The sequence below is a fragment of the Nicotiana sylvestris genome, chromosome 3, assembly GCF_000393655.2.
Source record: "Nicotiana sylvestris chromosome 3, ASM39365v2, whole genome shotgun sequence".
Taxonomy (NCBI): Eukaryota; Viridiplantae; Streptophyta; class Magnoliopsida; order Solanales; family Solanaceae; genus Nicotiana; species Nicotiana sylvestris.
Window position 1 is genome coordinate 53,590,075 of NC_091059.1, and position 72,089 is coordinate 53,662,163.

The 72,089-nt window shown below is 38.4% G+C and overlaps 2 protein-coding genes and 2 long non-coding RNA genes across 4 annotated transcripts; 2 read left to right on the forward strand and 2 right to left on the reverse strand.

The window, feature by feature from the left end:
• The first annotated feature begins 16,667 nt into the window (after nt 1–16,667).
• Nucleotides 16,668–18,795, forward strand: LOC138888733 (uncharacterized). The gene is made up of 3 exons (XR_011406040.1): nt 16,668–17,771; nt 17,854–18,289; nt 18,373–18,795. It is a non-coding gene; the product is annotated as an uncharacterized lncRNA (long non-coding RNA).
• A 273-nt stretch (nt 18,796–19,068) lies between these two features.
• LOC104219315 (uncharacterized) lies at nt 19,069–19,773 on the reverse strand. Its single transcript, XR_709239.2, has 2 exons — nt 19,514–19,773; nt 19,069–19,435 (listed from the first exon to the last, which is right to left on the reverse strand). It is a non-coding gene; the product is annotated as an uncharacterized lncRNA (long non-coding RNA).
• Nucleotides 19,774–20,716: 943 nt separating this feature from the next.
• Nucleotides 20,717–33,125, reverse strand: LOC104219314 (dynamin-related protein 3A-like). Its single transcript, XM_009769978.2, has 20 exons — nt 32,462–33,125; nt 31,444–31,726; nt 31,331–31,359; nt 31,138–31,239; nt 28,773–28,841; nt 28,628–28,687; nt 27,904–28,017; nt 27,675–27,723; nt 27,400–27,509; nt 26,645–26,737; nt 26,410–26,502; nt 26,185–26,322; nt 25,644–25,757; nt 25,451–25,546; nt 25,265–25,301; nt 24,853–24,995; nt 24,621–24,767; nt 23,930–23,982; nt 23,563–23,662; nt 20,717–21,485 (listed from the first exon to the last, which is right to left on the reverse strand). The coding sequence occupies exons 1-20, from the start codon at nt 32,828–32,830 to the stop codon at nt 21,210–21,212; spliced, it is 2,475 nt and encodes an 824-aa protein (XP_009768280.1). The 5' UTR covers nt 32,831–33,125; the 3' UTR covers nt 20,717–21,209.
• A 21,467-nt stretch (nt 33,126–54,592) lies between these two features.
• LOC138887364 (uncharacterized) lies at nt 54,593–57,048 on the forward strand. The gene is made up of 3 exons (XM_070169103.1): nt 54,593–54,715; nt 55,143–55,235; nt 56,695–57,048. The coding sequence occupies exons 1-3, from the start codon at nt 54,593–54,595 to the stop codon at nt 57,046–57,048; spliced, it is 570 nt and encodes a 189-aa protein (XP_070025204.1).
• Nucleotides 57,049–72,089: the final 15,041 nt, after the last annotated feature.

Sequence of the window (72,089 nt, forward strand, 5' to 3'; positions counted from 1 at the left end):
ACAACCTTTTTGATGAAATCCACTGTATCTATATATATGCTCCGGTTACGGAGGGAACTTTCTAGTTGAGAGCTTGAGTAAATTGTAAAGAGAGAAATTGTACCACGTATTTTATACTTGTTTATTTCATATAATTACTCTGTTTCATATTTATTTACTTTCTTATTGCACCTGATATTATTGGACCACTAGTAAGTGCCGAAGTCGACCCCTCATCACTACTTCTTCGAGGTTAGACTGGATACTTACTGGGTACGCATTGTTTTCATACTCATACTACGCTTGTTGTACATTTTATTGTACAGGCACCTGTATGTCTAGTGGCCTCGTGGGCGTGGCGCCATGGTTGATACGGAGACTTAAGTGAGTTGCATCTTATGAGACGATCCGCAGCCAGCAGAGTCTCCTTTAAAGTATTTGTGTTTTCTTTCTGTCCAATTTGTATTCCGGGCAGTTATTGTATTTCATGTTATTTCTTAGTAATTGCTCATGCACTTGTGACATCGGGTTCTGGGATGATGATGGGATATTCAGTAATGCAATAGTAAATATTTTTATTTATTTTGTAAATTTCATCTATTACTAGTGAAATTGAAGGAAACTTTATGATTTTAAAAATATAAAAAGAGAATTTAATTAACTATTTAGTGTTGGCTAGCCTGGCAGTGTGTCCAGCGCCATCATGACCTTTAATGGATTTTGGGTCGTGACAACATGGTATGAGAGCACTAGGTTCACTTTGGTCTCACGAGTCGTGAGCAAGTCTAGTAGAGTCTTGTGAATCGGTACGGAGACGTTTGTACTTATATTCGAGAGGATACAAAGCTGTTAGGAGCACTTCCCTTCTTGATTCCTCATCATGCGGTTTGATTCCTTTGAGGCTTATGCCTTTGTTTCTTTCCTACTCAATCTTATGTGACATGAAGTGTTTGCTATCGATCGAGAATTCAGAAATTGTAATGGTACTACAGATGTGGTGCAGGATGTTCCTCCCTGCGTATTTGATTGGGCTATTGTCGTCGCCTTGTGGAAGGTCGTTCTGTCATTTCAGCTCGGTATCAGTATTACCTAAGGTTTTGAGATTTGACATATATTGTTATGACTATTCGTGTATTGCTATCGCACAGTATTTGTGTAATGGTAGGGTGCTTGTCTATGCGTTGAAGTAGTGAATGACTTGGAAGGATGTTTACTCAATGCAAGTTTCAGAGATTCATAATTTTATTTCCGGCTGAGGAGAGGCAATCGGGCTATGAATGTTCAAGTTTGGTTTGATGGAGTAACGAGACTTGGTATTTCGAGCGTGGTGGAATTTTTATCTGTGATGTGGTGTCATTGTCCTTGTTGAATACGTTAAGTTCGCCGGTATTATGGTTTTCTTCAATTCGCCTTTGGGGCAGAGTAGCATATGGGTTCTGTAGTAGGATGACTACACTCCTTGAGAAAAGTTTAGAGTGATTTGGGATTTATGGTGGACAGCGACTAGGTAAACGGACTTATTTGAAATATTGGCTAATATACGGCGGGATATTGGATACAACAGAAAGGAGTTGCTTGATATGAAGAAGGATACAACATTACTTTGGATTTGAAGGTATTTTCACACCTTTTAGTAGATGTCAAATGGGGAGTGAACGGGCTTGTACAGCTGGTGCATGGGTACGGACCCGGTATGGTTTGTTGGTTTCATAGTAATTGTGCTCGGTGCAACATCGTTGAAAGATTTCGAGGAATTTGGCGGGTCGATAGCGCGAGGTCATGTCATAGAGGAAGGATGAACCTTGGTGGGTTTTAGAGTTATGCAGTGGTGGCTTCGAGCTAAGTGGGAGAGGCTCACCATCGACGATTGGATTGCATGGTTATCTACTTGTGAGGTTTCTAGTTATCGGCATATTGATGGGTTACTGTGACTAAGGAAAGAGAACATTAGTGGTAATTTGAGCAATGGAATTGAACAATGTATTCTATAATTGGAATCATCAATTCATGTTTAGGCTTTGGGAAGACTCAGGAATTATGCTTCGCGTAGAAGTGAGTTGCAAGGAAGGTGATTCGGCCAGGTGCTTCTTTGAGAGGGTGGTCATGTGGTAGCAGAGCCTTGCAGTTGATTATATTCGGGACCAAGTTACAGTGGGTGGCTCTCAACAACGATCCTAGTGGGTTCAAAGGTTAAGGTGTGGTGCTTAAAGGTTTCGAGTCCATAGTATGGTTGAGTATCGAGCTTTTGTAGCGGATTATGATAAGGAGCTTAGAGTGTTCTGTGTTATCTTCGGTCTGCAGTGTAAATTGAGAGGAATGGGAGAAAATGACTTCGGATTCATAGAGGAATTATCATAATGGGTGTACCAGTTGAGGATGTGAATATGCGCATAAGGAGGGTATGAGATGGTTCATGGGAATTGAGACAGTGTGGTCTTGTGAAATAAGGTCACTCAGGATGAGTGCGGATTTGGGTTCGTGATGTTTTGAATGGGGCTACTATTATTCCTAAGTCAAGCCTAGAGTAAATTGGAAAAAGTAAAATAAGTCAGCAATGGTTGAATTAGTATAATGGTGGCAATGATTAGTTCATTCAGCGTGTTAAGTTATACACATGATTACAGTAATATGTGTGAGGTTAACGGTCGTCATAATTGATTTTATTTGGAGGCTTTCGAGTATTATGGCATGTAATGTGCAGATAGACCTCGAAAGAGTTATGGTGGTTTAGACCACTACTTGAGGTTGGTATTTTATGCGGTTATGAGAATTTAGTCACGGGTTGCAATGATTCTCTTGAAATGAGTTAAGTAAAAGGCTTCTATATGATGAAGTGTTTACCCTATTAGTGGTTCAGGAGTTATGATGAAATTCTTGTACTCTTGTGCATTGTCATTATTAAGTGCTATGAGCAGCGTGGTATTTGGAAGTTAAGAATCAAGGTTGCGGTTTGGTGTTGACAAGGAGGTCACGGGCTCGATCGGATGAGAAGGAAAAGAATTTAGATATTTAGAGTAAGCTGGTATTATCTTCAGCGTCACCTGAGATCAGTGTCATGAGTAAGAGGTTTTGTGTATTGACTTGCGGATCCTTTATTTGGTTTGCAGCATTTGTATGGCCATTGGTATGGATGTGCAGACTTGTTACCTAGTGCAGAAGGTCATGGCAGCATATCCCACGGAAAAATTGTATAAGTTTGACGTTTAGTCACTTAATTGATTGAGGATTTAAACCAAGTAAGGAGATTGTGGTACTATCGCTAATTGAGAATTTATGCCTGAAGGGCACTCGGTTTATTTGGTTGTGGACTATGGAAGGTTGTTCCAGATTGGACGGTTGTTTGTGTGTGTTAAAGGGGGGGTTATTATGAACCCTTGAAAGGCTATTATCATAGTACGGTGCGATCAGAATCGGCTTGAGGTCCGTAGATAGATCTAATTATGAATATGGGCTCTATATCAGGCTGGATGTGTTCATTTCAGCATAGCACTCCTTATGGAGAGGTATTCGAATGTTGGATGATACTTCGTCGTCGGCTATTTCATGTAATACTATGTCGTGCGAGTCGTGAAATGGCTTGATAAATTCCATATATGTTGAGGTTCTACATAGCGATGGTGTTATGTGAGCAGGATGGCTCTCGAGATTCAGATCATACATTGCACCTAGTCGTGATTTAGTTTTGTAGCGTATGACTATGTCGATCTCCCCAAGAATTTGCATTATGCACTCTGCGTGCTCGTGGTTGATATTCGGGTACTTCGCAGGTATGAGCATTCTAGCTCAGTAAGTAATTCCTTATAGATTATTATGTATGAATCAGGTGGCACGCCTCCACGGATATGTTGTTTGGATCAGGTTGCACGCCGCAATAGTGTGATGTTGAGTACAGTTTCCTATATCTTTTCATGTGTGTTTGCTTCCCATTTTCTGAGGAAGGTTCATAACACCTTTCGGTTGTCTAAATTAGTTATGTGGGTTGAGTAATTCTTTCCAGAGTTTGTTTTCCTTATGTATCACATTCGAGTTGTAGCTTATTGGCACGTTGTGGCATCATATGAGAATTTTGGTAGTGTCTGAGGTGGCTTTATGCCTGGGCAGCTTATACTAGGTGAGACGAGATTATTGGACCTGGGATCAGTGCGGTCAGATTTATATGAAGTATATTAAAGAGCAAATATAGTTATTTGGTTCATAATGAGGCAATGGTTCTTGTCAGGGTTAGAAGCTCAATGAATTATTGACTCGCCAGTAGGTTATGAATTTCTACGCATCTCTTTCGTCGTGACGGTATTGCAGGAGTGGGAATAAGACTTATATATGTCATGAGATGCATTGGGAGCATCGGATTCGTGAAATTTGGTTATTCTTATCATAGGACATTATTATGGTCACGTAAGTTATGCAGTGTTTAGTGTGGATTCAGCAGAAGTATGTAATCATGTATTGGTACATCACATAGAGATTGATACGGTGTTCGTATGTTGAAAGCAGGCCTAGTGGAAAATTTTGGATGTTGGAATTTGGCTCTAAGACTAATTTGACTAAACAAAAGGGGAATCTTCAGATTTGCTCGAGCAAATGTACTCAACTGAGTTGTGGTAGCATGGGTAGGTGCAAGAGGTGTTAAATAGTGATTTCAGACAACTCCAGCGCAATTCTTAGCACGTTCGAGGGCAAACGTATGTTTAAGTGGGAGAGAATGTAACGACCCGACCGGTTATTTTGAGCTATAGCGCATCGTTCGGCAGTTTGAGACCATGAGTAGCTTCACTTCAGGCATTATGAATTGCACGCATAATCGGAATTGAATTTCGGGTAGTTCAGAGTTGATTTGGAAAGAAAATTCTCATTTCGGAAGCTTTAAGTTGAAAGAATAGACTAATGTTTATTTTTTAGTAAACGACTTCGGAATCGGGATTTGAAGGTTCCAACAAGTTTGTATGATGATTTTGAACTTGGGCGTATGTCCGGATCAGGTTTTGGATGACCCGTGAGCGTTTCAGTGCCTATTGTGGAAGTTGGCATTTTGGAAGAATTTCATAAATTTGGGTTGCAGTGCATTTCAATGTTTTCGCCAAATGACCCCAAAGTGACCTACGGACCTCCGAATCCACTTCCGGACGCGCTCCCAATACTAGAATCACCATATGGAGCTATTCCCAGACTCGAAATACCAAATAGACATCGTTTATATTGGCAAAGGTTTTTGAGAAGTTTGACCAGAAGTGGACTTTTTTATATTGGGGTCGGATTCCAATTTCAAAAGTTGGAGTAGGTCCGTAATATCTAATGTGACTTGTGTGCAAAATTTGAGGTCAATCGAACGTGATTTGATAGGTTTCGACATCAAATGTAGAAGTTTAAGTTCTAAAGTTCATTAAGCTTGAATTGGAGTGTGATTCATGATTTCGATGTTGTTTGATGTGATTTGAGGCCTCGAGCAGGCCCGTGTTATATTATGGGACTGGTTTGTACGATTGGACGAGGTCGCGGGGGCCTCGGGTGTATTTCGGGGTGGTTTTGAATCATTTCGGGCTGTTTTGCAAAAGCTGATGCTGGTGTCTGGTGTTGTTCTTCGCGTTTGCGAGGATCCTCTCGCGTTCGCGAAGAAAGATTTGGCTTCAGGGACTTTGTTCTTCGCGTTCGCGAAGAAGGAAATCTATGTTGCACAGGTCTGACTTCGGAGGCTCATATCTCGCAATCTATAAGGAATTTGGAGATAATCCAAAAATAAAAGTTGTAGCCCTTTTTGTCTAGTTTTCATAAAAGTAAACCATTTAGCATTTGGATTTATGTACAAAAGGGTATGGGTGGTACACTACAGGCTATCCGGGAAGATGAAGCAGAAATTTGTGTAGCAGAGTGCTGAATTTGGCGGCTTGTATCTTGAAATATATATGGAATTGGGAGATAACGAAAACATGAAAGTTGTATATCTTGGTATCTAGTTTTCAAAAAGTTAAACCATTTGTCATTTAGAGTTTTGTACAAAAGGTTATGACCATTATATTAGAGGCTGTCTGAGAAGAGTTTGGGAATGGCTTTCGAAAGTTTTGTTCATCGCGCACGCGATGGGAGGCCCGCAAATGTGAAGAAGGGTTGCCTGGTAGTGTATAATTTTGCAAAAATGGGTTTGGCTCATTTCATCTCATTTCCTCCTTGGGAGACGACCTAGGAGCGATTTTGGAGCTCCATCTTCATCATCTATGTCAAGGTAAGTGATTCCTACCTATTGAAAGTTAATTAGTTGGATTATATCAAGATTTTAACATGGAAAATTAGTGGAAATTTGGGGTTTTGAAGAAAAACCTAGAAATTTATATTTTTGGATTTTGACCACGAAATTGGACATGGAACTTGGAATAAATTATATATTTGAGTTCGTGGTGTTATGGGTAAAGTTTATCTTCAAAAAAATTTGGAATCCAGGCATGTGGGCCCGAGGATGATTTTATCAACTTTTCAAGCGGAGTCGGAAATTATTGTAAATAGTATTATAATGGGTATTTGAGTATATATTAATGGGTTTCATAATTATTGACTAGTTTAGAGCGTTGGGCATCAGTTTGAGTCGTCGGAAGGGATTGTGAGCCGGTTATGGAACTTCGAAGCGAGGTAAGTCTACTTTCTAACATTGTAAGAATTAACCCCATAGGTGAACTAAATTATTATGTACTTCTATTTGTGGGGGGCTGCGTACACACAAGGTGACGAGAGTCTATACGTAGTTACTAGCTATGCTTATGTCCGGGTAGTTTTAAGCTTACATTATGCCTTGTTGATATTGTTGTTGATTTATGTTTATTGTTTGCCTTGAGAAGAAACGAGATTGAGTTAGCTTATTAAATATTTTTGAAAGGAGTCGAAATTGAGGAAAAGTTGGGAACTTAAAAGCTTTCATTTTAAATTCGTAATTTAAAAAGAATTGAAGAATACTTTAATAACTTAAGAATCTATGTGTAACCGCATCGCACGTATGATCCGCGAGCGGGGTAATTCCTTAAACTTATATTTGACTGTGTCGCAAGTATGATTCGCGATCTTGGAAATCCCTTAAACTTATATTTGACCGGCAAGTATGATTCGCAAGTGGGGTAACTCCTTCTACTACTCTCATCGGAACGGGCCGATCACCTCGGCAGGTTATGACAACCTTTTTGATGAAATCCACTGTATCTATATATATGCTCCGATTACGGAGGGAACTTGCTAGTTGAGAGCTTGAGTAAATTGTAAAGAGAGAAATTGTACCACGTATTTTATACTTGTTTGTTTCATATTTATTTACTTCCTTACTACACCTGATATTATTGGACCACTAGTAGGCGTCGAAGTCGACCTCTCGTCACTACTTCTTCGAGGTTAGACTGGATACTTACTGGGAACGCGTTGTTTTTGTACTCATACTACGCTTGTTGTACATTTTGTTTTACAGGCACATATATGTCTAATGGTCTCGTGGGCACGGCGGCATGGTTGATACGGAGACTTAGGTGAGCTGCATCTTATGAGATAATCCGCAACCAGCAGAGTCTCCTTCAGAGTTTTTGTCTTTTCTTTTCTGTCCAATTTATATTTCGGGCAGTTATTGTATTTCATGTTATTTCTTAGTAATTGCTCATGCACTTGTTATCTGGGATGATGATGGGATATTCAGTAATGAAATGGTAAACATTTTTATTATTTTGTAAAGTTCATATGTTACTAGTGAAATTGAAGGAAACTTTATGATTTCAAAAATATAAAAAGAGAATTTAATTAACTATTTAGTGTTTTCTAGCCTGACAGCGTGTCTGGCGCCATCACGACCTTTAATGGATTTTGGGTCGTGACACAAATAGCCCAAGGCTCCACACACCGCATATAAAATCTCAAAAACAACTATAAAGATGGGAAAAATAACTCAGTATAAGACAACACTTTTTTTAACCCAAATTTTCGATAAATATATTAATACCTTAATTTAAACTTATTTAATTAATTTGTTTGCCGTATAAAAGCCCATAATATAATTATTTCCACGAGATATCAATTTAATAAACCCACAAAATTCACATAAGAATTCAAGTAGCAATCACACCAATTTATAATATATAACAAATTCGACAAACAAGAATTTGAGGCACGGCAAATAGAGGATTTAATAAATGCCAACAATTATCCAATTTAATACATAATACTTAAGACTTTGAACTAATAAAATTTGTACATATAAGCCCGAGTACGTACTCGTCACCTCGCGTACACAGCTTTCACATTACACAAAATGGCACATACGACCTAATGCCTAAGGGGTAATTCTCTCACTCAAGGTTAGGCAAGATACTTACCTTTTTGAAGTTAGGTTGATATTCCAAGGTCGCCTTCTTACTTGAATCGACCTCCGGATAGCTCCAATCTATCCAAATCAATTGCTTAACTTCATTAAAATTTATCGTAAATAATTATGGATGATATAACGTCGACTTAAAATTTTATTCTAAAAAGTTAAACAAAATTCAACGCGGGACCCGCCTCTCGGAACCCGACATAATTTTCATGAAATCTGAACACTCATTCCGATACGAGTTTAACCACACCAATTTTATCAAATTTCCGATAACAATTCGACCTTCAAATCTAAATCTTTGTTTTTGGAAGATTTTATAAAATCTTGATTTCTTCAATTAAAATCCGAATTAAACGATGAATATAGCCATGGATTTATGAAATACAAACACTTTCGGATATAGGACACTTACTTGAGTTGAAATTGTGAAAAAATCCTCAAAATCACCCAAGAACCGAGCTCCAAAAATTCCAAAACGAAATGACAAAATGACCATTTTTGGTCCTTATGATTCTGCCCAATTCTGCTTTTGCGGACAATTTGTCGCGCTTGCGAGCTCGCTTTTGTGAGAAAATTCTCGCTTCTGCGATTGGCAACCTGAGACCTCATATAAAACATGGACAATCTCACAACATGATTCTTCCTATATTATATTTATAAATAGATATGATATGAAGGATCGTCCCTTATGGAATCATTTCTCCAATAGTCAATCCACATTAAATAAGTTTGGTCCCCTTTTCTTGACATCATCTAATCAGTTCTGTTTTCCTTGTTTCCACGATTCCGAAATCACCATACGAAGCTATTGACATCATCAAAATTTCATTCCGGAGTCATTTGCTCAAAAGTCAAGCTCCGGTCATTTAAGCTTCAAAAATAAGAATTGTTCTTTCAATTTAATTCCGAATCTTCCGAAAACCAAATTCGACCACACTCACGGGTCATAATACATATTACGAAGTTGCTCGGGATCTTAAGTCGCTGAATGGGGCGTTAATTCTTAAAACGATAAGTCGGGTCATTACTGTTCTCTTGGTCACACTCTTAGTAGGGTGATTTCATTTCTGAAGACTCAATGGTTGGTTGAGAAGGGATGTTTGGTGTATCTAGCCTTTGCTAGAGTCAGGCAGTATTGTATTTTTCAGACATTGTGTTTAGCACTCTATAGAGATCTTACACTCGATGATACCAGATTTTGGGTGGTTTTCAGTTGTATCATCATTTGACTTCAGTTATTTATGTTATTCCGCTATTTGAGACTATTTTTTACTGTTGTTGATGTTTATTTTCACATATCTATGTTGGCTTGCTTAGCAAGCGGTGTTAGGCACCATCCTTGCTCCGGTAGAATTTTGGGTTGTGACAGTATGCTGCTATCAAACAAGTCAAAGGCATCTAGGAATCTCATCATTCTTCATAATTTTATTCCCTAAATCCTAATCTATTCTAAAAATTAAAAAAATTCACCCGGTTCAAGATACATCCTATGAAAAATAATCGAGGTACAAAGAAAAACCACGGGGGATTATTATTACCTATAGAAAGCTAAAAGACATATTTTTCTATTTTTTTATTTATTTTTATTTAGACTTTAATCCCTCAAAAAACTATCTAGGAGTTCCATAGTCGAAAAAAGGTCAATATTTTTCCTATTATTTTTATTTTTCATAGTTTTGACTTTTTTCTAAATTAAGCTACTAAAATACTACACAACTAAATACGACACTAATAGTTTTACTACTCTATGTAAGCAACTTAAAATCGAAATAAGCAACTAAAAATAAATAAAATAAGAAGCTAACATACTAATATAATACTAGTAATTATCCAAAAAAATTCTCCCACCCCACACTTAAAAGTGTGCAGTATACCCAATGCACATTTAAAGCCAAACATAGTGGGTGGAAAGAGGAACTCCCCCGAAGGCCAAAAGCCGGAGCATTAGCAGCTCACGGGGATACTCAAACTTCTCCCAGGTATGATCTTTTATACTGGTATCTCACATTTCATTCTAACCATCTAGCTCGCTTTTACACACTTTTTATGGCTTTGATTCACATGCTCATAATCCTAGTATATTTGTCCCATGTATTGTATTCTCTGTTACTATTATTTGGCACTACTTATCGTTTATCTCCTTCTTGTTCTTCTCTCTTCCTTTTCTTGCTTTTCCCCTCTTTCTCCTTGTCCTCCTCCTTCTTCTTCGTCTTCTTCTTCTTCTCACTCTTACCGAGTTGAGGATCTATTGGAAACAGCCTCTCTACCTTTGTTAAGTAGGGGTAAGGTCTACGTACAAACTACCCTCCCCATACCCCACATGTTGGGAATATACTGGATTTGTTATTTTTGTATAATCCTAGAATACAAAAATAACACATTTAAAAAAAAACTAAAAAAAAAACAAAACAGTGAAGCTGGGTTGCCTCCCAACAAGCACCTAATTTATAGTCGTGGCACGAATTGAATATCTTTTTGCCTCCATCTTGAACTTATAAATTGAATCCCTAATTTGGTTTCAAGATTTCGGCTATGCTCCTGGGGTGGTGGGATAACTCTAGTTAAACCAAGCAACCAATGTAATATTCTGCATTTCTTGGTCTTCATATGAGGTATGTCATTCTATCTTTCTAGTACGACAAATTCAAGAATGTAAGTATATTGTTTCTTATTCGTTGGCTCTTCCTAAGTCTCAGATGACTCGATTTCTATGTCGTTATCCAAACACAATGTTGAAAAATATATAGATTAAGGACCAATGCATCCCAAATCTAGAATTACATTACTATTTACATCCTTATATGTACATATATTAGAGTCTTCAAGTGCAATATTATCTACTCCGCATATGACTCTAGTGTACTTTCTCAATGTTGGCATCAGCAAATTGACTCTCCACTTTTAGTTCCTCAATTTTTATAAGTTCTTTTCAGCTTCACAACTCATTACTATTGTGTTGGGCGTTAGACGCATCAACATTTGCATTCAAATCATCCTCCAAATTGTGAAAAGTAATGCTAAACTTTTTGATCTCTTGTCCCAATTCAACTCTTCATTCTATTAAGTGTCTCATCCCATCTATAATTTCCTCACGTTGAACCTCATAAATGTTTTTATCTTATTTCCTTAGATAAGTTTGGCTCAAAATCTCTACTTCTTCAAAAAAAAAAATCTCTTGCTAGAACTTGTTCTCTTCAACAAATTCTTCTTTATTGACCTTCATTCTTGTGATGCTGCACTAGTTCTTTGTATAGCTTTTTTGAGTTCATCTTGTTGTTCTACTACTTGCCTTAAAATATCCCTAATATAGGTATCGTGTTCCACATCCTCCACTTCATTGCTCCTATCAAACAAATAAACATTTTTAGAAAGATTATAATAAGGGATCAGAGAAGGATAAAAAGATTTAGTACAACCATCACAATGGACACCTAGACCACCACACATATTACAAAATATTTCACTCATAGGATTGAGATTGTACATCCAACTCGCTCCCGAAAATATTTTGTTAATTTTTTCACCAGTGGAGTCCTCCATAATATGGACAAATATCTAATAATAATAACTACCATTCAACTAATTTTCATTCCAAGATGCCATGATAAGTAAGTAACAAAATACTACAATAAACAAAAAATAAAAAAATAACTTGAATAGATAAAATGTAAAACTTTAATATAGAAAATAACTAATTCTAAGTCTCCGGCAACAGCGTCAAAAATTTATTGCAGCCAAATATACGCGGTCGAAAAGTACTAAAGTGATAAGTAGAGTGTCATTCCCATGATGACTTGTCATCAACTACTAACTAAACTAGATTATCCTAATTATCTATACAAGGATTAAACCCAAAAGTATTTGAATCTAAACTAACAAAAACAAAGAGAAAACAATTAGTGAACTTTAAACAGATGAAGAGCAGATTTTTATCTTATCAATATAATGAAAACGATCTAGGGTTATGGGTTATTAAACAATTCTATTGTATTCTTCACTTAAACTGACTAACAAATTTATATGGTTTATTTGACAGGTTAATATTGCTCACAAGAATCTGTCCAGCTCTTACTTTCCTATCCAAACTAACCTGACACATATATGTCTATAGAGTTAGAATTAACAAGACTGCATTTATAATTCCCTACCAAGCAAGTCAATTAGCATATGTCTATCCTAACCGTGAATCCATTCTCTGATGCCCAAGTTCAAGAACTTACCCTATTCAATCCTATGTGCAATCTAGAATTTTCACTTTCGAGTTCAAATCTAGATTCGTAGGTAGTATTCAATTGGTGATCAAGTGATCAAATAATTAAGCATGGGATTGAATAAATAAAGCGATACGATAAATCAAGAAACCAAAATCAATATCCAAATAACAATTCATAAAAAAAACCACAACCATCGAATGAGAAGTTTAGCTCCACATAGACATGGTAGCCAAACAATAAATCATCCAAATAAACATAAATATACTAAGTTTGGTAAAAGGAAGAGGAAATCTGAAGAACTTCAGCCTCCACGACAGCTCCTTGCTCTCCAAAGTTGAAATCCCCTCTCAAAAACGAGTTCAAGGACTATTTATAGGTGTAGAGTCGAAGTATCCAAGTCCAAAATCAACAAGAAAATAATTTTCTCTCGGATAGTGGCACCTGGCTAAGGCCTGGTCTGTAGCGAGCTTCTTCCCTTGTGAGGCCAGGTGTGGGTTGAGGTCTGGGGCGAGCTCCCTCCTTGCCTTGTGCCAATTTTTCCTTTCGTGCTCTTTTCTTGTACTTTCAACATCATTTTATGTGACTTTCATTCCTCTTCGTGTTCAAATGGTCCTACACATAAAAGCAACTCAATTAAGCTCGAATGTCACACAATTTATCATTAAAACACCAAATTGTAAGGTAATTGATGTACTAAAAATATAGAATTATTGTCAAACAACACTCACTAATCAAATAAACCTGTGCAATTTATAATAATTCGCAATAAGAATATAACAAAAGATGTAATATCATCAAATATCATATCAGGAGATATCAATTCAACATGGATATTTCAATATTGATTAATAAGTCATCACTCACCTATATCTCGGGCTAGCTATTATCTACCTTTTCTTGCTCCAAATACGTCAAACAAGCCCGATCTATCCAAAGAATGCTCCATCGTTTCAAACAAAGTCATAGGACTCAATTATCTACGCAAAAGATTCGATCTTGGTCAAAGTCAACAAAAGTCAACCTCGGGCCCACATAGTCATATTCCAAAACAAGAATCAAATACCTTTTGACTCATAACATCATGAGTCCAAATATATAATTAGATTCTCAGTCCGAGTCCAAATCGATGTTCAAATCTTCAAACATACTTTCTTTTCTTTCAAGTCAAGAACCCTCTTTTCCTCTTTTGAATCGTTGATTCTAAAGCAAGATTGATGATTGATTCATGTTATAATCATATATTTGAGTGAGAATCACTTACCCCATCATCATAGTTCAAAATCTCTTCAACATTACCTTAATCCGAGCTCCCTAGCTCCCAAATTATGAAACAAACTCAAGGTACAAAATGGGCTATTTATACAAAGTGTTAAAATTGCAGGACTTCTGATGGTGGATGTCAACTGTGCTCGCATTGCAAGCCCCTCAACCCTGCACTTCTGTAGCAAGTTCTTTGTTGGTTTTCATGCAAGAACCCCAAAATTCACCTGAGCCCAAAATCAAGGAACGAGGTGCAATAAGGAGGTCAATATTAGGATTTCCTTTATTTTTTCCTTTCTAGAATAGTTTTAAAGAGGCAACCATAGTTCTTTTTAGAGTGAAGATTCAAACTTTAACAAAGTTTTTTTGTTCCTTAATCTTCTTTTATGTTCTTATTTATTTATTGTTATAGTTCAATAAATTTTTCTATTATGAATAACTAGGTTGTTGAAATTAACCATATATTATCTTCCAGAGGTGAGTGTGGTGGTGGGAAGAAAAGGCAGGGTAAGTAAATTGATTTACAGATTTAGAATTTTAAGGGTAAGTACGTTTAAATAAAGAAGAATACATAGACAGACACTTTAAGTATCACAGAAATTTTACTTGAACACCTCAACTAAGCCATTTTTCATCGGAACACTTTTATTATACCTTTACTGCACCATTTTAACACATCCGGCCTGAGCTTATAAAATATGTTCACACGTGTTATTACGCGCTGCTAGCATGGATAGTCGAACCAATCAAAAATTTCCAATTTTTTACAATGCCACATAGACTTCTTTGTCGGGTAAAACCAAATATAATTACCCTCTTCCTAATAAACCACTCATTCTTACACATTCCTAAAGACAAACGACCAAAAAAACCCTAAGTCTCAAATTCGAATCCAGTAAAATTTGTCCGAAGCGATGCATGTCCATTGATTCTGCTTCGTTTTCGTTCGATATTCAGTTGTAATCAGTGTTATAGGTTTATATTTCTTGATTTACCTTCTGTGCTTGAAGAACCATCATCAATCGAAGTGTTGAAATGTTGAAGTGCCGCTTGATACTCATCATTGAAGTGCTGAAAAGATAAGTCTTTTTAGTATATTTTTATTGTATTCATTTTAGTGGTGGGCTTCCATGAGAGTTGGGACCGATTTGGGACCACAATTAGGTTTTTTAAAAGGAATTTGGGAATATTAAAAAATAGTGATATCAGACTTTAATGCTGTTAATTTTCACAATGGTGGTAACTTTATCCTTGACCATAACTCGAAATATGTGGGGGAACAGGAGGTGTTAATAGCTAATATTGACAAGGAAAATTCTGAAACTATTGTATTATAATAAAAAAAAATGGGATATGCTACAATGGGTGGCTTATATTACGAAGACCCAAAAACTAAAATTTTTGTCTATGTGGATAATGATGCACAATTATTTAATATTATGTGTAACCTAAAAAATGGAGAGAGATACATTTGTATATTCATCATATTGTTCTAGACCCTGAGTTAGTGGATGATGTGGCACCTACTGAACTTATTGGTTGTCTAGAAATAGGTATAACTGAAGTGAATGGTGCATCTGGGAAAACAAACATAGAAGAGAGGGAAGATGTTTCTGCTGAAAATGAAGTGAGGGAAGATGTTGTTGCTGAAACTGAAGTATGGGAAGATGTTGCTGCTGATTTAAATGGTGTGGGGAGGGAGGAGATTGTTAGGGAAGATGTTTCTGCTGATTTAAGTGGTGGGGGGAGGAAAGAGGTTGTAGAAGATAATATTGCAGATCTTGATGGTGCTATTTCATATCTGGAGAGTAGTAATGACTCATATTTTGATGTTGTACCAGAAGAAGATGATAGTGATGCTGATGAAGAGTTGATATCTGTCAGGAATGAAAAGAGATCAAAGCTAAAGGCTAGAAGAAGGAAAAAACCAATTGTTCATGTAGAAGTAAGTTTAGGAGAAGGAAAAATAGATAGAGGTTTTGAAGACATTGGCAAGAACAAGGCAGGCAAATATGTTGGTAAATTAGGGAGAGATGATGACTATCTTGATAGTTCTGATATAGGTAGTGATGATTCTGATGATGAGCTAGATGTGGAAGCTGAAATTGGTGTTGATTTGCCAAGTAGAAGGAAGAGTACAAAGTTAATATATGATTCAAATTGTGTCGTGGCTATTTTTGAACATGACATGATATTTGAGTATGTCAATCAATTTAGGAAGGCAATGACTGACTATGCTATTGAATACCATGCACAGTTGAAACTCAAACCTAATGAGCCATCTAGGGTGAGGGTGAAATGTAAATCTAAGATTTGCCAATGGGAGTTATTTGCAAATCTTGATAGGGATTCAGGGAATTTTATAGTTAAGAAGTATCATCATATTCACAAGTGCACTCCAATGGACAAGAACAAACGTTGTAATTCTAAGTATATTGCTAACAAGTTCAGAGATAGGATCACTTGATCTGCCCTAAATTAGGATCTGGAAAATATAAGAATTGGTTAGAGACAAATCGAGTTTATATGTTGATAGAACCATCTGTTACAGGGCAATACAGATAGTTCTTAGGAAGTTTATGGGGGATTGGAAGATGGAGTTTGCTAGATTATGTGACTATGCTGATATTATTACACAAACTAATCCTGGTAACACTTGCTTGGTCAAAACTGACAGAAATTCAGAGCTTGGAAAGAATCTGTTTAAATATTTCTCTGTCTGCTTTGATGCGTTGAAGAAAGGTTGGTTGGAAGGATGCAGGAAGATCATTGGATTTGATGGATGTTTCCTAAAGGGAGCATGTAAGGGTGAATTGTTGGTAGCTATTGGGAAAAATGGGAATTAACAAATGTATCCCATTACGTGAGTTGTGATAGACAATGAATCAAAAGCAACTTGGAGTTGGTTTATAAACAACATAATAACTGAGCCATCTCTACTTTCTGTCTTAACAACTACTTCATCTCAACTTTCTCTTTTAACTTTCTAAGCCATCTCTACTTTCTATTTTAAATTTCTACTTCATCTCAACTTTTTGGGGTTCTGTTTGATTCATTTCTGTTTTGTAGGGATTTGTACCAAGTATTCAAGAGTTACTACCAAATTGTGAGCATCGAATGTATGCTAGGCACATATGATCTAACTGGTCAAATATTTGGAGAGGTGAGGAGATGAGAAAGCAATTTTAGAGGTGTTATAAAGCTAGTTTTGAGGTGAAGTTGAAAGAAGAACTGGCTGCTTTGGGAAAGCTTGGAAAAAGTATATGTGAAAGCTTATTGAAGTATAAAAAAGAGTATTGGTGTAGAGCTTTTTTCCTTGAACACTCCAAATGTGATATTGTAGAAAATAATATGTGTGAGACCTTTAATTCTTGGATATTGGCATCTAGGCACAAGTCTATTATTAGCATGTTAGAGGACATTAGACATAGAGTAATTAGGAGAAATGTTGATATGATAAAGTTTGCAGAGACTTGGATTACAGACATTTCTCCTATGGCAAGGGTGATTCTAGAAGAAAATAAGGAATTTTCTAGGAAATGTAAAGTTTTGTGGTTTGGAACTGATGGGTTTGAGGTTGATGAGTATGAATATAGATATATAGTAAATTTGAGGAGAAGAACATGCACTTGTAGATCCTGGCAGTTAAGAGGGATCCCTTGTGCATATGCAATATGTGCAATCTATCACCAAGAAAAAGAATCATACAATTATATGGATCACTGGTATAGAAAGGAGATATTTCTCAAGGCATATCAATACTTTCTTGAACCAATTCCCAACATGAAGATGTTGCCTGACACTAATAACATGGTAATTGAGCCTCCTGCACCAAAGCCAATGCCAGGCAAGCCCCAAAATAAAAGAAGAAAGGCCAAGAATGAGCCTAAGAAACAGAAGTATGGCAAGCTCTCTAAGCAAGGAGTTAGGATGACATGTTCAAAATGTCATCAAGAAGGCCATAACAAGTCTACATGCCAATCAAGGTAGGTTGTAATATTTTTCACCTTTTTCTTCACTTCAAATGCTAACTTATATATGTGTGTATTATAATTGGAATTTTTTTAGGGTGGAGTCGAAGAGTCTACAAATAGACAGCCAACTCAAGCAACTCAATAAAGCCAAGGAATTCTAGCAACTCAAGAATCAGCAGCAACTAATACAAGCAGTGGCAAAGAAAGGGGAAACATCACTAGATTTGGCAGGGGTGCATTTCCAAATGCACCTCCAGCAACTAATACAAGCACAACCAGTTGTAGAGGAAGGGGAAACAATACTAGATTTGGCAGGGGTGCATTTCCAAATGCACCTCCAGCAACTAATACAAGCACAACCAGTTGTAGAGGAAGGGGAAACAATACTAGATTTGGCAGGGGTGCATTTCCAAATGCACCTCCAGCAACTGCTCCTAGAAAACTGACTGTTGGGGTTAAAAGAACAAGGGGAAGAGGTGCTGAATCTGCTCCACCATCTGATGGACACAACTGGAATAATTGTCATTAATGTAAGGATTGGATATTCATAACTTCAAGTTGTTATTACTACCATTTTTTATGACTAATCTATATGCTTTTATGTCAATTTCAGCCTGGTAGTTCAGGTGAAAGAGTTGTATCATAAGGGACTAAGGTTGTGAAGGATACCAGTGCAGCCAATATTGATCTTGGTTTTAAACCTCCTGGGCTTAAGTTTAAAGGCAGAAATGCTATAACTACTTCCCAGCTACAACAACTAAGTGCAAACAGGAGAAACCAAATTGGTTCTTTATCAACTACCTCTTCAGTTGCAAGTCCAGCCCCTCTAGCGCCATAGGTGTGTTAGGGTTGTGCTATTTTGAGTTTGAGTTCATGTATTTTGCTAAGTATCTAGACTTAGGATTGATTATTGTGTCTTTTTTGGGTCACTAGTTGCCACTACTTTATGTTGTAAACACTCTAATTGTTTGGAATTGTGATTGGTATTGTAAATACTTTATTTGTGAATGCAATTTAAATGTTATTGGTAGCCTCAGTTTAAAGCATTCGTGTATGTGCTTTTATGAAGCATTCAGTTTAAAGTATTCAATTTAAAGCATTCAGTTGGTAGAATTAGCAGCCTTTTGCATCAGTTATGAATGCAATTGCAGTGCTTTTTTCTACATAAGTTGGATTGTATGTGCTTGGAAAATCTTGAGGATGGTAGGCTGTGATGGTTGTTTGTTAAGATTTATCAGTTGAGTTCATGTTACAACTTCACCATTTTAGCACTTTGAATTCCATATTTGAACTAATACATAAAAGGCAATAGCAAAAAAATTCTTTATTTCATTGAAATAAGGCCACGTGCCACAATTACATTCAAACAAACTAGATACACCCAAAATATATCAATCGCCATTACAAACACAAAATACAGCAGCTTAGACACAAAATACAGCAGCTACTCCAACCACCAGCAAACCCACAACAACTTCAACGATCGACGACACAGTAGCAAACCTAAATAGTTAGCATTATTACTATAATAGAAGTCAATTTCTTCCTCCATGTTCTTGCTCGAGCCCTTTCTTCTTCAAAAGCTTTGACCATGTTCAATAAACCCTAAATTACCCTATTTGCTTGGCTAGGAAAGTCGTTGTCAACCCACCTAAAATAATTACATCCACCTTCGCCTTCAAAAAAAAATTTAATCATACTAAAATCGGGAATAACATAGTAAAAATAATTAATTGTAGTTAATTATTACTTACATTTTCAATTTGAATCCATAGAACCTCCTTCCAGGATTAGATGGAGACCATGAAGTTTTCAATTGACATTCATGACCACACCGGCATGAATCAATTCTTGGTGTGAGAGACATAATTGAGAGGTTAAGCCAAGATTCGAACACAAAGGCAAGACTACTTTCAATTTGAAGAGAAGAATAGAATTTTTTAAACCAGAAAATCAAGAAATAAGGTTGGATTTAAGGGAAGGGTGAGAACTAGGGCTTGTAAAAAGGGATGAGGGTTTTATTATATAATAGAAAAAGGGTGTATTTTACCCTTTGTATTGTACCGTTGAAATATTTTTTGTCAACAAATTTTTACTATTCACACGCTCAAAAGCAGTGATATTCACGTTGTTTGCCATGTCATTCGGAGGTGTTAAAATGGTGCAGTAAAGGTATAGTAAAAGTGTTCCGATGGTCTAAGTTGAAGTGTTCAAGTGGAATTTCTGTGATAGTTAAGTGTCTATCTATGTATTCTGCCTTTAAATAATCTACAAGTTCGACAACTACACTAATGGATTTACTACTTCCAAAACTTGGTACCGACGACTTATGGCCCGTTATGACCATAAGAAATTCTTTACTTTTTTTTCGAAAAATTTTCTTTTTTCGAAATCAGCGTTCATGAAAATTTTAAATTTCACTTGAAGCTAAATTTCGAAATTTTTGAAAATTCGAAAAACTCCAAAAAGGTGTTTTTCAAAATTCACTTCAAATCACTCACAAAAATTCAAAAACGGCTCCAAATTGTATTCATGTCCAAACACAACTCTAATTTTCAAATACAATTCACTTTATAAAAGATTCCACTTTTTTCCAGAATTTTGAATTTTACGATTCTTATGTCCAAACGCCCACTTAATTAAACCCTCTACAAAGAAAAATAAGAATGGGCATAAAAAATAAAAAAAAATAAAAAAGTATTCGCTCAGCCTCATATTTCCTAGCACCTAAAAACCAAAACCTTCTTAGCAGAAAGTGTAGCCATTACATATTTACATGGTTCACTTCACTAGTAGTCATACAACAAGAAAGGGACCTTGTCGCTCTGCTCACAAAGAAGAGACCAAGGAATGACAATTCCAACCCTCGAAACCTTGAGAAAATGCATTTAAAGGCGATGAATTAGGCCAGGAATAAAAAATTAACAGCATTGAAACATATCCACGAGACTTCAAAGCACTTTAAAGCCGCATTTTATTAAAGGTAATTTCTTACAACATTTTAAGGTATTTTCCACTGTTGGGAAAAATAAATCACTAGAACAAGAAGAAAAAGTCTGTGTTCCCCAAAATAACAGCAGACTACACGGTACTACAAGCTCCGTGTCAAAGTTACAAATCCTGTCATTTCCCTATCCTCGTAACACATGTACGCATATCAAAACAGCAACTGCAAAAATTCGAGCAGCCAGAGCTACACTTGCTATTATCGAAATGAAACAAAAATATTAGCCACATCATTTGGAAGATTACTTCCTATTATTCTTTGTATAGCTTCTAATATCAATCATTCTATATAAACAATAGAAATAAAGAATATTGGGGAGAGCCAAATGATGGTCAGCTCAACATCATCTTCTTTGGAGCAGAAAAAAAAAATAGTGACTCTTCATTGCACCAGATCGAGTGCGATTCCAGATGCCTAGTAACCCAACACATTTGATAAATCTCCTATACATCAACTATTGGATAAAGACCAAGGAGAGAATTGCGTCCACTGCCATTTGAATCTGCACCAGCATACATTGGTGACTGTAGCTCGCCAGAATGGGATGATTTGCGTGATCTTGGGTTTTTAGGAGCAGTGTATGAATCAATTGAACCACTGCTTATAGTATACATTGATGATGTCGGAAGACCATGAATCTTTGGTAGGCCCGTTGGATCAGTACCCATGCTGTAGCCCCTTTCAACTGTCTCAGCTTCAAGTGGCAACTCATCCAATGTCTGCAAACCAAAAGACATTTGTTCCAGAAGACACATTTTCGCCAAAGAAAATTCATCAGTTAGCCTAGCACGCAAAACCCAGATATTGATAACAAAAGTAGCTCAAGGAATCAAAATCAAAAGGATTCATCACTGCGAACATTTGGCATCAAAGGAAAAGCACCAGACAAAGAAATGACAAATCACGAACCAGCAAGCAAAATTTACATCGACAAGCAGTTTCCCAAAAACACTAATTCCATCAGAGTAAAGAAGATAGATTAGCTATGAAACCGGAACACCAAAGTGAGGACTCCAGTCGGCCATCAGTCAAACATGTTCTGACAATACACCAATTTGTTTTATCTTTTTAGTTTTTCAGGATTTGAAATTCATGTGCCACCTTATTGGATACTGGAAGGACAACTCTTTCCGGGGAAAAAAACGAAGTCTCAAGGAATGGACTTTGGAAAATGGAGGTCCTTTTACAATGAACAAGACTTGTAAAGCACCAAATTTGATGACTGATGAAGGGAAAAAGACAAAAGTAAGAGCATGCTATTGGAGGCGTTGCAATATATGTCGGGAAGGCATCAGTTGATTGTGTATGAACCATGTAAAAACCAACCCACTTTTTCTTTAACATTAGAAGGGCGTTTGTTTGAGGAAATTTTCAACTTCACTTGCAAGCAGTTTTTGAGATTGGTGTTTGTTTTGAGTTTTCTTTCAAGCAAAATTAGCCAAAACTTTTTCTTTTTTTTTAAAAAAAAGTAGCAATTTCCCAGTTAAATTGTTTGAAGTTATTTAAAGGTGTATCTGAAGTCAAAATTTTCAAATTTTCAACTTCCACAAACCTTTTTGTCCTTCAAAACTCTACAAGCCTCCAAACACAACAACGTGGTTCAACAATTTCTGGAAATGCTTTTCATAAAAGATTTTCTAATTTAGTCTTGAAAAACAATGTGTTTGAACGACCATTTTAATTTTAAACAAAAAAAGCATAAAAATATAGGAGTGTTGAAGATAATTAAACATAGGCAGAACTGATTATCAAAAATTAAGCACAACTGGATAAAAATAACTTATGAAAAAAGAAAAGAAACAAAGAGATAATACATAACAGCTTTCGGGATATTGTTATATTATATATTTGGTTGCCTTTTGTTCGATTTAAAACAAAAAGTATTTCGGTTGTTTTTTGGTCTTTTTGAAAGTGTTCCACTCACTCTCATTCCTAAAGTAACCTTTGCATTAAAAGTGGTTTAGCTTATCAAATATTTTGGATTTTCTGAAAGTGTTTTGATTTGATTTCTAAGGTGGTGTCTCAACCAAAAAACAGTCAAGGTTTTTTCACTTGGTTTAGTTTATGTTCTGGACAACAAATGTAAATGTCTGGATTTCATTATGGGAAATGGTTTTGGTTTTACTTTTACAATATTTTCACTTTCAGGAACTTCCATATGAGCAAAATTAAAAGATAACATAGCTAACTATTCATCTTCATTGATTACTAAACCTAACTGTTGAAGGGGGAGGGGCGGGGGAAGAAAAATCTCTTTTGGAGAAGAAAAGGGTGACTAGAATGAAAGCTGGCAAAGAGCTGTCACTACTCTGCTAGTGGGGGGCAACTGAGATGGTAAAACCTTTAAAAAGGCCCAATGGCACTTAGTATAAGGTTTCGAGATTTTTTATGATGTTGAATTATCTGAATTTATCAGTGATGAAGCTGGAAACTATTATCCCCGTCTATGTAATGTTTCCCTCATTCTTAAAAAAACTTTTGGGTCTTCGCGTGTTTTGTCCATGTTTTTGTTTAATTTGGCTCTAGCTTCTTATCTCGATTACTTGGATAGAATTAAAAGCACAAGTAAATCATAGAAACGACCATCCACCCATGCTAACCTGGAAAATCTGATATAGGAAAATTTTCTTCAAAACTTTCAAGGAACACAAAAAGATCTACACTTCAAACATTAACTACCATACTACAATTAGCAAAATAGACCTGCTAAATCAATGGTTTATTACTAATTAACACTTCTTTGGAAAAAGCTCAGCAGAAATTTATATTCTGAATAAAAAAGAACCAAGATCTGACCTTGAAAGCTTGCTGAAGGACACGAAGTGTCTCACGAGTGCGCTTTCTCTTTAAGGCTATCTCATCCGGTTCCTGCAACATCTCTTCAAGGAGATTGTCTCTGTGACATGTTGTAAAGCAGTTGATAAGAATCATGACTAAACCAAAAGCAGAAAACACATTATAATATTTTTGAGTAATCTAAGCAGTTGAGCAGAGAAAAATATTCTACTATTAGCAGTGTGTGTGTAACAGCATCAAGAAATAGTTATTGCTTCTGTGAGAAGTATTTCATTCAGCAAAGAAGCCTTGCAAAAGATCAATAAGCAGATGTCTGTAATAAGTTTGGCCTTCAAATAGACTTGAGTTACTCGCACTCTTCCAATACCTGTAAAGTTTCTTGATAAACACATTGTGGAGTTCTCTTTTTGTGTGGTTAACCTGAACAACAAATAAACGACATACTTATCAAACAAAACGGGAGAAGTAAATATGCATATACATACAAACAAACATTACAGACACACACACGAGCGAGCGCGCACGCATATGTGTTATATATTCTTTTGCCATTGATGCAACTACATCATATCCAAATAAAACAAGCGAACAGTTCGTTGCATTGATGTTAGCCTCTTACTTTTGGCAGAAAAAGCAAGAGCACTTCCAACCTTCAAACCTAAATAAGATTATTTACTATTCCTATTTGTTCCCCACTTTGTCTGAAATAAAATACAAAATACACAACATAGCCGATAGGCTACAGCAAAGTCTCACGGTGCTTAGAATTTCACTTGAAAAGGAAAAAATCCCTTGCCAAAGGAGGAAGATAGAAGAGGATACACCAGATTATGCGAAGAGTTACACAATCAAATTGGAAAAAGTAACACATCCTGGCGTAGAGCACTCAATCTAAAATTACAAAAGATCTTCAATAATCAATCTAAAATTACAAAAATCTGTAATAAATGAAACTAGAAAATCCTCCATATTATTAGCATATGTCTATTGAAGGCAAGTGATGTCAAAATATCAATGCAAAAGGAATTTAAGACAGAAAACCATGATATCATTATTACCAGAAAGTGCATGATTGCTTTAGGTACTGAGTCCTCGATGTTCTTTCTGACAATGTCATAATATGACCTTAATAACAGTTTTGTGACGGCAATTTCAATAGTCTCCTGATCCGAATGAGTTTCTGACGGCCTTAGTACACTTGGGGGCTTCAAAATGGAGCATTTCACGTGTAAGGTTATCAAAATTGAACTACCAAATAATCATAGACTACAGAGGCCTTCAAATATATACCTCTCTCAAGTGAATGAAAGCATGATTCATACTCTGGACAGGTTCACTGTATGGCTTACTAATGGAATTGTCTTTGACAGATGTACGACTGTCTGATCCACCAAATATTGATGATATCCCCCAGTTTGAACCAACATTCGATCCTGATTGTGAAGAACAGCAATTAAGACATCGCCAATAGAAACAGGCAACATTGGATCCAAAATAGGGAGTCCAGGATAAGGAATTGAATACTTACAAAAGAAGCAAAATAACCTATAGTGTGGCATTCGAAATGAAGTGTAACGAACAAACTCGCATTTTGCAATGCATACAACAAACCCAGTGAAATCCCACAAAGTGGGGTCTGGTTTTGCAACGCATGTAGAAAATAAAAGGCATAGGCATCATGTGTTAGCAGATGGAAATATACCTGACGTTGTTTTCTCTTCTACAGCAGGCCGGGTAACCTGTTTTTCCAGTCCAAGTAGCAGAATAATCAGGCCAATCTCAATGCTTTCAATTCGTCTTCAAGAAAATAATAACACCAAACTAATTCCCCAGTAGGAAGATTAGGAAGAGAAGCAAGCTTGTAGGTGCTGGTGCAGAAAAGTCATACCTGATCAGGAACAATTCCATTAGCATGTCTAGCAAGAATGGCACGCGACTTCAGAGTTTTTTCAGATGCAGGCGCTTTCTCTAAATCTATTCCATCCTGAGTGGTGACATAAACGCATTAATTCATGACTAGTTAGATGAGAAATGAAAGAAACATCCGCTGAAGTATGTGAAACAGCATATTAAATATTTACTTTCTGCCTCGGAACAGGTGCAGTAATCCTATTGGACTTGACCTGCTGCATTGCCGTCTCCACCGCTTTACTCCCCCCAACAAAATTCGGATGCGAAGTGTTTATGTAATCCATCTACAGCAAAATATTATTAAGTTGAAGAAATTTTCAAATACTATAACAATGGATGCAGCAATGATAAAATAATCCACCGATGCACTTAAAACTGTTAATAGCTATTGATGCTTTTGATTTCAACTAAATTAGCTACTTTTATTTAAGATAACCATACGATCTTTGATACCAAAAAAACTGGTGTCTTCTAAGATGCTGACTGTATAGCAATCATGAAATAGATTATGATCAGTAAGAAAAGGCGGTTCCAAGAATAGCTCAAGAATCCCAAAAGTTGGTTAGGACTATAAATCAAGCAAATTCATTTGATAACACATACAAATAAAGATGACTACATATGTGTATACACACACACATATGATTTATACATAATCCTATTTATGCACAAGGAAGTATAAAATAGGTCAGCCAAAGGTTCGATATATACCTCCATCTCAATAATGTGTCCAATCATTGTCTCTGAAGGTTCCAAGCCTTCCCGCAAAAAGTTCCCTATAACCTCATCCATCCGTTTTCTCAAAATAGGAAATCGTTGCAATTCATTGACCATGCACCGATGGCTCATCTATGAACAAATAATTAAAGTTAAACAGTAGATACAAACACATAACACCCAAAAAAATCAAAGACATTTCTCAACAAAAGGGCATACTTTTATGAGCTCATCATAAATAAATCTTGCACATTGAAGACTTGGATCTAATAGACGAGCTATTTGTCTTCGGACGAGAACTTCAAATGGAACCTACATATTTAAACATCAATTGAAGGGCAAGACCAACCAAATGGAACAGATTTTATATGGAACTACTGGAGAAAGCATTCAACCATTGGCACAAAATAAAAGCAATTCAGCATGCAAGTAAAGGTTCACGGTTAGAACTTACTTCTGGCACAAATAAAGCAGATTTAGGACCAGTTGCATTTTGAATGGCAGTTCGGATGTCATCATCAGTTAAATCTTCACAGGGATCTACCTCCTGAAAAGATGGGGAAGTTTGATGAGAAGTGATGAATTTGGGTATACCATGTAAATGACATTCACTAACACAGTATACTCATGCAAAGAAGCTTAAGTTTCTTTCAGTTTTCTCAATCATTCACATGTTGGAAAATATCCCAGAATTTGAGACTTGGTAGTTCAGCTGTAGGGACACAGTACAAAAGTTTTGGGGTTAAGATAAAAAAGAGAGTTAAAGCAAGTAATTAAAAATCGGAGGCATTTTTTCCAGCTGCTACTTTTATGGATATAAGCCACACTTTGTCAGTGACTGAAAACTATGATAGTAATTGGATACTACTCACTTACCATTTATGAAGACATTCGTTGTTAATGATGATGACAATAAATAATAATAATAATAATAATAATAATAATAATAATAATAATAATAATAATAATAATAATAATAATAATAATAATAATGATGATGGTGGTGGTGATGATAAAAATAAGCAGAACCTCTCTGGAACAGCACAATATGCTAAAGCAGAATTGGCTTATCCCAACAAACATACATATAACATGAGACAAATAATATTAACATCATTTCAATGTGTACTATCAGGTCTACCAAAAAAATTCTCCAAACTAGAAAAGACTATCATTTGGCATTCTCAAGTTGATATAAAAATTATGCACCTCCAAACTCTTCACAAATATGCTCTGGAAAATGTAATGAATTCTTGCTCCACCAGACAGCTCAGATGTTGACATTTCTTCATTTTTTCCTTCAATCATTGAAGAGAACGCTGTTCCACCCCAAAATAAGAGAAATAAGAATCTGTATTATAAACGAGATTCGACAAAGCTCAATTGATATGATAGAAATAGCATTCATAAAAAGAAAGACTAGAGGTATAATAAATATAAATACTATTCAAACCAGCAGTCTCACAAAGTTGAGGCCACATTACCATCACTGTACTTGGAAAGAATGTTCAGCAGGAGTGCTCCCATACCAGCCTAGATTCAGGAGGAATACATAATAATGTTAACATAGGATAAGAGAAAACTACGCTGAATGAGAAACAGAAAATCTACCAGGAAAAAACCTGATATCGAAACTTTCTATTGTAATGTCACAACAAACCCGCCATAGCTCAGGTATATGCATATAAAGTTAAGCAAGATGACCGAAAATACCTTTGACTCCGTGATCTCCCCATAGCTGGCATGCTCCTTTGCAACAGATACCAGTGCAGCACTAATGCGAGATTTCAATCCTGGAAGAACTGTCTTGATGTGTTGCACTAGGATCTGCATGAATCAGGAAAGTCGCATACATGAAGCTGCATTATGGAATATCCTCGTTCCCCTCAGAAGAAGCCATCTAAAAGACCATCTAAATTTCAATAAAATAAGATGTCCCCACTCACAAATTGAAAAACAAACAAGAGCAGGCACTTTGATTTAAGATTTGTTTTGGCAAAGCGGGGGACAAGGTTTACATGCAATTATTTTTGCTGGGAAGGGCACAACTCAGGCTACTGAGCACAGAATTTTTTTATAAGGGCTACTCACAGCAAATATTTTAGAATGGTCGTCTCTCATGTCAGTCTCCAGAACAGACACACCATTCCTATGTCCAACAATTTTGTACTGCTATAATCATAGGGCAAGTGTGTCTCAACTTTCAAGTGCTTTAAGTTAAAGGTGTTTCAGATACACAACGTTTTTCCTTTTCAGTTCAAATATCTAGTTCCAATTTAAAAATGAAAAGAAGCGGCAGATCAAAATCTATAAGCTTTTTATTTTAAGAGAGACATGGTATGAATGTTAACCAAAATATATGTATCTGCCGCAACCTTGCTTTTGTGTCCATCATGTCAAAGAAATTCAATTCTACTGCTATTCCTGCACTAATTACCTGGTTCAACTTTTTTGCCAATTGAGGAACACCACAACGATCGGCAAGATCACTATATACCTTCACCAGAGAAGAGATTGAACATGAGACATTTAATATATAGAGACCTGAAATGAACTAACAACAAAAGATGGTACTAACATACCGGACGACTTCGGAAGAACTTTTCCTCAGCCACAAGTGCATCCTTAATACTCCGGTTCGTCCTAATATCCTATTTCAAATTGATTCAGCCAAACAGTTCAGAAGATTATAAGCTAATGTGGGTGTGCGTATTTGAAGTGTGTGCTTATGTCATGTACCCACCCCCATTCGAGCACATAAATATACATATGAACATGCATGGACAGGACGAACTGCTAATATGTACGTATATATGAACATCTACTATAGAGCCTATCAAGTAGAGCTGCCCAAATTTGATATATTGTTTCCTCGACACTATTTTACTTTTTAACCTAGCCCAGAGCCAGAGACTGGTTTTATAGGCATTTGGAAAAGCTCTTCCACATCAGTTTTCCATAACTGTGAAGCATCATTTAGAACTTCTGCTCTGACTTTGACGTTCTGCTAGCTGCACCTTTCTCTATCCAATCTCTGGTGTTACTTGCTTCATGTCTCTTCAGCATTTAGAAACTAACAACCATCTCCTACTTCACTGCTCAGTTGTTGCAGATATCTGGTGCATGTTCCTTGCTATTTTGGCATCAATTGGGTTATGCCACAGAGCATCAAAGAAGCCTATGAATGCTGGTCCCTTTGGAAAGTTGATAAGTCCATCAGGAAAATCTGTCTTGCCTGCATCTTTTGGTGTGTCTGGTCAGAAATGAATTGCAGGTGTTTTGATGGGATATCAACTCCTTCTATGGTTCTTAAGGCTAGATGTCTTCTATGGTTGTATAGTAGGCACAATTTAGCTCCTAATAATTGTCATGTTAAGCTCTTTAGGTCTTGCTTAGCTCTTTTTTGTTCAAAGCTGACTGTCTTCTATGTACTCACTTTTGTACTTCTTATATCTTTTAAATGGCTAAATGCCATCTATAAAATTCCCTTACTTCATCAAAAACAATGGGGAAACAAAGATGTTCATCACCGACTTTGGCACCTGGATCGCCTCATGGTAAAAAGATGGAGAAATGCTTTGGGAGACCTTGGTATGCATACACATAAGCTGAAATTAAAATGCCTTAGATTTCTTCCTTTTTGGTACAATGAAGGGCGTGCAAAAGGGATCCAAGAGCTTGCATGGTTAGTCCAGTTTTAAGCACCCAAGGGTTTGGCCTAGTGGTCAATGAAGTAGATGAAAACCTAGAAGACTAGGGTTCAAATCCTTACGGAGACAAAAAGTGTTAGATGATTTCTTCTCATCGGCGTAAGTCTTGGAAGGGCAAATTTACCCGGTACCTGTACCTAGTGGGAGATAACAGGTACCCGATCGAGTAGTCGACTGGCCTGGAAACCACCATCATAACAAAATGTTATTGCCATTTTTACCCATAAAAGAGCCTTCATGTTCTGCATTTTGTACATCCTTCTACACTTCATTAGCTTTTGTTCTGTTTGCTGTTTTTGTTGTAGCGCTTAAGTGTGTTTTCATCATATTTCCCAAAATAATTTATTACGCAATGAAATAAATAATAAAAAACAGTATTAGTATGTGCTGTAGATAGGAAACTCATACACAAGCAAATAAAATGTTAGAAGCCAAAGACCAGGTTACTACATAAGAATAAGGCCTTAATTGTGGCACATCTTCAGACTGTGAATGTAAGTATGCAATTAAAAAGCATTTGATACATAACAATATATTATCAACCGAGATACATAAATTAACTGCATAGGTTTTATAATGTTCTTCCTTTTATTTAGCTTTTTTGCTTATAGTGCCTCTTGGAAGTAGGGCAGTATCATGCTGAAGATTAGCATTAGTTAGTGATCCAGACTCACTAAGTCTGATGAATTGTTGGCACAAGTCCTACATTTTGTCTCTGTGGACCGAGGAGAAAAGGAATCACACGTGAAGCAATTAAAGCTAGCACTTCTTGGCCTAAAGTTGAAACTACGGTAAGGCAGAGGAGGCCTAGAAAATGGGTCAAGGCATCAAGTGGTTCAAAAGATATCAGTCAAACAAGAGTGATGAATACATGCACTATCAAGAAAGAAACCACAGCCCTAAAGGAAAATTGCTAATGAATGGAACACAAATGTGCTAGTTAGAGAGCACGGATAGGAAATGCCACTACAAAGACGAAAATAGACAACATCCTTTTTTGGTTTCTACACCTATCACATGCCTACAAAAGTAAAAGTCGTGAAAGTAAAAGGTAAAAAATGAAGTGAAACTCCAAAACATAATCAAGAAATTTCCAGAGGAGCTCAAATGAAGAAGTTCATTAGAATGAATGATATCATCAGATCTGAGAAAAGTTTAAATGGCCCATTTGCAAATAAAATCATATCATGCTGACAGGTTTAACTATTTTTCTATCAATCTCAAGTTGAAATGTTACCTCCTGACTACGATTCACAACGCCAACATATCCAAGGCGAAGGGGAATCACTTTTCCAAGTAAAAAGTTACGAGCATCAGTGCCCCGATCCATGATGTCCAACTAGAAAGAAAATTCAATTGACGAAAACCCAATTAAGAATACAGAAACATAACAAACAAAAGGAAAGAGTTCTATTTTCGATCAATCTGACCTTAGTGATTACACCAATGGTCCGATACCCTGCAAGAAGAAACCTTTGTATATAAAAAGAGTCTCAGAAGCATCTAAACTCACCTAGTAGAAAACTATATAGTATGAACATACCATCAGGATCAGCATTTCCAGCTATCTGAAGAGCATCTGAGTTAGCTAAGTCAGCATTAGCAGGTGTTACAGCCAATATTAAGCAGCTCGGAAGTTTAATATACGACATTATCATTGTTCTGATCCGGGCTTCAATATCAGAAGGCTGATCACCAACAGGCACCTTTGTTATGCCCGGCAAATCCACAAGTGTAATATCAAGAACATTCGGTGAGAAAATTTTCAAACGTATCTGTTTATCTGAAACACCTCTATTCATGCCTGCTTCCCGGTCTGTCTCCGCCTAAAACCAAATCATAAAGAATTCGCAGTTGGGAACAATGTTATTAAATGCCATTGCTTAAAGCGATGAAACGACACAAAGCGAGGAGTTATTGCTTTATAGGTGAAGCCATGAAGCTTCATAGAAATGTGTGCTTCAAACCATAGCACACAAATTGATCCAAACAAAAAGTGACCATTTCTTTGAAGTTCAACTTTGAAGAGTTGGATTAATATCAACATTATTGCATACTGAGTGTTGAAACTAGTTATTTTAATTGCGATTTGATTATTTAGTACTAAATCCATACATGTTTGAATTTTATAGCATTTCACTTCTCACTTTTCCCATCAAGAATCAAAGGATCTGGTCGCTTTTTCGCTTTGCTTTTAAAAACATTAATTGGGAATGTGAAGAAATTACTCAAGTCCACGCAAAAGTAAAGGTATTCAAATCACTAAATAATCGGCATAGTATATAAAGAAACCACAAACTAGTATTTTAAGTCATAATGTATAAGATTTAGCATGGCAGTTGCAGCATCGACTTCTCAAACACAATGATAGATAGTGTAATGCTTTAAACATTTTGCCGTAAGCCTCATTGGAAGTTTATACAAGGTGTAGACTACAGTTCATCACTATACATGAATCTCCCAATGAATTTCATCGAAACAAGCTCAATATACTAACATTCAATATAACCTCGTTGGAAGTTTCTACAAATCGATAACACTGGATAATAACAGCAGATTACCTGAATCTCCCTACGAATTTCATTGAAATCAAAGAATCGCTTGCCAGGAAGGTGCAAAAACTCTCCCCATTCCTCTTCAGTTCCATCCGGCTTACGTTTGGTCTGTATAAGCTGCAGAACGAGCGGGCGCCTAGTACAGATGTCAGAACCCCTAGGCAAGAAATCGCGACCGACAAGGGCTTCCAGAACACTCGATTTGCCGCTACTCTGACTACCAACGACAGCCACCTGAGGCAGCTCGATGGTGGACTGACTACCGAGCTGTGCGAAGATGTCTTGGAGCTTGTTCACTATAGGAATCACTGAGTGACCTAACGGCGCCGTATTGGTTGACGAGGGAACTGGAACTGCAACTGAATCTTCCGCCATGGAAGTGAGTCAACGCGGATCGAGTTGAGTAAGATTGTGATGATGTTAGTGTGTGGTTTAGTGGGGGCTTCGGGAATGGAATGGAGTTGTAGTGAGATCGGTGAGACGGAAACCCTAGAGAGAGAGAAGCTTTGAAGGGTATGAGAACTGTGGAGAGATAAACGAGTTTGAAAAGCTTTGGGAGAGAGATAGGGGGTGGTGGTGTTGGGGTTGTGGTGCATACTCTCGTACCGCCCAAGAAAAGGGAGAGAATAATTAATTGGGGTTTTGTTTTTTGAATTTGAATATGAATAGCATCTCTTTCTTTTGATAAGACTAATTTATACTACATAACACATGGGATAAAATAATTCCACATTTGATGGGATAAGTGCCACGACCCTAAAACGGACCCGGTTGTGATGACGCCTATCGTGAAATTAGGCCAGCCAACACAAACCCCCAAACCAACTAAACAGTTATAATAAGCCATTTAAAGTCATTAATAAGCTATAAATCCCAAAATATATAGTAGAATAGAACAGTGCAAAAACAAACACAGCCCGACATGGGGGTGTCACCGGTCATGAGCATCTACAAGAGTATGAAAAGACAACATAGTTTGATACAAAGCTAGTACAAAGTGAAATAAAGATAGGAAGGAGAAGCACTGAGCTGCGGACGCCGAGCAGCTACCTGGTTAACTCCGAACAAGCCTTTTGGAAGGCAAATCAGCACTCTCTAGCGTGACCCGAGACTCCTGGATCTGCACACAGGGTGCAAGGAGTAATGTGAGTACGCCAACTCAGTAAGTAATAAAAGGAAAGGCACCTGAGCGATAAGAAAATATGTAAACACAACATAATGCTACAACAAAACAGTATAAATCCAGAACAATGCAGTAGTTCAATAAAAGCTCGTAAAAACACCTTAGCTCAGTGAAAACCTCTTTAAAACATCTTTCAGAAATTCAAACGAGTGATGAAAACAGGTAGAAAAAAAGGATAGAAACATAAATCAGCCCCTCGGGCAAAATACCAACAGAACCAGCCCCTCGGGTTACCTTACAATCACTCGTATCAGCCCTTCGGGCAATAACATGAAACAACAACAGCCCCTCGAGCAGTATTACATCTCACACTGGGTACCTGCGCTTATTGGGGGTGTGCAGACTCCGGAGGGGCTCCTACATCCCAAGCTCTATATCAAGTCATCTCATGGCATAATCAAACTGGCCCTCGCCCTCATAATCATGAATCAGTACACACTGCTGCGGCGCGCAGCCCGATCCCATAATATCCTCACAACACAAGCCCTCGGCCTCACTTAGTCAGAAATCTCTCAAGCCACTCGGGGCAATAGTAAAACATGATGATCAACCCAAAATATCATTTGAAATGTCAAAAACGGAGTAAATATGGCTGAGTTATGAAAACAGTAAAATACAACATGACTGAGTACAAACATGAAATCAAAGTAGTGAGGAATGGTAGTAAAAATCGCCTAAGGGTCCAGAACAGTTGGCATGAGTCCTAAATATGGCATTCAGCCCAAAATATGATAATACTTTCTAAAACACAATGATAGCAAACAGTTTTCAATCAAATACGCGGTTTAACAATCATACGGGGCTATCCAAACCATCGAAATTCACATTCGAGCCCTTTCTCACATAAGTCAACATCCGATTGACTTTTCCAACTTAAGCTTACTCAAAAGAGACTAAGTGTCTCAAACCTTACCAAAACCTCTCCGAACCCAAATCAATCAACCCGATAACACATAATACAGCCGAACAAGACAATAAGAAGCAGAAATGGGGGAAACAGAGCGGTAACTCATGAAATGATCGGTCGAGTCGTTACAATAAGGTGGGATAACATGGGAATCTGGGATTAAGTCTGTAATTAAATTATACCTTGTTTGATTGGAGGTATAAATTTATTCCAAGATAAATTTATACCATCAACCAAACACAGTATAAATTTAATCCTGCATCTTATCCCACATTATTCCATCTTATCCCTCATACCAAACGACCCTTTATGGTTTATGTTAGGTTAGATTAGAAGCTTCTGAGGGTGAAAATAACACAGGTTAGCCAGTGTTCGATCTAGTAATTAAAAAAAAAGCTAACATTTGTAAAATTACTAAAAAGTAATCACTATTTTGCTGAAATAAGGAAAGTTTCAGCATAATATGCTGGATTATGGAGTTCATACGTATAAACTTTTAGCATATTATGTTGGAACTGTAGCACAGTATGTTGGAATCTCATATGTAAAACATTCGAACTCCAACTTATTATGCTGAAAATTTTTCGGATTTTAAAGGGTGTTTTTGTTCAGATTTTATCTTTACATAAAAAAAAATTACTAAATTTCGATTATTTTTGAAACTGGTACTATTTTTCAATTACCAATTATAAATTTGACTATTTCTAAAAAAAATCCCATTCTAAGGTGGCGAAAGCCCTTTATGTGGGTTATTAACAATAAAATTTCATTCGTCCTAAAATTTTATTTAGGCTTAATTCTTATATACTTATTGTGAAAAAAAAATTATAATGTCCATTCACCTAAAAGATAATACGTAATCATTCATATAAAGTGATTTTATAAATTGGAAAATAATACAAATTACTTATTATAACAGATTAAAACACATTGATAGTGCGCAAATTTTCTTTGTCAATATATATCAATTAAAACTTTTTTAACGCCGAAGTAGAAAAATCTAAAGTCGCCACGACCTAATTTGCTCACTCTCAGATCGTAAGATATACCTCCAAATTATAAAGGAAACTTCACAAAAATATATCAACAAATAAAGTTATTAGCACAATTTAGCCACAAAATATCATTTATCATTTTTGGCCAACAAAATATTACCATTTACATACAACATTAAAAAGACTCATAAAAAATTTGAATAGGTGTGGTTGGAATTTATTGAAAATGCCTTTATAGCGATGTATAAAATTTAAGTAAGATTAGAAGTACTTTGGACTGATTTAGATTCAAATTTCGTAATTAAAATCGAGATGGAAAAACTTCAATGCAAGACATATGTATTCATTAATATCACACACATGTATAAATAGATATATAGAGGGATATACAGAAATACATGGGGAATATGTAGATATATATGGTGGATATACATAAAAATATGTCTGGTTCTGCGGTCCTTCGCCGCATTTGCGATTCTTTAGGCGCATATGCGGGCATCGCAGATGCAGTACTTCCCTCACACTTGTGATCCCTGGTTAAGCCTCCAAACTCCGCATCTACGCCCTTCACTCCGCACGTGCAATCCAGCACCTGTGGTCTCCCCACTACAGGTGCAAAAACACCATAAGTCTAATCACTTCAGCAATAACACAACTTCAATTTTTGATCCGTCAAGCACCCGAAGCCCCCGGGACCTCAACCAAATATACCAACCAATCCTAAATACCATACGAACTTAGTCGAGCCCTCAAATCACATCAAACAACACTAAAATCACAAATCACCCTCCAACTCAAACTTAAAGAACTTGAATCTTTAAAATTCTACAACCGATGTCGAAACCTATCAAACCACGTTCGAATGACCTGAAATTTTGCACACAAAGTCATATTCAACATTGCGGACCTACCCCCAGCTTCTGGAATCGGATTCCGACCCCGATATCAAAAATTCCACTACCGATCCAAATCTCCAAAAATTCAATTTTCGCCATTTCAAGCCTAACTGAGTTACGGACCTCCAAAACACAATCCGGACATGCCTCTAATCCCAAATTCACCCAACAAAGCTAACAGAATCAACGGAACTCCATTCCGGAGTCGTCTTCACACAGTTCCGACTATTGTCTCAATCCTAAGACTTAAACTTCCATTTAGGGATTAAGTGCCCCAAAACACTTCAAAAACCAAAATGAAACCTCCCGGCAAGTCACAATGGCAGAAAAAGATATGGGGGAAGCTGTTAATAGGGGATCGGGGCTATAACTCTCAAAACGACCGGCGGGGTCGTTACAAGTTGGAAGAGTTTGACCTCGGGATCACCGTGAGACAGATCACTGTGATACTTCCGGAGCATAGAAATATGGAATACCGGATGAACTCCTGCTAGACTGGGAGGCAAGACAAGCTCATAAGAAACCTACCCAACTCGCCGCAACACCTCAAATGGACCAATCAACCTGGGGCTCAGCTTACCTTTCTTTTCGAACCTCATAACGCCCTTCACAGGCGAAACCCGGAGCAAGACCCGCTCTCCAACCATGAATGCAACATCGTGAACCTTTCGATCTACATAACTCTTCTGTCTGGACTGGGCTGTGCGAAATCTATCCTGAATGACCTTAACCTTCTCCAAGGCATTCTGAACCAAGTCCGTGCCCAATAATCTAGCCTTGCCTGGCTTGAACCAACCCACTGGGAACCGACACCGCCTACCATATAGAGCCTTGTATGGTGCCATCTGAATGTTGGACTAATAACTATTGTTGTAGGCAAACTCCGCAAGTGGCAAGAACTGATCCCAAGAACCTCTAAATTCCATCACACACGCACGGAGCATATCCTCAAGAATCTGAATAGTGCGCTTGGACAACCCGTTTGTTTGAGGGTGAAATGTTGTGCTCAACTCCACCCGAGTACCCAACTCATGCTGTACGACTCTCCAGAATTGTAATGTAAACTGCGTACCCCGGTTAGAGATGATAGATACTTGTACGCCATGAAGCCTAATGATCTCGCGGATGTAAACTCGAGCCAACTGCTTGGAAGAATAGGTAGTCATCACAGGAATGAAATGAGTTGACTTGGTTAGCCTATCCACAATTCACCCAAACTGTATCAAACTTTCGCTGAGTCTGTGGGAGTCCAGCATCAAAATCCATAGTGATCCGCTCCTATTTCCACTCCGAAATCTCTATCTTCTGAAGCAATCTACCCATCTGTTGATGGTCATACTTTACATGCTGGAAATTTAGACATCGAGCCGCATACTTTACTCTGTCCTTCTTCATTCTCCTCCACCAGTAATGTTGCCTCATGTCCTGATACATCTTTGCGGCACCCCGGATGAATGGAGTACTGCGAGTTGTGAGCCTCATGAAGAATCAACTCACGCAAACCGTCCACATTAGGCGCACATAGCCTACCCTGCATCCTCAATGCACCATCATCCCCAATAGTGACCTCTTTAGCATCACCGTGTTGGACCGTGTCCTTAAGGACAAGCAGATAGGGGTCATTATACTGACGCTCCCTGATATGATCATAAAGAGAAGACCGAGAGATCATACAAGCCAATACTCGACTCAGCTAAAAAATATCCAATCTCACAAACTGGTTGGCTAAGGCCTGAACATCCAACGTCATGGGCCTCTTTACTACTGGTTCATATACTATACTTCCCAAACTCTCTACCCGGCGACTCAAAGCATTGGCCACTACATTGTCCTTCCTAGGGTGGTACAAAATGGTGATGGTATAATCTTTAAGCAGCTCTAACCACCTCCTCTAACGTAAATTAAGATCATTCTGCTTGAAAAGATGCTGTAAACTCCGGTGATCAGTAGAGATCTCACAAGGGACACCGTATAAATAGTGCCTCCAAATCTTCAAGGCATGAACAATAACTGCTAACTCGAGGTCATGGACAGGATAGTTCTTTTCATGCACCTTCAATTGTCTGGACACGTAGGCAATCACCCTACGATCCTGCATCAACACCGCACCGAGATCAACTCGCGACGCATCATAATAAATAGTATAAGACCCCAAACCTGAAGGCAATACCAATACTGAGGCTGTAGTCAAAGTTGTCTTAAGCTTTTAAAAGCTCTTCTCACACTCCTCTATCCACCTGAATGGAGCACCCTTCTGGGTCAGCCTGGTCATATGTGTTGCAATAGATGAAAATCCCTCAACAAATTGATGGCAATAACCCGCCAAGCCAAGAAAGCTCCAGATCTCTGTAGTTGAGGACGATCTATGCCAACTATGCACTGCCTCCACCTTCTTCGGATCCACCTTGATCCCTTCACTCGACACTGCATAACCCAAAATGCCACTGAACACAACTAGAACTCACTTTTTGAGAACTTTGCATATAATTTCTTCTTTCTCAAGGTCTGAAGCACAATCCTTAGGTGCTGCTCATGATTTTCTAGACTCTGGGAGTACACCAGAATGTCGTCAATAAAGACAATGATGAATGAGTCAATATAGAGCCGAAATACACTATGCATCAAATGCATAAATGCGGTTGGGGCATTGGTCAGCCCAAATGACATCACAAGGAACTCGTAATGACCATACCGAGTCCTGAAAGTAGTCTTCGGGATATATGACTCCCGAATCTTCAACTGATGATAACCTAAATGCAAATCAATCTTGGAAAACACTCGGGCACCCTGTAACTAATCAAATAGATCATCAATACGAGGCAAAGGATACCAGTTCTTCACTGTAACTTTGTTCTACTGGCGATAATCAATACACATATGCATATAACCATCCTTTTTCTTCACAAACAAGATAGGAGCACCCCAAGGTGGCACACTAGGCCGAATGAAGCCCTTATCAAGCAATTTCTGTAACTGTTCCTTCAACTCAGGGTGGACCATACGATAAGGAGGAATTGAGATGGGCTGAGTGCCCGACAATAAATCAATGCCAAAATCAATATCTCTATCGGGCGGGATGCCCGAAAGATCAGCTAGAAACACATCAGGGAAATCCCTTACTACTAAGACTGACTCAATTGTAGGGGTATCAGTACTGACATCTCTCACATAGGGTAGATACTCGTCACACCCTTTCTCAACCATTCGTTGAGCTTTAAGAAATGAAATAACTCTACTGGGAGTGTAATCTAAGGTACCCCTCCACTCTAATCACGATAGACCTGGCATAGCCAGCGTCACAGTTTTGGTGTGACAATCAAGAATAGCATAATGGGGCGGCAACTAGTCCATGCCCAAAATAACATCAAAGTCTACCATGCTGACCAATAATAAATCGGCTTTAGTCTCAAAACCACTAAGAGTAATCAAACACGACCAATACACGCGGTCCACAATAAGAGAATCTCCTATAGGAGTAGACACATAAACAGGGGAAACCAAAGAATCCCGAGATATGCCCAAATGTGGGGCAAAATAAGAGGACACATAGGAATAAGTGTATCCTAGATTGGATAGAACCGATGCATATCTATGACAGGCCGGAACAATACATGTAATGACAGAATCAAAAGCAACAACCTCTATACAAGAAGGAAGGGCATAGTATCTGGCTTGGCCTCTCCCTCTAGGGCGGCGTCTACCTCCTCGACCTCCATCTCGAGCTGGTTGAGCAGGTGAAGCGGCAGCTGGTGCCGTAATCATAGTCTGGGAACCCTATGGAGCACGATGTGGCTAAGAAGTATGTAGAGGTGCACCCTTCATAAGTCTAGGGCAATCCCTCATCATATGGAGAGTGTCGCCACACTCAAAACAAGCTCTATGAGGGCATGGTAGTTGTGGTTGGCTCGGACCAGGTCTATTGGACTGACCACTAAAAACACCCCTTGTAGGAGGCACACTATATACTAGAGGTGCATAATAATGCTCCTGAGGTCTAGGAGGAGCTGAAATACCACTGGCGGCTGGAAGAGCTGAATGAACGGGGCGACTCACATAGCCCCTACCATGACGAACTGTAGCTAGGGCACGGGCACCAAAATAATGGCCAAACTCTCGAGACCTCTTGGCCTCTCTCTCCTTCCTATCACGAGCAAGCATGCCCTCCACTCTTCTAGTAATACTCACCACCTGCTGATACGAGATATCCATCTCTAACTCCCGGGACATGCTAGTCCTGATGCTGGGATGGAGTCCCTCAATAAACCGATAAACCCTCTCTCGAACTTTAGAAACCAAGGTCGGTTTATTTCTAGCCAAGTCACTGAAACAGACTGCATACTCTAAAACAGTTATAGCACCCTGGTGCCACTACTCGAACTCCGCACGCCATGCGTCCCTAAGGCACTGAGGGACATATTCTCTCAAAAACATGTCCAAGAAATGAGTCCATGTAAGGGAAGCTGCCTTAGCCAGAGTGTCCAACTCATAAGTACGCCACCACTGATAGGCTGCTCCTCGAAGCTGAAAAGTTATGAAAGAAACCCCACTTGACTCTGATATGCCCATAGTATAGAGGATACAGTGGCACTCCTCTAGAAATCCATGAGTATCCTCTGACGCTAGACCACTGAATGTAGGAGGGTCGTACTTTTTGTACCTCTCGAGCCTCCATTACTCCTCCTCTAAGACTGCTGCCCTACCCTCGGGATGAATTGGGGCTTCAGGTGGCACCGGTATAACCTCTGGAATCTGATCAACCTGAACCCGCTACTCTAGGGTGAGGGCAGCAGGAGTTTGTGCTCCTCCTCCGGCCTAAGATATGGCTGGAGTAAGGGGAATCAACTCTGCCTGAGCTAGAGTAGCGAACATGCTCAGGAATTGTGCAAGGGTTTCCTAAAGAGATTGTGTAGTAGTAGTAGTAGTAGTAGTAGTAGTAGTAGGCATCTCAAGTGCCTGCGCTCCGACTAGAGCTACTGGTAACTCCTTTGTAGTAGCTCAGTCGGGTGCTCTAGCTGCACCATGTGGGCGTCATCGGCCTCTACCCCGGCCCCGGCCTCTGGCGGCTCTAGTAGGGGGCACGAGTGCCTGGTCATCTCCGGCTGCAGGTGTCCTCACCATCTATAAAAGAATAAAAGACAAAAGTTAGAATTTCGAAGTCAATAATTTCGCACGATAAGGAATCAAATGAAGTGAAATTTTCCTAACAGTTCCATAGCCTCCCGAAGATAAGTATAGACATCTTCGTATCAATCCGCGAGACTCTAATAAACCGGCTTGTGACTCATTACTACTATGAACCTAGAGCTCTGATACCAACTTGTCACAATCCAAGTTCTCCCTCCATGGAACGTCGTGACGACACCTAGGTTTTACAACTAGGCAAGCCTAACATTTGCGAAAATGAAATGAAAACATAAAAGCTAATATCTAATAGGTAAATTTAAATAAGAAATTAAGATATCGCTCGGCATATATAATAATCACTCTCGAAATGTACATAGACTCTCCCAAAACTCGGAATATCGTAAGTCACAAACTACAGAAAGAAAATAGTATTTCTATACTCCTGAGTCTACAAAAGGAAATACAAGAAGTGTTTGATATGGGGAGGAGTAGATAGGGACTCCGCGGTCTGTGGACGCGGCAGATATACCTTGAAGTCTCTACAACTATCTCATCTCACTGATAATGCGGTTGATAAGCGGTACATGCATCTGCAAACGAAAACCATGTGCCGGGAAGGGCATTAGTATACCATAATGGTACCTAGTAAGTGCCAAGCCTAACCTCGGTCAGGTAGTGATGATGCCAGGTTAGGGACCTACTGGTATATATATAATAAAACAAGATAAAATGAAATACCACAGTAAAATAAAGACTGAAATTAAACAAGAATGAAATCATAGAAGACGACAAGTACACAAAGATAAAAACAAGGATCTCCCGAGATACAGTCGCGTAGTCCCAAACGTAAATGTGTAGGGGGATTGTTACACCCCATGTTTTCGTACTTAAGAGTACGTCGTAAGTCAATTGATGTAAGCTCAGAAATGAAATCATCTTTGAAAAATTTATAAAGTAAGTTAATCATGTCACCATGGAAGTTAATAATATTTAAGATCATGAATAACAAGTACCAAGATGGTTGGAAGGCTTAGAAGCTAAACGAATTGAAGAAGATAAGTTTTGTCGAAAGTCGACTAGTTTGGTGTTACACCCTGTGCATTCTAAGGTGACGTATAATGAATATGAGACTTGTTAATCATGATTGAATGAGTGAAAAGTCATAATATGAATATATATGATGTTTGGACATAAAATATAATGTTTTGGAAAAATTGGATTTAATTTACGAAAAAATCGAGTTAAGATTTGCCTTGTAACGAGCTATTTTGAGAAATTAAATTTGTAAGATTTATAATGCCATTTTGGGACATATATCATACCAAAATGAATGTCTTGGAACCTAGTTTCCAATGGTCCAAACCATTTATTCATACAACATCGGGGTAGAGAAATATGGATTTTTAAATTAAGGGTCACCAAGTCACGTTGCCGCACTTCGGAGAAACTGGCAGGTTTATAGGCCAAGCTGCGATGCAGTTTTCTCCCAATATATTGAGAGTTACATGGATATATTTATATGTAATTAAATCCCTATGTATATAGTTTCCAACGCTGCAAACCGTTTGTCAATATAATACCGGAGTAAAGAGATACAAGTGTCCGAAGTGGCACTGCTCAAGCTGCCAAGCATGCAACTAACCCACCTTCTTGGAGAATTGAGGCGGTGGGCTTATAAGTTGTCTTTATCCATTATATTTAGTTAATATCCAGAGATCAGTTACTGAAAAACACTCTCGAACTCTCCAAGAACTTGTCTAAGGTTCCAAGAACAAAACTCAAGAGAAATCAACACAAATCCTCATCAAAGGTGTTAACGACTATAAGAGAATACTACTATGATGTTGTGGTGTGCTTGAGGGCTATTGTGAGCTAAGTTGGGATGGGGTTTCGAGTTGTAGCTGTTGTCCAAGGTATGTATAACATCTTCTTGATTGTGCTTAAGGTTAATCTTGTGTTGGTTGTGTTGTTTGAGTGAAAAATCATAAGATGTACTTGAAGGAACATGAGATACAATTGTCTTTTTGGTTAGACTATTTTGTGGTTAAAAATATGGTTTGTGGTGGCTGAAAATTGTGAGAAATAATTTGATAATGTTGTGGCTGCTGTTGTTAAGCTTTCCTAGGTGTTAATTAAGTTGATTGAAGAAGAAAAGATAAAAAACAAGTGATTGACGATAAAAATTAAGGTGCTAGACATATGGGGCTGTTTTGGAAGGCATTTTGTGGAGGTTTTAAACTAGAAATAATATGGTACATATAAGTATGATGTTCTGAAGGTTGTAAAATAATTTATGGAATAAGAGTTGGATTCAGTTTATATCTTGTTATGAGTAAAAAATGAGCTTGCCGCTCAATATGATTGTTAAGATAATCGGAGAAACTCATATTGGATTACATTATTGTTGTTGCTACTGTTGGTTATATTTGTTATTGTTGGGCTATTGATGACCCTTATTGGTCTTTGGGATGTATTTAAATAGGGGAGTTGCTGCCCGATTTTCCTTAAGTCATGCGACTAGCCAAATACGATGGTACGACATTATATGTTAACGGCAATATCATTTCACTTGTTGTAGATGCAAGAAGTTGTGTTGAGATTGGTTGAGTAATAAGGAAGAGATCATACATGTATGTTAAGGCTAAGCCCTTCCTTCATTTTGGCATGATCTCGTAATTACACAAGTTTGATAATAAGGCATAAAGAGAAATTCATATTCTTGAATTTATGTACATTTTTCTAGTCTCATAAGTTACAGTATTCTCCCTTATTATATTTAATTGAGTATTGTTTTCTTGCAGTCAAGAGAGCAGTGAGCCTATATATACAGATTACAATATTTTCATTACCATCGAGCTATAATCGATAGGTAGGCTCCTATTAGGCAACCTCCGATAAGATGGTAAGTTATATGTCGAGCCTATTGTGGCCGAGCGCCTATTAGCGAACCCGGTATGGCCGAGCGCCTATGAGCGAGCCTACTATGGCAAATTAGTTATATATATACCGAGCCTTATAGGACCGAACAACTATTTTACTTACTATATTGAGAGAGTTGAGTCAGTATCAGCAGGTAAGCATATATTCAGATTATCTTTGACTCTCAGTTACTTTCATTTATTATATTATCAGTTCAGTTTCAGCTTTCAGCTATTCTATTTCCTTACATACTCGGTATATTATTTCGTACTAACGTCCTTTCTGTTGGGGGACACTGCATTTCATGCCTGTAAGTCCTGATAGACAGCTGGATAGATCTTCCCAGTAGATAGAGTCAAACATCAGCTTGGTTGGTACGCTCCACTTTTTCGAAGTTACCAAGTGTATACCTTGGAGACTATTTTATATATACAAGTTTGATGGGTAGGTCGAGGCCCTGTCCCAATCATGATACAATTCAGTTGTCTCTAGAGGCTTGTAGACGAGTCCTGTATATTTTGGTCTATCAGTAGTCATTGATGGCGGCCTCATCAGCCTGCATAGTTTTATATATATATATATGAGCTTTTGGGTATGTTTACCCCTCAGATGAGAGAGATGATATTTTAAGATGATTCAAAGTATGGCCTCATCGGCCTAAGTTGAGGGTTACCCCTCCAGAGTTCATAATTACAGAGTGGTACGCTCGGGCTGAGTATGGCATCGGGTGCTCTTCACGGCCCATCGGTTTGGGTCATTGACAAGGATCTCCCGAAATACCGTTCCGTAGTCCCAAAGTAAATATGCAGTATAGGGGGATCTCCCGGAATACCGTTCTGTAGTCCCAAATTAAATATGCAGCTCAACTAACAGAAACAACAGTTACAGCAAGGAAACCTACAATTGAGACTAAGTTCAAGTCAAGGAAAAGCAGGAATTTCACTAAACAAGCTGCACAGAGTTCAGATAGGCAGTTAAGACACGTAGGCATGCTATTCCAAACTAAACATGATAGTTACATATACTACTGTAGCTCAAATAAGGAGAAACATGTTATTACTTAGTGAAAAATTGAGTTTTACAACAAATAGCCCGTGTACGTACTCGTCACCTCACGTACACGACGCTCACATATCAAAACAGTACCAAATCCTAAGGGGAGCTCCCCCATACAAGGTTAGGCAACCACTTACCTCGAACCAAGCTCAATCAATCAGTCACAATGCCTTTCCCACAAATATCCGGCTCTGAGTGGCCCAAATCTAGCCAAAATCTATTACACAACATAAATATAACTACAAGGAACTAATCTAGCTAATCAAATCAAAGCTAGCGCAAGAAATTGGAAAAATCGCCCAAAAGCCTCCCCTGGCCCACGTTCAAAATCAGGTAAAAGTCACCAAATATGAACACTCATTCACTCACGAGTCTAATCATACAAGAATTACTCAAATCCGACCCCAAATTGTCTTCCAAAACTCAAAATTTTAGTCTATGAAGTTTCTACCATTTTCCCCCAATTTTCCAACTCAAATCCTAATTAAATGATAAAATTAACCATAGATTAGTGGAATATAACCATAAAGGAGTAAGTAATCATTATCCACAAGCTTCCTTTGAAAATCCCTCGAAATTTTGCCTCAATCCGAACTCTTAAAGTTGCAAAGTGAAAATGAGATAAAACCCTCGAAATTCTCTCTTTTCTACCCAACAAACTCGCTTCTGCGAGCCTTCAACTGCACCTACCCGCAGTAGGTGAAAAGGTCACTTATGAAGGTTGGGTCCACATCTGCGGCAATGGGGCCGCACCTGCGTGAGTGCTCCCGCGGATACTTGTCCACTTCTGCGATCTTTCGCCGCATCTGCGGGCATCGCAGATGCAGTACTTCCCTCGAACCTGGGATACCTGGTCAAGCCTCCAAACTCCGTATTTGCGCCCTTCACTCCGCACGTGCGATCCTGCACCTGCGGTCTCCCTACTGCATGTGCGAAAACACCATAAGTCTGATCACTTCAGCAACAACACAACTTAAAGTTTTGATCTGTCAAGCACCCGAAACTCACCCGAGGCCCCCGGGACCTCAACCAAACATACCAACCAATCTTAAAACACCATACAAACTTAGTCGAGCCCTCAAATCACATCAAACAATGCTAAAATCACAAATCACCCTCCAACTCAAACTTAAAAAACTTGAAACTTTAAAATTCTACAACTGATACTGAAACCTATCAAACCACGTCTGAATGACCTCAAATTTTGCACTCAAGTCATGTTCAATATTGTGGACATACTCCAACTTTAGGAATCAGATTCTGACCCCGATATCAAAAATTCCACCATCGATCCAAATCTCCAAAAATTCGACTTTGCCATTTCAAGCCTTAATGAGCTACAGACCTCCAAAACACAATCTGGACACGCCCCTAAGACCAAATTCACCCAAATGAGCTAACGGAATTGACGAAACTCCATTCCGGAGTCGTCTTCACACAGTTCTAACTACGGTCCAAATCCTAAGACTTAAACTTCCATTTAGGGACTAAGTGCCCCAAACACTCTAAAAACCAAAACGAAACCTCCCAGAAAGTCACAATAGCAAAAAAAGATATGAGGAAATAGTTAATAGGGGGATCGGGGCTATAACTCTCAAAACGACCAGCCGAGTCGTTACAAGTTGGAAGAGTTTGACTTCGGGATAGTGATTTGAGGCTTCCAATAGATTTATATGGTTAATTTTGGACTTGGGCATATGTCTGTATTTGAATTTGGAGGTTCTTAGAAAACTTTGACTTTATTTGTCGAAAGTTGGCAATTTGAAGATAGGAGAGTTCTTGAGTTTGATCGATAGTTGACTTAAGGTTATCAGACTTTGATTGTTGTTCTAGGACTTGGGATAGGTTCGTGTTGTTTTATGGAACTTGTATGCAAAGCTTGGTTGAGATACAAAGTGGTTCGACATGAATCAGACGCTTGGTTGGAAGTTTAGAAGTTCTTGAACTTAAGAGAAGTTCAACTTGTGGTTTAATCTTTTATTCGTAGATATGATAACCTTTTATGTGTTTGGAGGCTTTGGATTGGCCCGGATACTATTTATGGACTTATTGGTATGATTGGAAAGGGTCCCAGGTGGCTCGAGTGAGAGTGGCTCGGGTGAGTTTCGAACCACCCGGAACATGTTTAGAGTTGCAAATTTTGCTATTGTCTGGTGTGCTTTGCTATCACGAAGGGTTATTTTAGAGCTGCAGGAAGTTGTTCATTTTATTCGTGATTGGGAAGTCGCATTCGTGATGAAGGAGTTGGGAACTGGGAAAAGAGCTTCGAGTTCGCTTAGCATTCGCAAAACAGGCTGGGCAGGAAGGCATCGCGTTCATTGGGGTGTTGTCCCGTTCGCACAAGTATGGCAAGCGAGGCTTTGCAATTGCGAGGATGCTTCCTCGATTGCAAATGAGGAATTATGGGCATGGCCATTTTGTGCTTCGCAGATGCAAGTCTTGGTCCACGTTCGTGAAGTGTACCCCTAGGCAGTTCATCTAGTGGGAATTTCGGATTTTAGCTCATTCTCTCATATTTTAAACCGTATACTTGGAGAGAGGCATTTTTTCAAGGAGCTTTTCATACAAGACTAAAGGGTAAATGATTTCTACTTAGTTTTGTTTATATTTCAAGAATCTACATGGATTATTAACACTCAAAATACAAAATTTTGATGTGAAATTTGGAATTTTGCCTAGAACTTAAGAGAGTGAAAATTGAGATTTTGAGCTATGGTTTGGACTTGGATTTGAAAACCAAACACATATTTAGATACGTGGGGTTATGGGCAGTCGGGTTTTACCCCTTAACTCTGGTTTTGACCATATGGGCCCGTATTGACTTTTGATGACTTTTTGGAAATTGATTAAAGACTGAAGCTTTATTGATTGGAATTGACTCCTATGATGTTATTTGAATCTGTTGAATATTATTTGGCTATATTCAAGCTTGTTCGAGGTGACTGCTAAAGGAAAGGCAATTTTGGAAGGTTTATTGGGCTTGCTAAGGTAAGTATCTTGCCTAACCTTATTGTGAGGGAATAACCCATTGGTTGCTTGCTTAATTGTAATATTTGAAAAGTGACGTATATATGAGGTGACGAGCGTATATGCGGGTGCTATATATGATTCATGACTGGATTAGACTTTAGGATTTTACTATGCATTTTCGGTTATATGCATTCACCATGGTTCAAGCTCTAATCAATTGTGTGACTATGTGAGCTACTCCTTGGAAGCTAGTATCCATGTTTAGGATTACTACTTTGTGATTGGCCAAAATGGGATATTTGAGAAATTATTGTTATACTTGATTTAGCCACAGTCATACTTCATATATTGAGCACGCATCTACACTTTTATTTATGATGTCCTTGTGTATCTTATTGATTTTTTGTGAGCAAATGCCTCTTTAAAAATGAAATGTTATTTCAGATTGTTATGATTATGGCATATTTAGACATGTTGAGCTGGTTGATTTAGCTACGGCACAAGGTTTATATTATGCGGTTATTGTGATATTATTATTGTTGTGGCACGAGATTTCTACCATGCATTTGAAGGGACACTATCACTATTACAGCATGAGGTCACTACCATGTAGTGTGTGGATATTGATTTATCCCCCTAGGGTCACCCTTATGAGAAACCGATGAGTTTCTGGTTGATTGTGATGTGGGACCCGATGTGATGAGTTTTTGTGCATAAAGGTGGAAGCTTTGTCCATTAAGTGAATCCATTATAACTTATCATGCATTTTATATGCTTTCTATGTTGAGTTCTAACATGCTACTTGATGTCTCTATTCTTTTTTTTTGACTTGTTAGTCGAGATAGAATTATTTATATTGAGTTGATATTTCTTGATATGATCTTTGATGATATGTATCTCTTTTTATAACTTTGTTGTGAATAATTATGAAATGCACTGGTTTATTTGATTAGTAGGTATCACATGACTTGAACCTCATCCCTACTTCACCGTGGTTAATCTTGATACTTACTAAGTACATGTTATCCTGTACTCATACTATACTTCTGCACATTTTTGTGCAGATTCGAGCATTGGCAGTAGGAGACTTTAGGAGGGAGTGTAATAGCTGTTAGTGGAGAATCGAGGTAGTGTTGCATGATTATTCGTAGACCTTTTGAGTCCCTTTCATCTACTTTTGTATTGTTATCTATATTCAGACAATATTGTATTACTGAGAGATTTTATTTTATCTTGTTTTAGAGCTCGTGACTCCGTACTACCAGGTTTTAGAGATTTGATGTTGCAGTATCTATATGTTTAAATGTTGTTGAAATTCTATTCCCCTATTTATGCTATTTAAGTTATATTTCACCTTGATTATGTTGGTTTGCTCTATATTGGATGTTGGCTTACCTACCCATATAGGTTAGGTGCCATCAGGACCATTGGGGGGATATCGAGTTGTGACAAAGTTGATATCAAAGCTCTAGGCTCATAGATTCTACATGTCATAAGCATGTCTAGTAGAGGCTATGAGACAAATAGGAAACTTCACTTTCTTCCTTTCTCTATAGTGTGACTTTATTTCATCCTAAAGTTTGAGATCTTTACTATTTTATTCTCTGACAGACGGTGAGACACACATTCTTCCATATAAGCTGAGCAAGAGCCAGTACCCCAAGCCAAAGTCAAGAGAGGCAGGTGTCGATACAGCGTTAGAGTTCAGGCCAGAGCATGTATGGCCATACCTGTGAGAGGAGCACCTATAGTTCCTCGTGCTCACGCTAGATCAGTTTCTGAGGAGCCACCAGTAGCTCTAGTGGCGAAGCACACTCCGATTTATGTTGTTGCACCGAGTTCAACTCTGGACTCATGGGTTTTATTACTACCCTAATTCTTTAGGACACTATGATCCGGATCTTGAGTTATTTTGATGGATTGTTACAAGCTGGTATGATCATTATGATTCCATCTACTTCCCAGACTAGAAGGGGAGCACAAAACCCAGCTATTCGCACTTCGGCGCAGGCCAGTGCTATGTTTCAAACTCCATGAGTTCCGGTTATTCCACCAGTTGAGGGGGTTCAACCTATTACTACAGTCAGGCCTGAGATTAGACCTGGTATGACCATGGAGGAGTAGAATAGGATGGATCAGTTCCAGAATTTAGATCCTCCATGTTATACTAGTGATATCACAGTTGATGCTAAGGAGTTCTTGGAGAGGTGTCATGAGATTCTACGCAATTTAGGACTTACGGAGTCCAGTAGAGTTGATTTTACCACATTTCAGTTAAGCCAGCCAGCCAAGAGGTAGTGGTAGACTTATGAGTAAGGCGGACCAGCAGGGTCACATCCCCTTACATAGGCTCAGTTCTCAACTCTGATTCTTAGAGAAGTTCATACTGCCCACCAGTAGAGATGAGTTGTGCAACCAGTTTGAGCACTTGCAGTAGGAGGGTTTGACTATTACCCAGTATGAGATGAGGTTCATAGTAGTTGTAAAGCTATGCAGCTTTCTTCATTCCAATTGAGAAGGAGAGGTTACAAAGGTTTGTTGAGGGACTCAGCTACAATCTTAGGTTTGGGATGAAACAAAAGGTTGAAACTGAGTGTCATGGCATGAACTTGGGGAGCGGGACCAACGCTCAACCGATATATCCCAGTCAAGCAAGCCTACTTGATGCCTACTACCCAACCTTGCCCATGGATGATTCAAGGATAAACAACCGGAGATAGCCAATTAAGGGGATAAAATATACCAAAGCTAAATTTTACATTAATTAAAAGAGTTCCATTTGATAGATGGCAAAACAATCATAATCCTTAGATTAAGTGGAAGTAAATGACCAAAATAGCATTTTAAAGTTTCCTTCATACTAACATAACCCGCAGTGCATCTACGTAGCCTCTAAGTAAACATGAGAGTAATATAGGATTTGTCAGTGACAAGGCCTGGCTATACCTCAAAATAATAATTAAGAGACAAATGCAACAAAAGGCCCCGATATGAGGTAGGGCTCACCAAGTCAGCTGAGAAGAGGGTACACCTATCAAGATCATGCACCTCTTGCTGAGGAACCACCTGCATCCATTAAAGATGTAGCGACCCCAGCAAAAGGGACGTTAGTACATATGGAATAATACTAGTATGTAAGCTAAGCATCCTTATATGGAATGGAATGTCAATACAAGAAGAGAGAAAAATGGTACAACAACAACAACAAACCCAGTTTGATCCCAGCAGGTGGGGTCTGGGGAGGGTAGTCTGTACGCAGGCCTTACCCCTACCTAATGCAGGTACAAAGGTTGTTTTCAATAGACCCTCGGCTAAGGAAGGACAAGAAGAAAAAGAGGAAAGCAAGAAAGGAAGAAAGATGGAAGATAAAAGAAAAAGGGAGAGATAAAGGATAAATAATACCAAATAATAGCAACAAGGAATACAATACCTGAGACAAACAAAATCATTTAACATAATAAAAATCTACGAATATGAAGGGACATGCATGCTACTAAAACTATCGGTGAACAACTATAAACTACCTACTAACCTTCTACCTTAATCCTCGACCTCCATACCCTCATATCAAGGGTCATGTTGTCAGTGAGCTGAAGTAATGCCATGTCCTGCCTAATCACCTCTCCCCAATACTTCTTAGGCCTACCTCGACCTCTTCTCAAACTCTCCATGGCCAACCTCTCACACCTCCTAACAATAATATTTAAATATTATTGTGGGGAAACAATAATATTTAAATACCAAGTCAAGACATACTCAACTTTCAAACGAGCCTTTATTTATTTAGTTGGGAGATCTTTAGATACCAATGCACCACCATGCACGTGGGATGAAGTCCGATCACGGCCTGATCGGCTAGGTCGTCTTACCCCAATGTATGTGGGTTGACATAGAAACATGAAACCACTACTATGTGCGTGGCATGGCGTCTGATGCCCACCCGATCGGATACGCCATCTCACTACAATGACGTGTGGGTTGACATGGTCTTAGCTAGCTATTAATTCAGCCCAATCAAGGGGGAATAATCTAAATATAATATAAAAGGGATCTTATCCCTCAATCAACTCCTATACCAGCATGTATAGTTTTGGGCTTAGGCTTTTACAACCCACCCTTCCTCGATTACCTAACGATACTCCAAAAAATATTCTATATATAAAATAAGTATATATTCATCTCATAGCTTTCATAAATCTTTTTTTCTTCGGCTCTCTTGGTCATACATAATATTCTTCATTCTTAGCGCGAAGGCCGCATTTCATATTTCATGCTTTCATTCATTTACTTGTCGTGGATCATCATAAAACATTAAATATATTTAAGACATTAGAAAAATCATAGTTTCAACTCATAAGTACTTAAGAGCTCAAAACATATTGAAAATAATTACAAAAGGAGAGCATGATATAACGATAACAATTGAGACATGACTTGGATAAATAGGCATTTGATACATCATTCATTTGTGGAAATTTAACAAAATGAGGATAGGAACTTGGACAAACTATACTTGAAATTCATAAGGTATTCTTGGAATCCAATTCTACGGAGGGGGTTTAGCCACCATATCTTAATTAAGCTTCCTTAGGAATATTACAACATTCCACTATTCTTTTCAACTTCAATCAATAGAAACATAATCAAATGGTACCATTATTAGAAAGGTGTTCATAGTCTAGGTCATGTAGAAATTTCATCTAATACATAGTGTGCATATTAGACTACAACTCCTTACGACGGGATTTCTTCACCCCACAACCAATCCCTAAGTCAAAAATTCACTAAGAGTAGTCCAACAAACCCTATACTACCCTTATCGGTACATGTATGCTCAACGACTATCTCCCAACTGAAGAATCACATTCGCCATCCTTCACATACACCCAAATTCAAAATTAAGGGCTTATGGATTCTGATCACTATCCCATAAGCCCCAATATTATAAAATCTTACTTAAACCCATTACAAAGCTTTGCATGAAAGCTAAAGGGCGAAACTGTACTCGGTTAGTTGAAGGCCTTGTGACTGACTTCCTTGAATCTTCAAGAAATGAGAAAGAATTGAAGAGCAAATGGTTAGGATCTTCTCTTTCTCTCTCTATCATTCTCCCCTCTCTCTAAAATATCATATTCTCCCCTCAAAATAACCCCTTAAGTCCTTTTAGTAAAATAAGGTCGTGTAAAATTTCTCAAAGATTAACCTTTCGAGTCGGGTCTGTGATCGCGGATAGGACCACAAAACAGGTATGTGGCCTGCGAAATGGACCGCAAAGTGGTCCTCTAAATCTAGGCTGGGTCTGATCAAGTTCAAGACGGATCCACGGATCGCGGATTTTTGCAGTCGCACATTGGACCGTGAAATCTCCCTCTAAAAATTCTCATGCTGATTATGCGATAGATATGTAGTCCGTGGAAAGATTTTGTGGTCACACATTGGACCGCAAAATGACCCTAAGAAATTGAGTCTTCTGACTCGTTCCGTAATAATTTCATGGTCAGCGGAACAGATCTGCAGTCGCATAATGGAACGTAGAATCGCCATTTCTTACAAAAAGTTTTACCTCCACGATGCATTGCAAGTCCAAAATGCAAAAATTTATCTACAACCTTCCAAACACATAAGCATACTTCGGCATTATAAAACCTCAAATCCTTGGCAAACTTTTACAGGCCTTATACTGAGACTACCTTTCACCAGGCTATAGAGATTGCTAGGAGATTAGAGTATATCTACAGGTAGGAGAGGGAGGACAAAGCGGCCAAGAAGCCTCGTGGTACCGTAGGATTTAATGGTGCTTATTTTGGAGGCAAGGGTCACTATGGTAGAGGTTATACTAGTAGGCCAGTTCAGTCAGCACTATAGACTTCACATGGTTCTCAAGCTAGCCATGGGTTTCATAGTACTCACCCAGGGCATTTGTCATTCAGTGCACCTCCTGCACGTGATCCTTACAATCGTCCGCGACAAGCTCTGTCCCAACAGACACGTCTACAAAGAGCTTGCCTTGAGTGTTGGTATTCGATGCACTTGAGGATGGATTTTACCAGGCTTTAGATAGGTGTACGTTAGCAGGGTACTTAAACCATGACTTCCGCACCAGTTTCTACACCACCTATACAACCAACTAGAGGTGGAGATCAGGCGGGTAGAGGTCATCCTAAAGGTGGAGGCCATGCTCGTTGTTATGCCTTCCCTAGTAAGCCTGAGGTAATTGTGTCTGATGAAAGTCATTACAGGTATTGTTTAAGTCTATCATATAGATGCTTCAGTAATATTTAATCCCGGTTCTACTTATTCATACGTGCCATCCTACATTGCATCATTTTTGGATGTGCCTCGTGGTTCTATGGGTATTTATATCTATGTGTCCACACATGTTGGAGATTCTATTGTAGTAGATCGTGTATATCTTTCTTGTGTGGTTACTATCAATGGGTATGATACTATGGTTAATCTCTTATTATTAGACATGGTTGAATTTGAGGTGATTCTTGGCACGTATTGGTTATTACTGTATCATGTTACCTTAGATTGTCACGCCAATACTATGACTATAACAATGCTAGGATTGCATAGATTGTAGTGGTGAGGGTCACTTGGTATTTCCACAAGTATAGTGATTTCATTTTTGAAGGCTCATCGTAAGGTTGAGAAGGGATGCCTAACATATTTGGCTTTTGTTCAAGATTCTGGCGTCGAGGTTCCTTCCATGAATTTAGTACCACTGGTAAGAGAGTTTCGAGAGGTGTTTCCTACTGATTTGGTGGGTATGCCACCGGATGAGATATTGATTTTGGCATTGACTTGGTTCTGAGCACTCGACCCATATCTATGCCACCATATCTTAGGCTTCAGCTGAATTGAAAGAATTGAAGGAACATTTGCAAGATTTGCTTGATAAGGGATTCATTAGGCCGAGTTTTTCTCCTTGGGGTGTGCCATTTTTGTTTGTAAATAAGAAAGATAGTTATATGAGGATATGTATTGATTACAGGTAGCTAAACAAAGTTACTATCAAGAACAATTATCCATTGCCTCATATTGATGATTTGTTTTATCAGCTTTAAGGTGCCAAGGTGTTCACCAAGATTGACTTGAGATCGTTTTATCATCAGTTGATTATTAGGGCTTCAAATATCCTTAAGATGGCTTTTAAGACTCGATATGGTCTATGAGTTATTGGTGATGTCATTTGGTTTGACTAATGCTCCAGCGACATTCATTGTTTTGATGAGCATAATGTTCAAGCCTTATTCAGATTCATTTGTGATCGTCTTCATTTATGACATCTTGGTTTACTCTCGTAGTAGGGAGGAGCATGAGCAATAATTGAGAGTGGTACTTTAGAATTTGAATGATCGGAAGGTTTGTGCTAAGTTCTCGAAATGTGAGTTTTGGTTGAATTCTATTGCACTACTGGTTCACGTGTTTAGTGAGGGTATCATGGTTGATCCTATGAGGATTGAGGCGGTTCAGAGTTAGCCTAGACATACTATAGCTAAAGATATTAGGAATTTCTTAGTTTTGGCAGGCTACTATCATCGCATTGTGGAGGGGTTTTCGTCCATTGCAACCCCGTTGACTAAGTTGACTTAGAAGGGCACTCAGTTCAAATGGTCTGATCAGTGTGAGGCGAGCTTTTAGAAGCTCAAGATTGCTTTAACTACAACCTCAGTGTTGGTATTGCCCATAGGTGCTAGTTCATACACTGTGTATTGTGATGCTTCCTGCGTTGGTCTTGGGCCGGAGGGCATAGTGATTGCTTATGCATCATTTCAATTGAAGCCTCATGAAAAAAATTATCTAGTTCATGATTTGGAGTTGACAGCGATTGCGCATGTGCTCAAGACTTGGAGGCACTACTTGTATGGTTGTGTTATGTGAGGTTTACATTGATCATCTGAGTCTTCAACACTTGTTCAAGTAACATGATTTGAATTTGAGGCAACGGAGGTGGCTTGAGTTGCTCAAGGACTATGATATCATTATTTTGTATCATCTTGGGAAGGCTAATATGGTAGCGGATTCCTTGAGTAGAAAGGCGGAGATCATGAGCAGTTTGACATTTATTCTAGCTGAGGAGAGGCCTTTGTCTATACATGTTCAAGCCTTAGCCAATATGTTTGTGAGATTGGATATTTATGAGCTTACCAAAGTTCTTTCTTGTGTTGTTTGAACATATCAAGACTCGCAAGTATGATGATCCCTATTTGTTGGTACTTGATACATTGCAACAAGGTGATGCTAAGAAGGTAGTTATTAGGGATGACGGTGTTAGGCGACTTCAGGGTCGGATTTGCCTATCTAATGTTGATGGCTTGAGAGAGTTGATTCTTGAGGAGGCTCATAGTTTGCGGTATTCTATTCACCCAGGCGCTACAAGGATGTATCATGATTTGAAGCAGTATTACAAGTGGAGGAGGATGACGAAGGATATTATTGGGCATGTTTCATGGTGTTTGAACTATCAACAGGTCAAGTATGAGCATCATAAACCAGGTGCTTTGCTTCAGAAGGTTGAGCTACCAGAGTGGAAGTAGGAGCGCATGACTATGGACTTTGTGGTAGGTTTGCCACAAACTTTGAGAAAGTTTGATGTCATTTGGATTGTTGATAGGTTGACCAAGTCTGCATATTTCATTCTGGTTATGACTTCTTGCACTTTAGAGAAGTTGGCTCAAATCTACATCAGAGAGATTGTTCGCTTGCATAGTGTACCCGTCTCTATCATTTCAAACCTCGGCATTTACTTCACTTTGCACTTTTGGAGAGCTTTTCAGCGAGAGTTAGGCAGGCAGATGGAGCTCAACACTACATTCCACCCACATGTTGATGGCCAATCCGAGCGAACTATTCAGATCCTTGAGGATATGTTGAGAGCCTGTGTTATTAATTTCAAAGGCCATTAGGATTAGTTTCTATCATTGGCAGAGTTTGCTTGCAATAACAACTACTGGTCCAATATCCAGATGGCTCCGTATGAGGTCTCGTATGGTAGGCAATGTCGATCTCCTATTGGTTGGTTCGAGCCTGGTAAGGCTAGGTTATTGGGTACTAATTTGGTTTGTGATGCTTTGGAGAAGGTGAAGTTAATTCAGTAGAGGCTTCACGCAACACAATCCAGACAGAAGAGTTATACAGATAGGAAGGTCTGTGATGTGGCTTTTATGGAGGGTGAGAAGGGTTCTTCGTAGAGTTTCGCTTATGAAGGGTGTGATAAGATTTGAGAAGAAAGGCAAGTTGAGATCAAGGTTTATTTGTAATGACCCGACCGATTATTTTGAGCAATTACACTTCGCTCGATTGTTTGAGGGCATGAGTAGTTCCGTATGATGTATTATGACTTATGTGAAACGTCGATTTTGGTTTTCAAGTTATTTGGAATTGATTTGGAAGAATGATTCTCAACTAGAAACTTTAAATTTGAAAGGTTTTACCACGTTTGTCTTTTTAGTATTTGACCTCGGATTCGATTTCTGATGGTTCCATTAGCTCCGCTAGGTGATTTTGGACTTAGGAGCGCGACCAAAATGTGATTTGGAGGTCCGCAGTAGAATTTGGCTTGCAATGGCGAAAGTTGAAATTTTGGAAAGTTTGACCGGGAGTGGACTTTTTGATACTGAGGCCGGATTCCAATTCCGGAAGTTGGATCAGGTTTTTAATATCAAATGTGACTTGTGTGCAAAATTTGAGCTCAATTGGACGTGATTTGATAGATTTCGGCATCAGTATTGGAAGTTTGAAGTTTCAAAGTTCATTGATTTCGAGTTTGAGGTGTGATTCGTTGTTTCGATATTGTTATATATGTTTTGAGGCCTCAAGTAGGTCTGTATTATGTTATGTAACTCTTTGTATGTTCGGACGGGGTCCCGAAGGGCTTGGGTGAGTTTCGGATAGGTTTGGGTTGTGTTGCGCTCGTTTTTTTATGTTTTAACGTCGTTTCTTTAAGTATAAATGGTACTATATTAAGCAAATGAGATCCAATTTCTGTTTTATTGAAGCATTAGATCTGTATCGTAATTACAGAGCCATAGCAAAAGGAATCATCGAATTTGGACATCGTATGAGGAGTTTATGGTCATTTTACTAAGAATTGGATTGTTAGATTTTTCAAATTAATTACGAAATTCCCATTGACTTTGTATTTAAAAATCTGCACTATTTTCAAATATTGAAACCAACATATCTCCTTCAATATAAAGTCAAATAGCGTGATTCAAGAGCCTAACTTGACTAGAATTTCACAAGGAATCTATTGGAGGCATCAAAAGCGAGTTTCGAGATTATTTGGCACAAGAAACGAGGTAGAACAATATTAAAACGAGGGTTTTGTTCATTTAACATATTTTGAATTGGGGAGCTCGAAATTGGGCAATTTTTGAGACAATTTTCACCATATGAATCGAGGTAAGTGTCTCTACTCGGTTTTGGTTATATTTAGTAAATTTATCTTCGTTTGGTAATTAGTTTGTGAATTTAAAGAGAAAATTAGGGTTTTTGCCTAAAGTTTCATAATGCGAATTTTTGAGTTTTGAACATCGAGTTGGAGTCGGATTTGAGTGAAACTAGTATGGTTGGACTCGTAATTGAATGGGTTGTCCGATTTTGTAAGTTTTATCGGGTTCCGAGGTACGGGCCCAGGTTTTGACTTTTTGGCTGATTTTGGGATTTTGATTAAAGATTCGACCTTCATCGATTGGGTTTGCTTCCTTTATTTGAGTTGCTTTTGGTTTGTTTTGAGCTGTTCAGAGGTTGGTACGTGCGATATAGCATTTGTGGAGTATTGTTTGGCTTGCTCGGTATTGGATTTGGCTTGCTCGGTATTGGATTTGGCTTGTTCGAGGTAAGTAACTCTTCTAAACTTAGTGCTAAGGGTATGAAACCCCGAATTATGTGCTATGTGATTAGTGTTGAGGAGACGCACATGCTAGGTGACGGGTGTGTGGGCGTGTATCATTTGAATTGTGACTCTGTTATTTCTGTGGTACTATGTAGTTACCTGATCTTACTTGTAATCATGAAATTTCTACCTAGTTGAGCTAGAGCTGTGATCCATGTTAGACACCGTGTCTAGGCTTCATGTTTTAATCTGTTGGGACCCACTGATGTCATTTCTGCTGTTGAGTTATTTGCTTTTATTGCTTTATATACTCAGTCATACGCATTCATATACATATTGTATCTCAGTCTTTGTTGTTATTTATTGATACATCATATCATCATTTTCGGGCTAGTTTATGTCATTGTGAGCCCGAGAGAGAGACTGGAGAGATTGATTACTAAGTGAGGTCGAGGGCCTAATTGTGAGGTTATTGATACTACAACACGTGAGTTGTCCGTGCAGATTCTAATATTGATACGATAACACGTGAGTTGTACGTGCAAATTATAGCTTTTGCACTGTAGGAGCCCCTCCGGAGTCTGCACACCCCTAGTGAGCGCAGTCGACTATGTACATATATATGGATAGGGTTGAGCACCTCAACGAGCCTTATAGATATATATATGTGGATCGGGTTGCATGCCGCAATGAGTATTATACAGTGCTGAGTGATTGAGTGTGCTGAGTATTAAGCACGTTATGAGATAATGCCAGATAGTGAGGTTGAGTACTCTGAGAGTGTGAGTACATGATTTCATCTCTGAAAGGCATTGCATTTGACATGCGTACTTGATATGCATGCATAGAGATGCATTTTTTTGCTGCCCAATTTTGGTGACATTCATGATTTTACCTGTATCTTGGCATGTAGGCGTAAAGATGTACTTTTCTCATGCTATCTGAAAATGAAACATTTACCTGATGAAAGGTTTTTGAGAAAAAATTATAGTTTTCAAACTTACTCATATTGTTTTGATGATTTTGGTAAAGGATTTGGGGTTTCACTGATATACTTGAAAATCAGAACTATTTTTGGGAATTATGAATAAGCTGAGCATTTGAGTTCCGAGTTATTTTTTTATTACTTGCCTTACGTTATTATGAATTATTGTTGGCTATTGGTGTTGGAACCGACCTTTGTTCCAGCTTGTCACTACTTTCAACCTAAGATTAGGTTTGTTACTTATTGAGTACATGGGGTCGGTTGTACTCATACTACACTTATGCACATTGCGTGCAAATGTTGGCTACTATTGTTGTTGTGCTCGATGGGAGCTGGATTTGAAGGTGTACATGCATCCCTGTTATAGCTGCCTCTTGTTCATGGTAGCCTAAGATTTATAAAACTCTGTTTAAGTACTTTTCAAACAGAAGATGTATTTACTTCATATCAGTTTTGTAAACTCTATTCTTAGAAGCTCATGATTTGTAATATCAGTCCTTGGGAAATGTATAAGATTCAGATAATTTCTTTGATTAATTGTCTTGTAAAATATTACTGAAAGTGGATAGTTATTAGCTGGCTTACCTAGTGGGTTAGGTTAGGTGCCATCACGACTAGTGGATTTGGGGTTGTGACAGTATTGGTCTATTTTAGGAGATGGAGAGAGTTGGCGAGGTTGCTTATTGGCTTGCTTTGCCTCCTAGTCTTTCAGTAGTTCATCTGGTATTTTATATTTCTATGATCTGAAAGTATCATGAAGATAAGTCGCATATTTTGGACTTGAACAAGGTGCAATTAGATGAGAATCTTGCTTATAAGGAGGAACCAATAGCTATTTTGGATAGACAGGTACGAAAGTTGAGGTCTAAAGAGATCGCGCCGGTGAAGGTGCTTTGGAGATGTCAATAGAGTGAGGAGGCTACTTGGGAGATCGAGTTATATATACACAACAGATATCCACATCTTTTCAACAGTTCAAGTATGTTTTTAAACCCACTCGAGGACGAACGTTTGTTTAAGAGGTGGGGAATATAACCACTCAATTAGTCATTATAAATATTAGAACCTTGTCTCCTATTTGATTCATAACATATATGTACTTGATGTTTTATGACTTTCGGAAATGTGTAGTTTGGTTTTCATAGGGTTCAGGAGTGATTTGGAATACTTGGTTTTATTTTGGAAGCCTTAAGTTGGAAGAGTTGACCAAGATTTGACTTTTGAGTATACAGCCTCCGAATTGGGATTTGAGGGTCCTAATAGGTTTGTATGGTGATTCTGGACTTGGATGTGTGTTCGGATTTGGATTTGGAGGTTCCTAGAAGATTTTAACTCTATTTGTCAAAAGTTGGCAATTTGAAGAAATGGAGAGTTCTTGATTTGACGATAGTTGACTTTTAGGTTATCGGACTTCGATTATTGTTTCGGGACTTCGGATAGATTCGTGTTGTTGTATGAAACTTGTATACAAATTTTGGTTGATATCCAAAGTGGTTAGGCATAAATGGATGCTTGGTTGGAAGTTTAAAAGTTCTTGAACTTAAGAGAATTCAACTTGTGGTTTGATCTTTAATTCGTAGATGTGATGATATTAGATGTTTTTGGAGGCTTTGGATATGTCCGGGTAGTGTTATGGACTTTTTAGTATGATTGGACAGGGTCCCAAATGGCTCGGGTGAGTTTCGGACTACCCGGAACATGTTTAGAATTGTAGATTTTGCTGGTGTCTGATGTGCTTCATGATCGCAGAGAAGGTCTTGTGATAGCGGAGGGTTATTTTGGAGTTGGGGCAAGTTAATCATCGTGTTCCCGATGAGTTAGTGGCACACACGATGAAGGAAGTGGGATCTTGGCGAAGACCTTGGCATTCACGAGAGGGTGGTAGCAATTGCGGAGCAAGCTGGGCAAGAAGGCACCACCTTTGCTGGGGTGTTGTCACGTTCGTGCAAGTATGGTAGGCAAGGCTTTACGATCGCGAGGGTGCGTCCGCGATTGCGAAGGAGGAATTTTGGGCGAGGCTGGTTTGTGCTTCACAAATGCAAGGCTATGGCTGTGTTTGCTAAGAGTACCTCTAGGCAGTATATTTAAGTGGGATTTCAAGTTTTATCCCATTATCTCATATTTTGAACCATAGACTTGAAAATGAGCGATTTTTCAAGGAGTTTTTCATACAAGACTAAAGTGTAAGTGATTTCTATTCATTTGTGGTTATATTTCAAGGATCTACATGGATTATTAACATCCAAAATATGGAATTTTGAGGTGAAATTTGGAGTTTTTGCCTACAACTTAAGAGAGTGAAAATTGAGATTTTGAGTTATGATTTGGACTTGGATTTGAAAACATTACACATATTTGGACTTATGGGGTTATGGGTAGTCTGGTTCTACCCCTAACTTGAGTTTTGACCATGTGAGCCCGGATTGACTTTTTGGAAATTGATTAAAGCTTGAAGCATTATTGTTTGGATTCCAATGATGGTATTTGACTCTATTGAGTATTATTTATCTAGATTCAAGCCGGTTTGAGGTGATTGCTAAAGGACAAGTGATTTGGAGGGTTAATTGGGTATGCTAAGGTAAGTGTCTTGCCTAACCTTGTTATGAGCGAATAACTCTCAGGATATGACCTTGTTTGCTTAATTGTAATTTGTGGGAAGCGACTTCTAATTTGTGTGAAGCAACGCATAGTGAGGTAATGAGCGTATATATGACTGTTATGTATGATTCATGACCAGATAAGAGTTTAGGCTTTTACTATGCCTTGTTTTGGTTATAGGCCTTCCATGATTCATATTCTAATCAATTGTGTGACTACACAAGCTATTCCTTACATGCTCATATCCATGTTTAGGATTACTACATTGTAATTGGCTAAGATGGGATATTTGACAAATTGTTGTTATACTTGATTTAGCCATAGTTATACTTCATATATTGAGCACACATCTACACTTTTATTTATCATGTATTTGTGCACCTTATTGATTATTTGTGAGCATATGCCTCTTTAAAGATGAAATATTATTTCAAATTGTTATGATTACAGCATATTTAGATATGTTGAGTAGTTCGATCTAGCTACAACACGAGGTTTCTAATGTGTGGTCATTGTTATATTGTTATTTTTGTGGCACGAGGTTTCTGTCGTACAATTGAAGTCACAATATCACTACTAGCATGAGGCCATTGGCGTGTAGTGTGTGGATATTGATCCATCCTCATAGGGTCAACCTCTCATGTTTCTCTCTTGATGGCGTGCACACAGGTATTGAGAAACCGACATGTATCTGGTTGATTGTGATGTAGGACCTAATGTGATAAGTTTTTGTGCATAAAGGTGGAAGCTTTGGCTATTAAGTGAATAGCCAAAGCATTCTAACATGATTATACGTTATCATGCATTTTATATGATTTCTATGTTGAATTCTAACATGCTACTTGATACCTCTGTTATGTTTTCTTGACTTGTTAGTCGAGACATAATTATCTATGTTGAGTCGATATTTCTTGATATGATATTTGATGATTTTGTATCTCTTTTCATAGTCTTATTATGAATAATTATGAACTGTACATTTTTATTTGATTAGTAGGTATCACATAACTTGAACCTTGTCACTACTTCACCGAGGCTAGTCTTGATACTTACTAAGTACACGTTATCCCATACTCATACTACACTTTTGTATATTTTTGTGCAGATCCGGACATTGCCAGTAGTGGACTTCAAGAGGAAGCCTAGTAGCTATCAGTGGAGATTCGAGGTAGTGCTGCATGATCATTCGTAGACCCTTGGAGTCCTCTTCCCCTACTTTTATATTACTATCTATATTAAGACAGTATTGTATTATTGAGAGATTTTATTTTATCTTGCTTTAGAGCTTATAACTCCATACTACCAGGTTTTGGGGATTTGATGTTGTAGTATTCATATGCTATTTGTGTTGAAGTCTTATTCTGCTATTTATGCCATTTCAGTTATATTTCACCTTGATTATGTTGGTTTGCTCTATATTGGATGTTGGCTTACCTAGCCATAGGGGTTAGGTGCCATCATGACCGTTGGTGGGATTTGGGTCTTGACAAAGTTGGTATTAGAACTCTATATTTATAGGTTCTATGGGTCATGATCATGTCTAGTAGAGTCTTATGGATCGATACAGAGACGTCTGTACTTATCTTCGAGAGACTACAGGACAAATAGGATACTTCACTTTCTTTATTTCTCTATTGTGCAACTTTTTTTCATCCTAAAGTTTGAATCTTTTCTCTTCTATTCTCTCATAGATGGTGAGAACACGTTCTTTCGTAGTAGCTGAGCAGGAGCCAATACCCCATTCCAGAGTCATGAGAGGAAGGGGCCAGGGTAGGGCTAGAGTTTAGGCCACAACACGTACAACCACACATGTGAGAGGAGCACCTATAGTTCCTCGTGCTTGTGCTAGATCAGTTTCTGAGGAGCCACTAGTAGCTCTAATAGTGGAGCAGGCTCCAGTTCATGTGTTCCATAAAGTTCAACTCAGGTTCCTGTGGGTTTTATTGCCACCCTAATGCTTCAAAACCCCCAACTATTCATACTCCAGAGCAGGCAACTGCTATGTTTCATACTCTAGGACTTTCGATTATTCCACTAGTTGGGGTTGTTCATCCTATTGCTATAGTCAGGCCTGAGATTAGACCTGTTATGACCATAGAAGAGTAGAATATGATGGATTGGTTCTAGAAGTTAGATCCTCCATGTTATACTGGTGATCTAACAGTTGATGCTCATGAGTTCTTGGACGAGTGTCATGAGATTTTACGCAATTTGGGACTTGTAGAGTCCAATGGAATTGATTTTACCACATTTTAGTTGAGACAACCAGTCAAGAGGTAGTGGTAGACCTATGAGTAAGGCAGAGTAGTAGGTCACTTCCTCTCACACGGGATCCATTCTTGACTCTCTTCTTAGAGAAGTTCATACTGCCCACAAGGAGAGATAAGTTGCGAAGCCAGTTTGAGCACTTGCAGCAGGAGGGTTTGACCGTAAAAATATGAAATGAGGTTCATAGAGTTGTCACGCTATGCAACTTTCTTGATTCCTACTAAGAAGGAGAGGGTACAGAGGTTTGTTAAGGGATTCAACTATAATATTAGGTTTGGAATAGCACGAGAGGTTGAGACTGAGATTACCTTTCACCAAGTTGTAGAGATTGCTAGGAGATTACTGCATATCCACAGGCAGGTGAGGGAGGACAGAGAGGGCAAGAAGCCTCATGGTACTAGAGGATTTAGTGGTACATATTCTAGAGGCAAGGGTCACTATGGTAGAGGTTATTCTAGTAGTCCAATTCAATCATCACTAAAGACTTCGCGTGGTGCTCCAACTAGCCATGGGTTTTATAGTACTCATCTAGGGCATTCGTTATTTAGCGCTCCTTACGCACATAGTCCTTATAGTGGTTCTTCCAGCTGTCCGGGGCAAGTTGAGTCTCAGCAGACACGTCTGCAGAGAGCTTGCTTTGAGTGTAGGAGTTCCGATGCACATGAGGAGAGGTTGTCCCAGCTTTAGATGGATGTACCTCAGTAGGGTACTCAGACCATAATTCCCGCACCAATTGCTACACCGCCTGCACATCCAACTAGAGGTGGAGGTCAGGCGGGTAGAGGTTGTCCTGGAGGTGGAGGCCAGGCTCGTTCTTATACTTTTGCTGGTAGTCTTGAGGCGGTTGCATGTGATGCAGTCATTACAAGTATTGTTAAGTTGTTCATAGAGATGTTTCAGTGATATTTAATCCTGGTTCTACTTATTCGTATGTGTCATCCTACTTTCCATCATATTTAGATATGCGTCATGATTCTTTGGATATTACTATCTATATGTCCACACCTGGTGGAGATTTTATTATGGTAGATTGTGTCTATCATTCTTGAATGGTTACTATCAACGGGTATGATATTATGATTGATCTCTTATTATTAGACATGGTTGATTTTGAGGTGATTCTTGACATAGATTGATCATCCTCATATCATGCTATCTTAGATTGTCATGCCAAGACTATGACTTTAGCTATGCCAGGATTCCCTAGATTGAAGTGGTGAGGGTCACTTGGTCTTTCCCTAGTAGGGTGATTGCATTTCTGAAGGCTTGACGTATGGTTGAGAAGGCATTCCTTTCAGATTTGGCTTTTGTTCAGGATTCTAGCGCCGAGGTTCCTTCCATAGATTCGGTATCGATGGTGAGAGAGTTTCCAAAGGTGTTTTCTATGGATTTGGCTGGTATACAACCGTATAGGGATATTGATTTTGGTATTGACATGGTTTCGATTACTCAACCCATATCTATTCCACCATATCGCATGGCTCCAGCTAAGTTGAAGGAATTGAAGGAGCAGTTGCAAGATTTGCTTGATAAGGGATTCATTAGGCTGAGTGTTTATCTTTTGGGCATGCCAGTGTTGTTTGTAAAGAAGAAAGATGGGTCCATGAGGATGTGTATGGATTACAGGCAGCTGAACAAAGTTACTATCAAGAACAAGTATCCACTGCCGTGCATTAATGATTTATTTGATCAACTTTAAGGTGTTCTCAATGATTGACTTGAGATCAGGGTATCACCAGTTGAATATTAGGGCTTTGGATATCCCTAAGATGGCTTTCATGACTCGTTATGGACATTATGAGTTTTTGGTAATGTCTTTTGGGTTGACCAATGCCCCAACAACTTTCAAGTATTTGATTAATAGTGTGTTCCATCCTTATTTAGATTCTTTTTTCATTGTGTTCATCAATGATATATTGGTGCATTACCATAGTAGATAGGAGCACGATCAACATTTGAGGATTGTGCTTCAGCCTTTGAAAGAGAAGAAGTTGTATGCTAAGTTCTCCAAGTATGAGTTTTGGTTGGACTCGGCGGCATTCTTGGGCTACGTAGTATCTAGAGATAGGATAAAGGTGGGTCTAAAGAAGATTGAAGTAGTTCATAGTTAGCCCAAAAATTCTACTGCTACTATGATCAAGAATTTCTTAGGCTTGAATGGGTATTATCGTCGCTTTGTGCAGGGGTTTTCATGTATTACAGCTCTATTAACTTAGTTGACTTAGAAGGGAGCTCCTTTCAGATGGTTTGGCAAGTGTGAGAAGAGCTTTATAAGCTCAAGACATCTTTGACTAGGGCTCCAGTTTTGTTATTGCCTTTAGGATCGTGGTTTTATACAATTTATTGTGATGCTTCACGTGTAGGCCTCGGGTGTGTTTTGATGCAGGACGGTAGGTTGATTGCCTACGCATCATGCTAGTTGAAGCCCCATGAGAACAACTGTCCAGTGCATGATTTAGAGTTAGTAGATATTGTACACACGCTCAAGATTTGGAGGTAGTACTTATATGGTGTTTCTTTTAAAGTGTATATAGATCATTGGTGTCTCCAATATCTGTTTAAACAGAAAGATTTGAACTTGAAGCAGTAGAGGTGGTTGGAGTTATTGAAAGATTATGATATCTTCTTTATCTTTTGAGGAAGGCTAATGCGGTGGCTGACGCCTTGAGTAGAACGGTGCATAGTATGGGGACTTTAGCATTTATCCCCGTGTAGAGAGACATTTTGCTATGGATGTTCAGGCTTTAGCCAACAAATTCATGAGATTGGATATTTTGGAGCCTAACCGAGTCATTGCTTGTGTTGTTTCATAGCCATCCTTGTCTGAGGCGCATTAAGGCTCACCAGTATGATAATCCCCATTTTCTTGTCCTTAGGTAAACCGTGTTGCGAGGTGGTTCTAAAGAGGTGACTATTGGTGATGATGGTATATTGCGACTTCAGGGTCGAGTTTGTGTTCCCATTTTGGATGGGTTGAGAGAGTTATTTCTTGAGGAGGCTTATATTTCGCGGTATTCTATTTATCCAGGTGCTACGAAGATATATCCTGATTTGAAGCATCATTATTAGTGGTAGAGGATGAAGAAGGACATTGTTGGATATATTATGCGGTGTTTGAATTGCCAACAGGTCAAGTATGAGCATCGGGGACTAGGTTGTTTGATTCAAAACAGACTAGGTGGTTTGAATTGCCAACAGGTCATGTCTCGCGATTGCAGAGGGTTATTTTGGAGGCCACAAATTTTTTTCTACACGTTCGCGGGCAGTAGGTCGCATTTGTGATGGTTGTTGTAGTTTGGTCTTTGCGTTTGCGCCATAAGGATTGCATTCACATAGAGATGAGGCAGACTGGGAATTTGGCTGGAGTTAGCCTTCACGATCTCGAGGTCAGGGTCGAATTCGCCTAGGCTTGGGATGCCTGTGCATCACATTCACATGGAACCAACTACATTTGCGAAGGGTATTTTTTGCAGTTGCAGGATTGTGCTTCGCGAACATGAGGCTTGGGCTGCATTCACGAAGGGTAGTGCTTGGCAGACTCATTTAAGTTCTAATTTCGGGATTTTACCCCATTCTCTCATATTTTGAACCCTAGTCTTGGAAATGGGTGATTTTTGAAGGAGACTTTCATACAAGACTTTGGGATAAATGATTTGTTCTCTTTATTTGTATTATTTAAAGAATCTACATGGATTATTAGCACATAAAACATGAAATTTTGAGGGAAATATAAGGGGTTTTCCTACAATTTAAGAGAGTGGAAATTGGGATTTAGGAGTCGACTTGGACTCAATTTGGAATCTAATCACATATTTGGACTCGTGGTGTTATGGATAGTCGGAATCTACCCCTTCGCTCGGGTTTTGACCATATGGATTTGGGTTGACTTTTATTGACTTTTTGGTAATTGAATAAAGATCGAAACTTTATTGTTTGGAATTGATTCCTATGGCTTTATTTGACGTTATCGAGTTGTTTTTGGCTAGATTTGACCTGTTCGGAGGCTGATTTTAGAGGCAAAATTTTTTGGAGTGTTGATTCTCGCGCTTCAAGATAAGTATCTTGTCTAGGCTTAAATTGAGGGTATTTTCCCATTAGCTATGATATTTGTTATGTGTTGGGGTGACGTATATGCAAGGTGACGAGCGTATATACATGTATCGTGGTTATTCATGATTCGAATATATCTTAGGCTATTATATGCTTTGTCTGCTATTATGCTTCTTTGATACCGTGTTTTCTCTATTTGTATGACTACGTGAGCATTTATTCATACTAAAAATCATGTCTAGGCCATTTTCTTATCTCTTGAGACTTAATACGGCTATATTTGCTATGTTGAGCTATTTGCCTTGGCCGTAGTCATATTTTCTAGTCATATATTATATCTACGTGTTATATCTTTGTTTCTGTGCACTTTTTATATATTATCTCACATGTTTTTGGTGTCCTTGTATGTAACACGGGTTTGAGCTAAAGTGTGACTTGTTGGTATATACTATGTGATATATTGATTATGATTTTGTGAGATGTTGGCATATGGAGATTTGAGCGAATTGATGACTGATCTTGGTCCCTAGGGCCGGTTGATATTGAAAGTGAGGTGACACATACGCTAGGCCCCATATTGGGCTGAGTGATATTGATAGTGAGGTAACACGTGCCAAGCCCCATATTGAGTTGAGTGATATTGACCGTTGACTTAGATCCGATCAGCGCTTGGGATAGATCCGCCCCTTCGGAGTCAGGTATTAACCTGTGAGGGACTTACGCCAGGCACCTGTACAGTGCTGAGTATGTGTGTGTGTGTGATGATTGAGAGATACTCATGCCAGGCACTATGCATGTGTTGGGTTTTGGTATACTTGATGATCAAACTGTAATGTCATTGATTTTTGCATGTAAATTTGTCATGCAGGCATAAGGTGGTATCTTTTTTATGCTAACTGGTACTTGATATCAATATTTAATGCTTAAAGCTTGGACTCATATCTTAAATTGATAATCCATGTTTAGGTGATTTCTGTGGAATATTGATGCCTTGATTGATATATTTGAAAAGCATGCATATTGTTCCCCTAATTGTAATAAAAATGAACTTCCTTTTATCGTTATTATACTTTTTTGTGTTTTTGGCTATTGAAAATAAGCATTGGACATTGCCAAGCTTGCCACTGTTTTCAGCCTGAGGTTAGACGTATTACTTATTTGAGTATATGGGGTCAATTGTACTCATACTACACTTTGCACTTTATGTGCATATCCAAGTGCTGTTGTTAAAGGTGATTGCTAGAGGGTGGCATCTATACCTATTGGAGATTTTGAGGTAGTACTGATGTTCCATTCGCAGGCCTTGAAGTCCCTTTTCTTAGTTCATGTTTTTACTGTTTAGTCTTTCAGACAATATTGTATTTTAGCCTAGACTCTGTATTTGAACATTCTGTAGAGCTTAATGCACTCGATGACACCAGATTTTGGGATGGCTTTCAGTCATGTAGACTTCAGCTATTTATACTATTATGCTTTGAGACTATTTAATTCTATTGTTGAAATTTATTTCCGTATATTGGTTGTTGGCTTGCCTAGAAAGCAGTGTTAGGTGGCATCACGACTCTAGTGGGATTTTGGATCGTGAAAACCATCCATGAATGACATTTCTTTGTACCTTGTAGTAGCGTCAATCATAAGCTCTAGAATAGGAAGCGGGAATTCATCCTTAGGGAATGGATTGTTGAGATCCCTAAAGTCAACACACACTCGAATTTGACATTCTTCTTTTGCACAGGGACAATACTTGAAATCCATGTTGGCTATTCAACTTCATGAATAAAGCCAGATTCAATGAGTTTGTTAATCTCACTTTCAATCAACGGAACTAAGTTCGACCTAAAGCGCCTTTGAGCTTGCTTAAAAAGACGAGCCCCATTTTTAACTACAAGGTGATGGACTGGTACTTTGGGGTCCAAGCCAGGAATATCTTTGTAACTCCAAGAAAAGACATCTCTATACTCATTGAGTATCTCAACATAAGCACTTTCCTCGTTAACGAGCTAGTAGAGCATTCAAGTAGGTGGGCCTCAATCTTCATTAGTGCCAAGGTTAACTTCTCTCAAGGCATCAATTATGACCTTCACCCCTTCTTCAAGTTCTAGTGGAGCATCTTCAACATATTCATCTTCTCGGGGATCTCCTCGTTGGAAGATATGTGGTAACACGACGAAACATTCTCCAATTTCTCGCCATCCTCCATTAGAGATGAAGTATCTTGCCTGCCTTGTGCAATAACATGATATGGAAAACCCACACTTTATTCACCTTCATCATGTTAGTTGGTATACACCATAGTGTATGGCTTTGCTTTTAGTATCTCCTCACACGAAACCACGAGTTTTGTTTGTCGCCTCATTTTAGAAGGAACCAAACTTTGGCAATCTTTAGAGATCTTATGGATTCTAAACGAGGTGGGTGTTTTTATATTTCAATAATTTCTCAGGAACTTGTTCTTCTTCTTTAATGGACCTAGCCTCTAATACTGAAGTTCTCACTGTAAATTTTCCAAGTTGATCAAAGACGGAAGGCCTATTAGAAGCGGCATATTCATCTTCTACAGTGATATCGTTGTTGCTTGCCCTTCCTATGGAGATGTAGACTAGTGAGGGTTGTTTGAATCGCAAACTTTCATGTGGTTTCCTTGTAGCAGCTTCTTATGGGAGATTTCCTAACTTTGATGACTCATTGGGTTTGTATCCGGCCTTTGAGAATATATTGTAAGCATTATGATCAAAACCTTCATTTGTATGCTTCCCAAGGAGTGCCATATTTTGAAGTGGATTCTGAGATACAAACATTTGAAGTAGATTTGATGATGAATTTATCACCTCAATGTGTTT

Coding starts and splice junctions, on each gene's coding strand:
- LOC104219314 (XM_009769978.2), bottom strand. CDS start 32,830: ATGGCGGAAGATTCAGTTGCAGTTCCAGTTCCCTCGTCAACCAATACG. Junction 31,727..32,461: donor AAATTCGTAGGGAGATTCAG/GTAATCTGCTGT, acceptor ATTTGGTTTTAG/GCGGAGACAGACCGGGAAGC. Junction 26,738..27,399: donor TATTTGTGAAGAGTTTGGAG/GTGCATAATTTT, acceptor CCATCTTTTCAG/GAGGTAGATCCCTGTGAAGA.
- LOC138887364 (XM_070169103.1), top strand. CDS start 54,593: ATGACTTCCGCACCAGTTTCTACACCACCTATACAACCAACTAGAGGT. Junction 54,716..55,142: donor CCTTCCCTAGTAAGCCTGAG/GTAATTGTGTCT, acceptor TCATTTTTGAAG/GCTCATCGTAAGGTTGAGAA. Junction 55,236..56,694: donor CCATGAATTTAGTACCACTG/GTAAGAGAGTTT, acceptor GAACATATCAAG/ACTCGCAAGTATGATGATCC.